General features: G+C 37.3%; 2 protein-coding genes across 2 annotated transcripts; one reads left to right on the plus strand and one right to left on the minus strand.

Annotated features, from left to right (window-relative positions):
• The first annotated feature begins 44,427 nt into the window (after positions 1-44,427).
• LOC149684700 (uncharacterized) lies at positions 44,428-46,024 on the plus strand. Its single transcript, XM_089871105.1, has 2 exons — positions 44,428-45,469; positions 45,535-46,024. The coding sequence occupies exons 1-2, from the start codon at positions 44,662-44,664 to the stop codon at positions 45,879-45,881; spliced, it is 1,155 nt and encodes a 384-aa protein (XP_089727231.1). The 5' UTR covers positions 44,428-44,661; the 3' UTR covers positions 45,882-46,024.
• A 5,053-nt stretch (positions 46,025-51,077) lies between these two features.
• Positions 51,078-53,043, minus strand: LOC149684701 (uncharacterized). Its single transcript, XM_089870891.1, has 3 exons — positions 52,553-53,043; positions 51,446-51,959; positions 51,078-51,158 (listed from the first exon to the last, which is right to left on the minus strand). Exons 1-3 carry the CDS (start codon positions 53,041-53,043, stop codon positions 51,078-51,080), a joined length of 1,086 nt encoding a protein of 361 aa, XP_089727017.1.
• Between the last annotated feature and the right edge of the window lie 18,554 nt (positions 53,044-71,597).

The raw sequence follows: 71,597 nt of genomic DNA on the forward strand, positions 1-71,597 counted from the left end.
GTGACTGAGGGACTTGCAAACTCGCGACTGAAAGTAGTTCAGACATTTATGCTCCATGGTTTAACCATAGCCCACTCGATCACGCGCATCACGACGCAAGCTGCTCGCGCTATAGCTAAATTACCGAGATTTGTTTCAAACGTATCTAGTTTTATGTGCTCTTCTATTGCTTCGACAACCTTACTTAAATCCATATTATACCTTCAAATACATTTTAAAACATTACCAGCTACTCTGTCCTGACTACACAACACAAATCGAGGAAGTTCTAGCACACGCAATAGCAGACGACGGTAACAGCGTAACCGCGAATTAACACAAGACCTATTTTAAGGGAGTGAACAGACCCAGTATAGCTACGCCAATAAAACGGTCAACTACGGCGAAACTCTGATGACTCGCGACTTTTGGCCATTTTCATACTTTTCCTCTCATCCACTTTTGGTCATAGCCATAATTTTCATTAGGCTCTCACTATAGTGTTCTAAGTATTGCAACGCCAATAAGTTTCTTTTTGGTTGTAATAATGACCATGTAATTTTTAAACAATACTTATTGTAATATTAAAAATTTTGAAAACGGGAATTTGAAAAATTATCAAATATGGGTAGGAAAAAAAGTATTCGTCCTCTATGCAGGAAGCCTCTATCACGAAAGAGCCGTTTTAAACAAATTAGGAAAAAATGATTATCAGAAAGGTAAGAATGTTTAGATTCCTAACTTTGAGCATACTTTTATTTGTATGAATATCGTTAATTAATCTTACCGTAGTGTTTAAAATGAGCTTTTTAGTGTATGGGTAAGATTATTTCGTTTCATTTAAAATTTTCAACATTAGGCAACTATCCCTTAATTAAATAATAAGTAATTTACGCTTGTGATGCGCGTCTAATACATTTACTGGAGTATACATAATTTATAAGAAACGATTGCCAGACATTTGTAAGCCCAATTCAATCGCCAGAGTGAAAGCCAGCAGTTTGGTTCGGTTCAGTTCCGAAGCTGAGATGGACTCACAAGATCCTGGCAATTCTGAAATGCGGTTATGCTAAGAGAGGGGGTACGAATTTTCTATTACCCTTTTTATGAAAACTATGTAATGTAGGGCTTCTAAGGGGGTGGCAATTATTACGGGCTTCACCATGCGAAGATTCAATTTTGACGCAATATAAATCATTTGTGTAGAGACAAGATTTTCAACATTGGAAAAAATTCCCAAGGACCCCGAGACACCTCAAGTAGAGTCGGATGACGACCCGTCAATTGTGGAAGTGATTTCAAATGTAAGGGACCTCTGCGGGTTGGAGGATAAAGTAAGGTTGTGCAACCTAGCTGGGCAAATTTTTCCAAAGAGCCTGAGATAGTAGATTTACATGCAAGCAGTTTAATTAGTATGGTGCGCAGTGACTCGCTTGCCATATCAAAAGATGAAACTGGGGCCGTGCTTAAAATTGACAATATTGCAAGTTTGATCATGCCGATAAAGTTTGGTTCTAACGAATGATAAAGTCTCTACGGGAATAGAGTGTTCGATAAGCACGGTCACTTACGAATCATTAGACGTAGATGAAATTTCAATTTTAAATGGTGTGACTGATTTGAAAAACGATTTTGCTACTGCTAAGTCGGTCTCGTCAAACCCAAATGTTTTACAGCCATTAACATCCAGTGAAAAAACCCAGAAAATCAATCGGTAGCTCTATGCTCATGAAAGAGCAAGAGACTCTACCTCAAATAAGAACACCAAAACCTATTTTACAAGGAAACCGAATAGTAGAGATCAGCCATATTATTTCGAAAGTAAGATCTCTTGAAACACACAAGTGCCAGAAGTCACAAAACGCTGCTTTTGAGTTCCAGAAAGAATTATTTTTTTTGCGGAGGTCGAGATTGGTATTTGCTTGTAAATCTTGCCCTTAAACAAAAACTATTTCCACAGCCAGCTTTATGGGATCTTGTGGTGATAGTAAACGAATTCGCAAAAACCCAGACACTGGTGAAGATTCCAAAGAACTGTCTTTGAATACGCTCGCGGTTTGGGGTTTTTTATCAATCGGATGTGGATTCGAAAATACAGATGAAGTTTTTTTCTCTACTCGGAATGCTTAATATGTCTAAATCTACGTACTTACGCCAAGAAAGCGAACTTGGTCGGGTAAATATACATTTAATAGTTTTTGGATTAAAAAAATTTGCGAGGCCATACTATATTTTAATTTCTTTGGACCTATATCTTTTGGAAAAGATACTCGCCAACGAAATGGTAGATGCTGGAAAGGTAGAAAAGCAGCTAGCAACAACAATTGGAAAAGTAAATGAACAGGGGATAACTTTTGTGACATTTATTGTCGACGGTGGCTGGTCTCATCGCAGCCATGACCAGAGATATACAGCTAAAAGCGGTGTAGCTTGCATAATTGGAGCAAAAACTAAAAAGCTTTTATTTATTGGAGTTCGAAATAAATATTGTTGTATTTGCGCCATTCATAGCGGTAAAAATTTCAAATTCATGAATGCTACAAGAACTGGGACGGTTCCTCTCCAGCCATGGAGAGCGACATACTAATAGAAGGCTTTAATAAAAGTGAATCAATGCACGGGCTACAATACAAAACCATTATTGGGGACGGCGACTCATCGGTACATAAAAAAATACAGGACAATGTTTCTTACGGGCACGAAATAAGTAAAAGCAAATGCGCAAATCACGTTGTGCGAAATTATCGCATGAAAGTCTACTTATTGGCGAAAAATTCCAAATACAAATCCGCCCTATCTCAATCCAGGATCGTTATGTCAGGCAAAGGGATGCGCTCCGCCATTAAAAGCGTAGCCCAATGGATGGTAGAGGTTGTAATCTCAAATTAAACTTCGACCTGGTTCATCTTCACCAAAAATACGCGGAAATGCTAAGAAAAGATATAAGGAATGTCCATAACCACGTTTTCGGTCAGCATAAAAGCTGCGATAAACAAGACGGTCCAAGGGCTCGTAATAGTAGCCATATCGTACGAGTGAATAGCCCCTCTATACCCTACCCTAATGAGTGGATAACCCCTCTATACCTTACCCTAATGAGTGAATAGCGCTATCTTTTCAATGCTTAAATGATTTACCGTGCATAAAATCAGAGTGAATAGCCCCTCGATTCCCTACTCTAAACAGTGATTAAATTATAACCGTATAAATTTACTTATGCTGTAATTCTAATATTCCGGCGAATCGAAGAACAGATTGTTTTTAGTGATAATCCCCTCGATGAGTTTACAACATAGACTTATGCCGATGCACACTTATCGCATCTTATAAATTTCTAACAAGGACTTATGCCCAGAAACTTTTGAAAGAGAAAGTTTAGTTATAGTGATTACACATTTTAGTGATTATCCTCTCGAATTACCTTTAGCAATGCTAAAATGATCAAACGCATAACGCTCATTTAACACTATGTTAGCTCTATCTAAACCCACATTTGAATTAACCGCCAAATCGTTCCAGTCAAACATAACACAGATAACGATAGCTACCGAACGAGAACGAAACACATGAGGAGCGCGGTAGGAAAATAATTAGCACATACATAAAAAGAAAATAAATATAAAAACCCCAAACATACAAATTCATAAGTATCCGACCCCACAGATAAAAATTCAAAAGTTTCCGACCCCACAGATTAAGAGGTACCCCACCCCACATCACCCCGACATTTTAGAGATAAGAATAAATAATAAAAAACTCGGAGTTTCTATCAAGTCTCTATAGTTCAGTTGGTAGAATGTCTGCCTATTGCGCCAGCGACTCGGGTACGATTCCCGGGTCTGACCTGAAAATATTTTAATTAAAATTAAATCTCTAACCGAGCCCAGTAACCCCTATGGGTGGGTTGTGGTAATATAAAGTTCCTTTTAAGCTAAAATCTGACGATAACGAAGCGACAACCCCGGCCACTACTACTACTACTACGACGGCTCGGGTCAAACTAAGAGCCTATCGTATACTACGATATGGCTAAAAAGGACCAAGCCGCTTGGAACTTCTAACGAAACCTCTGGAAATGCTCCTCTTGGAAGCTTCTCAAAGAGTTCAGGATTTAGCTTCTTCACTATTATAGACGACAAAACGAAAATGTCAAACTAGAGGTTACTAGTGCCTTGAGACGTACACCACCAGTATTGGCGAAAGAGCTTCCAATTGACGTCCATGTAAAGCGAAATGCTTCCTCAAAAAATACTTAAGTGATCAGTGGCAACAATGGAAACAACATTTTCTGTGATATAAAAGCGACTGAAAGTGCCTCTAAAACTATCAGTGCCTTAAAAGATCCATTGACTGAAAAACCTAAAACAAAATCCTGTATTAGTTCAAATGAAGAAACATCCTTAAAAAAATGCATTTCCACGTGTTAAAAACACTACCTCGACTGCTCAAAGCACTTCCTATGTTCAAATGGATGACGAAAAATCCACCGAATCTGCAAATATTCACGTCAACTCCAAGAAAATCATCTCACCCTTTGTTTCTTTGGAAAGATTAAATGAGAATACTATTTTAAAAGCCGTATCACCCCAAAGAAAAGCCCAAGTTTTGCCCAAAAGAAACGTCTTGGAACGTCGTTGTAAGCGAAAAGATGTGGCAGTCGACCGTACTATTAAAAATTTGAAAAAAGGTGATGAACAATCCAAGGCGGAGATGAATGAGCAGCCCTCTTCCTCCGAAATAAATTATTAAGATGCTTGGGATACGTTCTTCGAGACAACAACCGAAGAAAAAGTTTTAAAAATCTGTCAACAAGAGGATGTGGTGTCAATGGTCACCTTGTTTGACGAAAAGGAATTATCTACCGCTAAAAAAATCGGAGAAGGATCCTTTGCGGACGTTTACAAAATAAAATGTAAAGGTGAAGTCGTAGTTTTGAAAATAGTCCCTGTTGATGGAACTTTCGAATCTGGAACGAAGCAACTGACACTGCACGAAGCGCTTTCGGAAATAATCATTTCGAAAGAAATTAATTCTTTAAGAAGTAACGGTGAAAATAAGGCGCCCATTTTCATCGAAGTGAAAGAAATATCGTATGGCGAGGGAATTCTTCCCTTTGAACTTTCCCGATGCTGTTAATGACGACCCAAGTCAAGTTGACGATAAACAGCGTTACATCGTGTTCCGATACGCCTATTGGGGCACTGATTTAGAACATTTTGAAAAAGGCGACACAAGGAATTTCCGTTGTTAAACAATTATCCATTGGATTAGTCGTCGCGGAACTGTCGTGCGAATTTGAACATCAAGATTTACACGAAGGAAATATCTTGGTTTCAAAAACACGAAGAAAATTCGCGGATTTTATTTTGAACGGAAAAGTTATAAAGTTTTAACGTACGGATGCGATGTAAAAGTCATTGACTTCTTGTGTCGAGACTGCAGTAAGACGGAACTCCCGTCTATAAAGGTTTTGACGATCAATTATTTGCCGGAACGGGAGATGAACAATATGATGTTTATCGCGACATGAGGGACAAGACAAAGGAACAATGGCACCAAGTCAAGCCATAACAAATATTTTGTGGTTGGAGTTTCTAATGAAAAAGCTTCGTTATCGCTATGAAGATATTTTCAAACAAGACTATGTTTCTAGCAATAGGATGAATAAATATTTGGAGGGCATTGACAATTGCAACTCCACCAAAGAATTGATTTTTAAAGTTTTTAAAGACATTTCAGAATAAGACTTAACTCGCTACTAAAAAGAACTTTTTTCCAAAAAAAATACAAAACTGTTAGACAACACTCACAATTCAGTTGGTCATGTATGTTTTTTTTTTGATTTACTGTATGTTCATTTTTTATATATCTGTGTACATTTTATTCCTCTACTTTCGAATGCCATTTTAAGATAAAATAAAGATTATATTAATTTTTTATGATTTCAAAAAAAAAAAAATAAAAAACATTGACATCAACTCCAGCACAACGTATGTGGGGCCCCAAGAAGATGGGGTGACAAAAAAGGCCCGCAGGCTGTTGGGAGCCATAAAACACTCTTATGATAGATACCGCGTTATCCGAATTCACTGGAAAGCGGTGGCCGTTCCGAGTCTGACCTATGCCAATAAAGCCCTAGTTTTTGGTAAAGCGACGATGGATAAGCTTGAACAGTCACAATTCGCTGCGGGGAAACCTGCAGTGGGATTGAAATTCCTAACTCCCAAGTCAGCGATCACGGGTGAACTCGACTGGTCCTCCTTTACCGCTCGGGAAGCGAAGAGCAAACTTCGCTATTTAGGGCGTCTTCGTTTTCTAGGACAGGAACGAATAATTAAGAAAACGTTTGACTATGTACGATACTCTGGGCTGAGAACGTCCTGGATGAACCGTCTGTCGAATCTAGATGGTAAATATGGCAATCGACGTTCTCGGGCAAATCTATTTACCCTCAAAGAGTGGTACGCGGCATTCAGTTCTGGAGGCGAATGAAGACCTTTGGCATCAAGAGGTTCGGACATCTGCGAGCCAAGAAGTTTATGCGATAAAGGGAGCCCCAGCAACTGAAGTTTTTTACTCAAATGAAAAAGGGAGCTCTCTTTTCTTCCAGGCTCGTGTGGGGGCCCTTCCTACAGCTTTTCGTCTGTCGCAGATATTCTTCGAAGACCCTATTTGTCCCTTATGTCATAACGATATTGAGGACGTGGCTCACGTATTACAAGTGTGTCCCCAAGTTGAACCCTTTCGTTGCTCATGGCATAAAGAGCTTCCTCTGAGCGAGTTACTCGGGTTTACCCCAAATCCATCGCACGTACCTTCAACAAAGTACCTCTTGGCCCAATGGAGTCGCCCTCGTTTTACGAGTTGCAACGACAGACCAATCTCTTAAAATCCTCGAACTTCTACAGTAAATTTAAATTCCATACCCCCTACGTCTCTCCCTGCGCTATTTATCCATGTTCATGCAGGACTATTCTCATTGTAAATATCATAATAACATTTTCACTTCTAATTTTACCTTTTTTTTAAACATTGTGATGTAATATTTAATCTTCATGTTGTAGTATTAAGCTTGCGAGCCATTTTAAATGGTTACTCCCTTATCTAAAAGGGATCTTTGTAAAGAGAGCGAATAAAGCATTCATTCATTCATTCATTATGTTCCATAGCTAGTTTTTATATTTCCTTAATTCTAGTGACTAAGTATACGCTCAAATTCTCTCCAGAACAGATATTATTTTTCTTCTAGGATATTTTATTCTACCCTATTTAACCAGGGATGGGATTAATTTTAGATGTAGGAATGGAGAACGGAGTAATCTGAGCGCACGTCATAGTCTCGGGCCCTCATCAGCAACGTCATCAAAACGTAGTGTAAGTGAGCCAATAAGAAAATTTAAACTTTTCGTTACGTGTTAGAGGGAGGGCTCTATACTGGGCCGTAAGTCTAGCGTATGAGCTGTATGCCAGCCGCGACAGTTCTTTCACAGTTAATTCAAGGAACATATCATGCATTTGGTAATGTATATTACCAGTGATAGCGTCGAGGGTGCAGTAACTAAGGAGAGCCAAGATTTTCACTTCTTGGCCCTGCGTTTTCAATAACTTGTTCGATAGAGTCAGGGCGAATTCGTGGAAAATGGGCAAATACAAGTTTACCAATTTCAGGTGCAAGGTTTGTGCTATCTTCTTCCTGCGATCTCGCCAAAATCGTTTCTCACTGCAAAGTTCTATTTAATTTGAACAAATGTAAACGTTATCATCAATAATATTTTTAACTTTGTAGATTACAGTTATACCTGGTAAATAGCGCGTTTCGAAACCAAGGTTTTCCAAAGTGGTAAAAGAATGACTTCTCTACATTTTCCTTGCTAGACATAAGGCTCTGCAAAATTAACAATACTCGTAAAGAATAACTTGTAACACTTTGATATGAAGTGTAGCTTCTCTAAGCGGATGCGTTTAAATGCAGAAATAGCAAGAAAAGATTTATCTCAAACTTAAACCTAGACCGATCTAGACACTTCTCTTAGCTGGATTTACATTTGTTAATAGTGCTTTTGTAACTTTTTTTAATTTTGCTTATTAAAATTTACTTTCCCAAATTTTAAACTCATCTTTGCCCAATTATAACTATATGTAAAATTTTTCGATGAACATTTTTATTTAATTTCAGAGAACTTCAATTTGAAGAATGACTTTTTTTGGATTTTAATTGTACTACCAAATTTGATCATGAAAATGTTATTTTATAGCCTATTTTACTTTCCGCTTCCCAATAATATTATAAATTCTCAAGTAATGAAATATAACTTATCAGCTTTTCACATATCTTTGTAGTAATGTCGTTAGAACCGAAATGTGAAAAATCTTATTTTTTCGCATAATTGATGTTAAAGATCATCTCTTTAAACAGAAATATTTCAATATCTGGACTTCAGTTATTACATCTTGTCCACTTATCTTTTAAATTTTCCCATGTTTGTTCACAAAGATTGTTTTTTGTGAATATAAAAGTTGAATATTGCGTCACAGTTTTAAAATTTCAAGGCACAAAATTTGTGGCGACAAAGTGAGCTTGGGAAACACTGTGCAGAGACATCATTACTATTCAGTTAATTTCTCCCGTACAAATTAGAAGTGTGTAACTCCGAGGAACAAGGAGGAGTGTGGGTTCATACGAACGTGGAAAACAGGGAAAACCTGGAAATATCTGGGAAATTGGTGTAAAGGAAAAAAATCAGGGAAATATCAGTGAAAATGAAAATTTCTTCGAAAAATCAGGGAAAATTAATTTTTTTTCCAAAAAATCAGGGAAATTAAATAAAGTGAAACAAATACACTTCAGTGGGACCCATAATCTAATTTGGTGCACGAAAAAAATCGATGTTAGTTGTCTCAGTGGAGAGAAATATATTTCTTCTGTGAATGGAATTCTGTATTTTGGTCCTGTCTGTTATAAGCTAACAAAGAATGGTAAACATATGGTTGTAGGTATGGTCTGGTTACCCTATTGGAAATTATAACACTCCTTCAATGTAAAAAATGCACCTGGTAATTTATAAGTACTCTGGAAAACCTGGAAATATCAGGGAAATTGGCTTTGGAAATTTCGTATGAACCGTGGTGTCGAGACTGGCACAGGAACGTCGAGATTCGAGACACTATGAATTACGATAGTGTTTTAAATCCTCTGAAATGAGGGCTTTAACGGCTTGGAGTGAGTTGAAAGATAAATACACCTCCTATTTTTTAATTGTACCATGCGTACCACAATGTTGCCAGGCGTTTATTGAAGGATGCTAGGGTACTTGGTTCAGACTGTTACGTCTACCAAGTTTCCTAGCATCCAAGAATAAATAGGATTCATAGAAGCCAGTGTTAAGGGCATGTCATGGGTCAAGTCGTTAAATATATCGACGGCATTTTTTATCCACTTTCTCATTGCGTTTCGAGAGGAAGTTCAACTTTGGCACGGACGACAGATGGCGCTCTTAACCTTCTACTCCCAAAAATCGCTGTTGTCTGCTCGTTTTCCCCTTCCGCGTTTTTTCGTTATAAACTTTAACGAACGGTTAAGATAAAATTTCATATTTCCTAAGACAGATAAGCTTCTACTCCTTTCATCTTAGTCCTAGTTAGATTTAACCTCGTTGAAACATAATCAGATGAATTTGAGTTACAATGTCGTAAAACCCTGTGCATACAGTTACCTAGAAGTGATAGAGACATTTTTACCGATGTCTAGAGATGATAAACTTAAGCGAAATGGTTTTACATTTAAATAAAAATACCGGTTCCAGTAGTGGGTTTATAGTACTCCTTGTGTTAAAGGTTTTATTTAAGGGGATAATTAATCTTTAACTATATTTTAAATGAATTCGTAGTTTTTACCTCTCCGAGTGAAGATGACGTCACGGAGAGGTATTACACTGGCAGTGTATGCGTGTTTGTCTGTCACCGCGTTCGCAGCTGGCAAATCGGAGCAAACGTGTTCGCAGAAAGCAATTTTTACCTCTCAATATTCATTTTTTCCATAATATGAAGTGAATATGTGGAAATATTTGCCTTTAGTAGTTTTGTAGCTTTAAAGCTCTGTTTCATTTTGATATTCCAAGGATATTTTTTAATATTATTATTTGAAATGGCTGTTTTTATATTACTTAAACTATACTACATCGCTATTTAGAATAATCCTTGCTTTAGTTATTAAAAGAAGAACAGTAAGGCTTACACTCTATCGCTTATATCAAGTATTAACCGTTATAGGCCTAGTGAACTAAAGAGTGAATAATTGAGGCTCAAGGTGTAGTAAACTATGGGTTTTGATTTTCGTCTCTGTATAGATATTATAATAGAAGAAAAGATCATGTTAAACGGGTAGTAGCTACGGAGTGTACATTCTTTTCATGGTGCGCAAAACGTTCAGTGCGTCTAGCCACAAATCAGCTTTGGTGTAATTTAACGTTAGCACTCATGTTAGCAAACTAAGAATATTGTTTGTTTGAAGTGAGACGAGACAATAGTGTTTACACTGAAAACCAGTTGTGAATGTAGCCATGAGTATATAGGGTAAACTGCTGAAGCGTATACAATTGGGCCTTTACAAACACATAAAGGTTATATCTCTCCAAAATTTATACACTTCATTTCCTGTTCTTTTCTCCATTGACTAATTTCCATGTGTCCAAGATTTATCCTTATTGGAATACTGCTTGGAATACTGCTTCAATAATTCGTAAATTTTTACTTCAAAAAAGAGAAATAATTCCATATAATAATAATAATAATCTAAGCTTTGTCTACGAAGGGATTTCCACACTAAGCCAGTGGCTTATTTACAGGTGGGTCCCTTTACAATGCATAGAGGGGTGGTGGCTAGCCCCTATGCCACAGCTAACCTACAGCGCCCTATACTAACTATTACCGTTAACCTCTGCAAGTTTTGATGGAAAGGAGAAACCGGGTTAGACCGCGGAGGAAAACTCCTTTTAACAAGCGGGGAGAGAACTTGCAAACTCTACGCAGAAGGATTTGTTCCCAGATTTTCACCCGGTGCCACAGTCCGGGATCGAACCCGGGATCCTCTTGCTGCGAGGCGAAAGCGCTAACCGCTACGCCACCCCACCTTATCTAGGTAAATAAGTTTGTAGTAGTAGACCTCTTGACTCGGAGAGGTAAAATTTTGGTTTTTCCAACTTGTTTTTTTTTACTTAACTATCATTAAACTACCTTAAGGAACAATTTTATAAGACCCGGTAGAAACAAATCTGATACGGGATGTACTCAAATGTACAAAATAACCCATGACATTAAATTTTTTCCCATCATTTCCTCATTAAAGCACACATATTACACATAGATATCACAAAAAAAGCCATATAATATGGGACACTAGAACTTTAAACACTTTATGAATATATCATATTTTCTGCATAAATTGTTGGAAATTTCTGTGCATGAGAAGTGTTAAAAATAAACCTGAACATACACTATTCATATATAGTTGATCAAAAAAATACTACAAATTTCTGTTCACGAGAAGTGTTAAAAATAAACCTGAACATACACTATTCATATATAGTTGATCGAAAAAACATTATTATTATTTTTTCTTGAAAGGCTTCAAGGAACGTTGGGGAGTATGCGGTTAATCAAGGGAAGGAAATGAGGTTTATTTGGAGGTTTAGATTTTTAGTTTAACTTTGTAATAAATTGGCTAAAATCCTGACATCTTGTAAACATGGTTTCGTTTAGGATATGATGTAAGTAGCAACATTTAAATTTTCATTTGGTTTTGTTTCATTTAATGAACCCTACAAAAATTAATCCTCTATCACCGAATATTTTATTTCATTCAAAAGTAATCAACTCTTTCAAGAATTATATAAAAACGTCTTGCTTTAAACCAAGTCCGAAAAACAAACGATATGAGTGACGTTTATCAATTGACTGAAATTCAGATATTGTATTTTTTTTAAATTGTTTCTATTCATTTAATCCTCAATAACTATTTCATTCAATCAACTGATTTTACTGTTAATCGATCTATTCCCTCTAAATTAATTGAAGAAACTGCATATCTAAGCTTTTTCAAGATCAATTCCATCATGCGAAAACATTCTATCGTGAAACTAATAGTTTTGAAGGGAGTACGTGTTGAGGGATCCTGAACATCTGAAATATTCTACTGATTGCCTGAAAAGAGGAAGCGATTTTTGACCTAATTCGAAAGAAAAGATTAAAATATTTAATAGTGGATACAATTATAGTGTACGTGAATTTTTGCATTATAACCGTGGTTGCTAGATTTCTAAACTCGCCCCACGTGGCCATAAAAGCCTTGGCTAATACTAAAATTAAACGACTCCGGTTCCTTAGGTTCATTCATACTTTATTATAATAACTAAATACCAACTTGAATTAAATAATTTAAATAATAATTACTAATTATGATGATGAAGGGTCAAAGCCCTACGCTCGAGCGGCCTACTACATCTTAGTAGTGGAGAGTGACTGACAAATTTAAACATTTATTTTGGTGAAATTCCATATTTGTCGACTTTCCTTGAAGATTCTGTTATTTTTAATTTTGACGATAGACTTTACATTTTAATGGATTAATTTTTTATCAGTATCATCTGCAAATACTGATACCTCTATCGTTAGTGCTAAACGTTCTGAAAAACGACTTCATTAACTGGGTTATTCAACTGCTCACGTGTTGATGAAACAGTTTGACTGTGGACAGATATCCAGGAAAAACAGTAGGCAAAGCTCCTTGTTTAAGTTTTCGTATTTTTAAGCCTGAATTTTTAATTTACGACGTTTAAATCTAATCTTAAATATTATAAAGTGCTTATTAAGAAAACGTTTAAAGAAAAACATTGCTATTAATCAAAAATGTCTTAATAGAATCAAGACCTGAAAAGTATCGATAAGGCTGAGGTAATCACTTGACTGAAGGATCAGATATTAATTTTTCTTTTTAATTGAAACTTAAAGGCATGCTTAAAAAAACCACGTTCCATTACCGTTTTCCGTTGAAATAACTTATTACCTCTCCGAGTGACGATGACGTCACGGAGAGGTTTTACGTTGGACATGTCTGTGTGTGTGTGTGTTTGCATTACTATACTTATGAGGACCGCGACGAGAAAACACACCAATCCTGTGGGGACCGTAGTCACTTATGGGAACGCACACCCCGGTCCCCATTAAACCCAAAAAAAACATATGCTCAAATTAATTATTTTTGATTTTAATTGCTTAAAATTCGTTTTTAAGGTGGTCCCCACAAAGGCGGTAAATTACACATTGCCGATTTTGTGTAACACACGGACTGATAATAGCGCCCCCTTATCGGTCCTCGCAAGAACTAGAAATCACACACTACTACTTCCGGTATGAGTGAAGTTCCCATAAGAGCGGTATTTCAACAATGATCATAAAAATTAAACACAAAGGCACCGTTTTCTTTATTTTGAGAAGATAAGCACATGAATTCTTGCTATCTAAAGTAGCTTTTATATAAAACGACTATGGAAAGGCAAATGTGTTGCCAGTGGTACTGTATTAATAAAAATTTAAGAACTTTTAATTTCAAATGATAATAATAGTATGAATAAAATTGTACGGTTTAGGCAATATTTAAGTTTATGTAAGCCTCTAAGATAAGAGAGCATAACGCCTCTAATGTATAATATATATATAGATAAACACCTATAGATTCCTAATTTCCATTACGTCGGAAAATACCAAAACTGAGAGGTTCTTAAAGTCCATAACGGAGCTAAGAAATCAATATTTGAATACTTAATGGGTAACTTGAAGTGTACTATACAATGCCTTATTAAATTTTGTAATTCCCTAAAGAGAGAAAAAAACCACATGAAAATCGTTAATGAATTTTCCCATATTAGATGTAAAAGTGACAAATTAAACATAAAATTAGATTTATTAAGAATAATAATAATTTTGGAAGACCTCAAAAAATCGAACTGTTCTAAGTGTAATCCCCAGTACCATTGGGTGTCCATTTTATGGTCGGATCCTAGTCAGACTAGTCGGTATGCAGTCGAGGTCGGCTGTTGGTCAGAACGACCCTCGGTACCGACTATGACGTCTACCTTAAGAGTCGGGTAATAGTCGGCCAAATAGTCCTGCAGTCGGCGTCGGGTGAGTGACAGAAAAAGCTCCTTTGCCGACTGCAGGCCATGGACTAAGCAGCGTGGTAGTAATAATTAGTCCATGATTGAAGTGAAGCGTTTTTAAAAATATATATATATATGTTCAAGAAGGAGAATGGACTAATCAGAATTATATATTTGGTTAATTCCTGCGTTTTATACAAAAACACTCACTTGCTTTCAGGTGAAATGTTAAAAGACGTATTACTCATATGCTCAAATTATTTAAATTTTAATTTTAAGGCACATTTTTTTCATGTAACAAAGCAACCCACTTCAATTGTATTAATTATGCACAGCGAGGAATGTTAATGTTCCATCCACTTTAAAAATGTGTAAAATATTTCTTTGCTTTAAAAAATATGAAAAAAAAACACAGCTATTAAAAGTTTATGCCCTGTGCACTTTTTAAATAATATTTAAGGAATTTATTTAGTAAAAAACGGGGCCTCTGTATGCTCCATTTACCCACCTGGGGGCGGAACGCCCCTTTATCGCGTGGTCTGTGAGGACCCACGAGGACTGTTTTTTTTATTTCTTCTTCGGTCGCCATCGGTGTTAGGGACGTTCGGTTCGCGCTTTGAGTTACTTTATCGCCATTTTCTACCTGAACTACCACAAAGAAAAAGGACCTGGGCAAAACTACCAAAATGAATTCACCTTCAATTAAGGTAAGTTTATTTTCTAATAAACCTATTTTGTATTTATTTCAATTAAATAAGAACGTTCGCAATTTTTCTTCTATATAAAAATAACGTAAATTAATAAGTAATTCGCAATTTAAAAAAGATTATTTTAAGATATTTTTCTCAAATCCAAGGCTGTGAGTTAAAACATAGTTTTAAGGATTATATGGCGTGGGCGTATGTTGGGAAGATTTACATAAAATTCGAAATTTCCTTGTTAATAAAGTTTATGCTAGCCATTAAAGGGTCTCTAAAAAAATTGGCGGACCGTTGGATTTTTTTTTTGAAAACGTCGTTATTGACGTCACAATCCCCGGGGGTGAGCAAAACGAAAGTCTTTCCTTCTAGCAAACGCAGCGGGGGTCTCGGACTCTCGCGGGTCAGAACTGGGGAAACGCCGAAGCAAAGCGGCACTCAACCAATCACAAGAGAGGGGAGGATGGGTCGGGTGAGTTTTTTTTTAAAAAAAATTCAATGGTCCGCCGACCTCTTTACAGTCCCTTCGTAAACCATGGATAAAGGATACGCTTGAGGATATTGGTTCTCACGCTTAGAGGATATGAAACTCCTTATCTCCTACGGCAGGTTATTCTGTATATACTCTGTTACAACATCGGTTGTCAGCACGCGCAAAGCTAGGTCTCTATGTAACCTAGCTTTGCGTGTGCTGACAAGAGACGAAAAAATTTAGAATTTTCAGGATTAAAAATATCCGCGAATTTTAGGATTTAAATTGAAATACGTGTAGTAGGCTGTAGGCAATTTTGCACGTATTTGAAACTAAAGCCTAGAGGTCCGTACACTCGAGCTAAAAAACTCGCGGATATTTTAAATCCTGAAATTTTTCGTCTCTTGTCAGCACGCACAAAGGTTGGTTAGAGAGAGACCTAGCTTTGCGTGTGCTGACAACCGATTCTGTAACAGAGTATATACAGAATAAGCTATCGTTCGAGATATGGAGTTGCCTATCCCGTAGCGCTCTGGAATAAATTGCATTATAATAATTTTTCAATTCTCTTTCATATTTTATCCGTTTCATAGTTGTCCATTGCAAACTTTTACCGGAAACCGGAAGTGTCCAAATTAGCAACTTTTTAAATATTGGATTCTCGCGGTTATAAATGCGATTTTCGGATTCCTTGGGGTCGATTCATATTTGAAAAGTTTTCACCAAATTCAATTCGGATGAATAGGTCACGAGTAATCAGCCTTTATTCAAAATCTGGCAACTTCGATTTAAATGGCGATAATTAATAATCGAGAATCGAATCTTTGTCGAAATAATGCTTGTTAGATGTTATGGCGCTTTATGCATATATATATATGTTAGGTCTTGTGGCGCAATGCTTTGAAACAAATCCGTCGTTCATTAAGAGAAAACCCGCGTATTTTGAAGAGGATAAGCGGTTTGAAAAAGTTGTCAATTGGGCCATGACATAATAATATCTAGAACTCATTAATTATGTCTGGGTCTTCAGCCCGACTCATTGCAGCCCAGTGAAAATTTCATTCATGATGGCATATGCGCTGCACGAGAGACCTTCAAATAGACAAATTGGACTATTCCATATATATAAAACAACTTCAGAGGAGATAGCTTTCAAGCTAGGAACATTCGCTACACCATTGAGCGTCGCTAAACGGAACCTAGTGTTGTCTATAGCTTTGTTGAAAATAAGTATATAAGGTTTAAATTGATGTGCATTTTTGTATGAATATTTTTTAAAGAATTAGGCCTAATCACGCGCGCGCGAAATATTCATGCTTTTTGTTTGCATTAATTTGTGTTTTATATATTTTTGTAGACTTTGGATTATTATTGTTCCTTGCAAAACAGTATAGATAGCTTTAGTCGGATATTTTGTATAAGAAAAATAAATATAACTGCTTTAAATAGAATCTTTGACCGAAGGGATCGGTTCGCTTGAAAAACAAAGTAGAAAGACTAGTTAGTTTGGATAGGACTGTTCAAAGATTCAGGGTATTATATGAAATGCACGTGCACTGTTTCAAAGTTAAGATTAAGAAAAATAATAGAGAAAATGAGGGGATAGAATAATAAGGGTAAAGGCCGATGCTCTGGCCATAAATGCAATTGGTAAAAACAAAACTAAACTTTTAATATGGGGTGGAAAATAGAAATTGAACTTTGAGACCGAGAAAGAAGTTAGCAATCCTCACTTGGACTTGCCAAAATGACTGAATTTTTTTATGGAAGTGAAAACCACCCTTAGCAACTTTATTTTCTATAAAAAAAACTAATGGAGGGATCTCTTTGAAATTTTAACCACAAATTCAGGGTCCGAATTTAAGGTCAATGGAATTTTTTCAAAACAATTAATACAATACAAAAAAAACTACATCCAAACAAAAAACCCTACTTATACATTAAGAGCAGTATGAGGTCTTATCTAAGAGAGCTACCGCTCTCCTAGAATTAGGAGGTAAAGCATTGTAATATTCAACAGATCCGCCCGGTTCGCTGGTATTCTTTTCTGCGTAACATTAACCAGCCCTAATCGTGACCGGTATTAATATAATTAATAAGCTAACAATTTTTCTTATCTAACATAAAAAATAGTTTTAGTGTATGGTTTCAGGCTCTGAAGGACAATTGGCCAGCCCATGCGTCCCGACTCGTTGCAAGATTTCGGGCGAACGAAGGAAGTGACGCTTTTCACGGGGCCGCTCTTTCGCCAGACTTGAACCCTATTTAGTGTTTATGTCTCATTGAATAAAAGAAGTGTTTAAGGGCTAGGGGAGGTTAAGTTAAATATTAAGCAACAATTGAAACTGAAACTGAAAGTGACAGTCTTGTTTGTAATAAATAGTTCAATAAAGCAAACGAACTATCTTTAATTTAAAACTCGAAGGAAGTCTTATAATTTGAAACTCGTAGGAAGTATAGTTATTTGAAAATTTTTCTCCAAATTTTATTAATATTTGTCAGCTTTAACTAATTATTAATAAAGATAATAAAAGTTTCCGAAAAATTCTTCAAAAAAGGCATGTCTTCTTTCCCTCATAATAAGTCTTAAAACACAAAATGCCCTAATATCCCCATTACTCCCTAACTGCATTTATCAAACCCGAAGTAATATAATTATATAAATGATCGAGCAAGTAACTGCATTGATGTTTTTTTCACTACTCCTCGATGCCCAAAAATAGTGTTTTTGCCATAGAAAATAAACAAAAGGAGTAGCAGACCAGCAGCGCAGAGACTGACTTCAAGTTTTTACCGTTCGGGCTCGTTTTAGCTGTTAGCTGTGATTTTCAGTTGTGATCATTGTTACCGGCTTTCATTTTTTTTTTTCATTTAATTTTTTGGCTTTTCCATCGGTAGCTTTGAACGTCAGTTGTGAAATTCGCCTTTGCCCATGCTTTGGTTGTGGTCGGCTTTATTATTAAGCCTCACCTGGGACGGCGAAAAATACGTAATTCCTATTCCTTTATACCTCTGTCGCTATGACCCGCCTCTTCTTTCATATGTCACCGTCCCGAGGAGGGGGGTCCGGGACTTTGAAGCGCGCCTAGATTACTCTGTTCCCTATTCCTACCTCTAAAATAAAATCTTTCAATGGTCTGACATTTGCTCTATACCCGGGAGGCTATGGCTCCGTTTAGCGAAGCTCAATCGCGTAGCGAACCTTTCTAGCATACAAGCCATCTCCTCTGAAGTTGTTTCTCAAATGGAATAGTCGAATATGTCTATTTGAAGGGATCTCGTGAAGCGCATATGCCATCATCAATGAGATTTTCACTAGGCTGCAATGAGTGGGGCTGAAGACCTAGACGTAATTAATATGAGTTCTAAATATTATGATATCATGGCCCAAATAACAATATTTTCAAACCGCTTCTCCTCTTCAAAAGACGCGAGTTTTCTCTTAAAGGGAGGGGGAGGGGGAAGTGGAAATTAAAGTGATTTTTTATCGGTTCTTATAAGACCAGTCTGCATAATGAAAAATTTAGGAAATACCTCCCATTGATTTTAATATTCAAATTAGGCTAAGATTTTAAGAATATTTTTAAATAAGGACCTCCGACCAATCGCGTAACGCCGTGCCTTTTTGTTAACAAAATTCTCGAGGCACGCTCCATGTCTCGCGCCACAATTGTCACATCAAGCAAATTTTTTCAAATCTCGCAATAAATTGATTCAACACGAAACGTGCCACGAGAAAATTGTTTATAAAAGGACAGGGCTCTACGCGGTTGGTCGGAGATCCTCATTTAAAATTATCGATGAAATTTCAAACTAATTGACGAATAAAAATCGTTCGGTGTTATTTCCTGGATAATTCACTATGCAGATTGGTCCTATAGAAGAATCAATAAAAAAATTACTTAATTTTCCACTTCACCATCCCTTTAATGAGCGTCTGAATTGTTTCAAAGTATCGCGCCACAAGACCAATCATATATATATGCATAAAGTGCCATAACATCTAACAAGCATTATTACGACAAAGATTCGATACTCGATTATAAATTATCGCCATTTAAATCGAAGTTGCCAGATTTTGAATAAAGGCTGATTACTCGTGACCTATTCATCCGAAATGAATTTGGTGAAAACTTTTCAAATATGAATCGACCCCAAGGAATCCGAAAATCGCATTTATATCCTCGAGAATCCAATATTTTCAAAGTTGATAATTTTGACATTTCCGGTTTCCGGTATAAGTATGCAAAGGACAACTGTGAAACGGGTAAAATATGAAAGAGAAATGCAAAACTTTTTTAACGCACTTTATTCCAGAGCGCTAGCTTGAATAGTTTTTGAAATATAGCTAAATATGTGCGAAAACTGCAACGCGCAAAGACTTTTTTAACAGTCTTTACATTTGGATTATTTAGACGCTCATGTCGAAACTTATTCTGTAGAGCTGTAATCCAACTACCCTATTAAAATAATGGTAATTAATTTGAGATCTTTAACAATTTAAAATATATATCAATATCCACTCATAAATATTCAATTGCTAATTTGGTATGGCGCTTGGGTGGTGGGGTATAAATCAAGCTCATACGCTTATTCACCTCTATCTGTCCAACAATACACCCTCCCTGTTGCCATGCCTGCTCAAATTTATTGGTGGATATTGATAGACTCATGATTTTATGTTCATAGCCGCTAGTGCCAGTCAGCCTGTCTCTCAAAAATGGATATTTCTCAATCAAAGCTTCTCCTATGTTCTGGTAATCACGCCCAGTAGGGTACCTAGAATATATAAAAATTTATAGGGTATTTGTACTTAAGAATGAGTTCAAAATAGCGAGTAAACTGAACGTATAATATTGTGACGGCCAATTTCGCTAGGCATTGGTGAAACTAGTCATTAAGATATATTTTCAATTTAATAAAAATCTTACCAAGTATATTTGTTAACATCCTCGAACAAGGTTTTTACCACTTGAGTTGAAAATTTTCGCTGGAATATTTTCGAATCCTTGTTTTTAATGAGGTCCATCACAACTGTGCTTAAACTTGGAACAACATATATCCTTGGCAGTTTTGATAACATCGGGCAGTGTCTAGTATCATCGGATGGCAGTCCAGCTCCTCCGTTCCGACTTTCGATTCCTCCGTTCCCACTTTCGGTTCCTCCGTTCCCACTTTCGACTCCTTCGTTAACTTTTCCGACTCCCGATGGTCCGGCTTCAGAGGGCCTATGATTCAAACGTACATTAGTATACCTTAAATTGAACTAAATGGATACTTTCTAACAATATCTTTTAAACTGATGATTTGTTTGGGAAATTGAAACTTTGTTTTGTCTGCAGAGGACTAAAATACAACAAATTACGATTTCTAAAATCATTTCCAAATTGAACATAAAAGAAACTTACTCATTATGCAAAACAGCCGTTTCTTTTTTGACTTTCTCCAATATTAAGTTTAGTCTGGATGTGGTTGGGGGGGAGACCTTCAACTTCCAGATCGTGGTCCACCCACTCTTTGAAAATATCATTTTCAAATACTTGGACGATTTTAATCGAATCTACATTAAATAAATCTTGCAGCTTCTTCAGAAATTCTTTTGCGGATAGTTCGTTGCATTGAAATTTTTTTTTTACTTTCTTCACATGTCACATGGTACAGAAGTAGAGTCATTCTATAACAATTCAGTCTTGGTTAATTAGTTTATGGTTTAGACACACATTTTCTTGACCCAGCCTATATATTTGCAAAGGCCAGCTGTCAATTTCGTCACCACGATTCATATTATGCCATTTTTTTCTTCGTTTACAGTGTATGCATTATAGTGTTCTAAATATTTTGTACAGTGACCAATTCTACCACACATATGCCATAATTCGTTAATTTTAACCATGTAATATAGCCTTAGGAAAACGCACTCGTCCTTACAGTTTAAAGGGTATAAATAGCCTACTTTGTAACATACGGAATTGTAACATACTTCCAAGGAAATCTGTTCAACATTGGATTCAAAGTTTATAAATTTCTTAAGTACAGTTTTTAGTCCCTGTGGTAGTTGATCAAATTTCAAGTTGGAAGGTTATAATAATCGCCAGTTTCTAAACCGTTTTCACTACTTTGCTCCCAGCATTGGAGAAACTGGTGGCGTTTACAAGTGTGGAACTAATGTTTCTAAAATTTCTAGACATGCTTGCGATATATTCAAAGTATTGGTGTTTAGCCTCAAATCGCATACACCATAGACGTATTAGAGGTCCATACATTCTAATTAATCTCGGGTAGTGAATAAGATAATGCATTGTAACGCTATTTTCCTGCTACGCTACAAATGATTCATTTAGAGTATAATGGTGGTCCGGGCGTCCGCTAAGCTGGCACTATTTGGGCTTGCGGTAAATATAGAGATCGTTGTCTAGGGGCTTATTTAGATTTAAGTATAATTAACGATAGGAAATTGAATATTGCCATATCAGAATTTAACATATTTATTCTATCAATTAAGCAAGTAAAACACTAGCTAACACTACGTACGTACGGAAATACTAAAAAGTAATAAACTAACAATTAAACTTAAGACTAACAGATGTGGTAATAAGGTAAACAGAACAATGGACCATTTTAGGCCGTCGTAATTAAAATAGAGTTTTGAATGGTACTTAAGTGGTTGGGTTTCATCGAGGTCCGTTGTTAGAGCACTGTGTATAAGTTCGTTCCGGTGACGCGGCACAATGGGGTACGGTTCACTCTGCTGTGGACGGGAACATCGAGATCAGTACGGCGGAGGGAATCGTTCCGGATCCGCTTGCGGACGGTTGTTTATGGCGTTCACGCGAATCCGTGATAAGTAACTTTTATATCGTGAAGCGTTAACGCGTACGCGGGACCCTTCTAGGTCCGGAAAGACTAGCTCGTACGTGGGAGCGGCGACTTGGGCCTCGTAAACGTGGCCGATTTGTCCATAGACGTGTTGGGGTTCCCAATTAGCGCTGCTGCTGGTTAAGGGAAGACGGGCATCCTTTGTCCCTAATTCGCCTTCCCGTTTCTCGTCCGTAATTCGCCTTCTCGCGCTATTTCTCGGAAAAAGAGTTGTCCCGTTCTTCGAATCTGACACGTCTCTCTCTGTCTTTTTAGGACCTGTTCGGTCCTATTTATAGATTTTAAGGTACTTGAAACCACAATTGGTCACTGCCAATCAAAATCACCCAAATCTCATCTCGCGCACCAATCATATTGACGCGTTGCACTCGTATTAGCTTTTTAGTTTACAAGGTTTATAAAAGTTCATGGATATTTACAAACGAGGAATTTTTAGGTATTGCTTGGTAGAAGTTAATAAATGGATGTGAATAGTTTAAATTTTGAATAATCCTGAAATTACACGTTACACTCTCCCCCGCTTTAAGTCTCATGTCCTCATGAGATCACATGGTCAGACAGGGATAGCACTGACAGGGGTAAACACTTAGAATTTAAAAAAAATAACTGGCGCACCAATAAGAGCATCTCTCATATCCACAGGTATACCATGCAATCAAATTTTGAATATAAATAACATGGGGCAGCAAGCATAAACAAAAAAAATATTAACTGGACTGTCGAGGGTCCCGCACCTACGGTACGCAACCATCCAGAAAAAAAAATATCTATGGTTCTTGGGGTTTTGTGAGACCTTCTAAGGGATAGAACCTGGAATATACATTGTTGGATTGAAATATGAAATTTTCATAGGTCACGTCATTTACGCGACAATCCATTATAATAATAAGATAATTAACAGGGTTTTATAGAACCTCTTAGAGCAGATTTGTTCGGTTGTCGAGACAATCATAAATAAACATGTAGTGTGATGGGTTTTAGGGAAATTAAGGGTGGCCCCCGTTTGGTTTCGGGATTCTTGGTCGCAAGTTGTATCCACCAAAGGGCTTGGGATCCTTTGCATTTGGAATGTGAATTGCGGGATCGCTAGTGCCATCGGCCAAATCAGAAGCTTGTAAAATATGGGCGGTTCGAGGTACAAATAGATTTAAATCTCTTATGTGAAACGTGCCTTTAAGAGGACGTCCGTTCCTGGTCTCTAACTTATAGGTTAAAGGAGATAACTTAGCCGATATTCGAAAGGGGCCATTGTATAATGTCCTGCTCTAGCATTTCATTGATCGTTTCGTCTATTAAAATACGTTTCGGGGGTGATACTCGATAGGGGGAGTAGAAATTGGCCTCGGGTTAGTAAGGTCTATGTAGTGCTCTACACTGGAGATTCTACCTGGGACGGTGGAGAAAATTTGTTTATATTTGAAAACAGTATTCTTTAAGGCTTGATATTGATCAGCCGGTAGGGAAACTGCAGCTAAAGTCTTAGATATGCCTTCCTCGTCAATTAAATTTGGAGAATTTGTTACGCTTTCGTTTGGAATGAGATGATTAATTGCAGAAAGGCGGCCAGTACTTAATGGGCTCCTGATAGTACAAAAGCTCGATTCTAAATCTCCGCTACATCTAAAATTATTGCTTCCGTAATCTATTATCATTCCTACATGGCGCAAAAAATCCTTTCCTAAGACGGAATGGTAAGAAGGCCGGACACATATACTGCCTGAAAATCAGTTTGTTTACGGGGTAGACAAATAGGTAGTTTTACTGTTCCGTGAGTAGCTAAAAGAGTTCCATCTGGTTGATGTAGTGCCAGTACTGAGGAGTTCTCGGTTGCATAGCCTAATGTTTCTAATATGGGTTTCAATTCTGTACTAATTAGTGTGTGTGTGGAGCCTCCATCTACAAGTGCTAGACATGGAAGTGTTCCTAGGAAAATGTTCAAAAAATCTTGTGATTCGGTCTCAAAAGGTTTGGATGCCGGTTGGTCTAAACAAAAGGGTTTGGGTTTTGCGGTCTCGGGGTCTCTATCATGGATTGCGACACAGGCTGGCTGCCGGACCCGGGGGCACCACCCGGGTAGGCGTTTCCCGACCGTGGAGGATTGATGGGTGGCATATAGCTAGACGGGTACGTGGGACAAGCGGGACTAATGTGTCCACTTTCTCCACATTTGTGGCAAGTTGGGACCCACCTTTGGTTAGGGGTGCTAGGAGCTATAGTCTTTGGTTGGGTATTCTGATTAAAAGAAGACTGATAATTATTTCCTCGAAATGGGTTTACAGGGTTATAGGCTGGCTTTGAGCGCCACGAATTATTGGAGATCGGCCCGCTATTGTATTTTGGGTGATTAGCGGGCGGACTTAGAATAGGAGCTGGGGGGACTGCGCTACGTTTCTGTTTGGTCACTGACCTTTCTACGCTAGAGGCATCGTCTAGGAGTTCCCGGAGAGTTGTATAAGTCTTAGTAGCTAGATAGGGCTGTAGATCATCTCTCATATTTCGGAAAACATATTTAATTTGCTTCTTTTCGGTTGGGGGATTAACTAATTGGTTGCATAATTTTAAAATGGCTTCGGCGAATTCATGAACTGATTCTTGGGCTCTTTGCAGCCGGTCAGTGATGTGTTCGTCATTTTCTTTTCTCTCAAATCTAGCACGCAAGGCGTACTCAAAATAAGTCCAATCACTAAAAGGTGTGATGTTGTTCTGATTATAAAACCATTCTAGGGCAGGGCCTGTTAAGAGAGTAGGAACCCAATGCTGAATAAACATGGCCTCTGGGACGTTATATGTCAGTCTCATTTGTTTTATTCTACAGAGGAATAGCTTAGGTCCAGAATCGGTTGGATTTCCTGCATAAGTTGGCGCCGGTAAAGGATTAGAGAACATTAAGGGAGTGGGAGGTGGGCAATTTAGAGGTTGAGACAAAACGGCCGAGTTGGTAGGGGGCGCTACGGACAAAGGGCTAACGCCGGCAGCGGAAATATTAGTCTGCAAATGGGGAGTGCTATTCGGAACTACCGATTGCGGGACCCATAAAACGGGTGCCTGACTTGAATTTATCTGACTAGCAGGTGGTTGTTGTGGACAAACTGATAAGGCTGGGCTACTCGGTACTATTGCATTAGCGGGTAGTGGAGGAATAAAACCTGGATTGGTGTTAATGGGGTGATTGCTAGGGGGGCCTGTTAGGCTTGGGCCGGAACCAACCGAGGTTTGATTAAGGGTAGGAACGTTTGGATTCTGAAGGTTCGCTATCGCAATGGCATTTTGTTGATTTTGGGTAGATAACAACGATAGCTGATTAAGAATTTGGGTAAGCGCATCTCCTGGGATTGATACTGTGGCTGAGCCGCTGGGAGTAAGATTTGCGCTAGTACTTGTGGTATTCACTACAGGAGGGGGGTTAGCATTCGTAAAAATAGATGGGTTTGAGACCTGGCTACTCCCTGAAAAACTACTGATATTAATACCTGGTAGGCCGGGGGCGTTGCTGAAACCGCTTCCTAACGGATTGAGGGGTAATCCTCCCGCTAGAGTAGTGTTACTAACGTTAGTGCTTAAATTAGCCATACTGGTAAAGGGGGGAATACCCAATTGTGGTGTGAGGGCAATTGTCCTAACCGGAGAATTATTTCGGGAGGAGCTAGGGCTGACTGACATGGTGATTGGGGTTTGTTTTATTTTGGATTTAGACTTCTTAGTTTTAGTTTTAATTATTACGGGGAGTGATAGCCTACGTTGGTTTCTACTTTCCAAACGGGCTGCTCTAAGACGGTCGCTATAAGCTTTATGGGCTTTATCACTTGATCGGTTCATAAAAATAAGTAAAAGGGGGATATAATTAGCCAATATTGACGAATAACAATTTTCACTAGAGTAATTCCCTAACCCTGAAAAGGTCACACAAATATATATACATATATAAAAAAAACTAGGGAAAATTCCTACCAAAATATTTAAAAAAAATAGGCACAATCGTGCAAAAACATGGGATTTCAGGGATATGTGAGATACTCTACGAATTTTACGTAATCGGTCAAAAAGGGGAATTCAATTAGTAGTCATTGCTATTGTTATTAACACATGTGATCCCGGATGGACCCCAAATTTGTAACGCTATTTTCCTGCTACGCTACAAATGATTCATTTAGAGTATAATGGTGGTCCGGGCGTCCGCTAAGCTGGCACTATTTGGGCTTGCGGTAAATATAGAGATCGTTGTCTAGGGGCTTATTTAGATTTAGGTATAATTAACGATAAAGGGTAGGAAATTGAATTTTGCCATATCAGAATTTAACATATTTATTCTATCAATTAAGCAAGTAAATATTGATAAACACTAGCTAACACTACGTACGTACGGAAATACTAAAAAGTAATAAACTAACAATTAAACTTAAGACTAACAGATGTGGTAATAAGGTAAACAGAACAATGGACAATTTTAGGCCGTCGTAATTAAAATAGAGTTTTGAATGGTACTTAAGTGGTTGGGTTTCATCGAGGTCCGTTGTTAGAGCACTGTGTATAAGTTCGTTCCGGTGACGCGGCACAATGGGGTACGTTCACTCTGCTGTGGACGGGAACATCGAGATCAGTACGGCGGAGGGAATCGTTCCGGATCCGCTTGCGGACGGTTGTTTATGGCGTTCACGCGAATCCGTGATAAGTAACTTTTATATCGTGAAGCGTTAACGCGTACGCGGGACCCTTCTAGGTCCGGAAAGACTAGCTCGTACGTGGGAGCGGCGACTTGGGCCTCGTAAACGTGGCCGATTTGTCCATAGACGTGTTGGGGTTCCCAATTAGCGCTGATGCTGGTTAAGGGAAGACGGTCATTCTTTGTCCCTAATTCGCCTTCCCGTTTCTCGTCCGTAATTCGCCTTCTCGCGCCATTTCTCGGAAAAAGAGTTGTCCCGTTCTTCGAATCTGACACGTCTCTCTCTGTCTTTTTAGGACCTGTTCGGTCCTATTTATAGATTTTAAGGTACTTGAAACCACAATTGGTCACTGCCAATCAAAATCACCCAAATCTCATCTCGCACACCAATCATATTGACGCGTTGCACTCGTATTAGCTTTTTAGTTTACAAGGTTTATAAAAGTTCATGGATATTTACAAAAACATATAACAAAAGACTTATTTTTCAACAACATGGCAACGTTCAAATCCTCGCCTTTTTGGTTTTCCCCCGATAGGGTTGTTAAAGTTCGTGAGGGGAATGGACGGTTACATTTCATTTTTAAACTGGTTAACAATGTAAGCTTAGCGGTACTCACGGTCAACACCTGCACAGCTCTATGTACTTTAGGTCCAACGGACAATGGGGGGTGTAGTGGCTACACCCCCCATTGTCCGCCATTTGGTAGACGATGTTTTCACGAGATATGGCCTCCCTGACACAATAGTCTCAGAAAACGGTAGTCAATTCATAGGTAAGCTATTTGAAAGCGTGTGTGAAAAACTTCTCGTTAAACATAGATGCACTTCGGTGTACTCTCCACAATCCAACCCTACCGAACGGTTCAACAGAACCATAGGCACAATGATCTCCTCATATATCTATGGAAACCAACAAGAATGGGACAGGGGACTCCAACAATTTGCTATGGCAATTCGCTCAGCGGTGCAGGATACCACGGGCTTTACGCCCGCTTTCCTTATGTACGGCCGAGAAATGCGGACAGCCGCTAGCCCCTTAAAACCCCAAAATCCCAACTACTATGACAATGGTGAAACGTCCAAAGTTTATGGGTTGACAGAGCAAACTAAGATTCACGACGCCCTAAAGATAGCCAATAAAAACGCTCGTAAGGCAAAAGCCTCTCAGAAGGCGCAATACGATAAGCGGCATAGGGACGTCGAATTTGATGAAGGGGACTGGGTTTATAAAAAATCACATTACCTATCCAAGGCCTCGGACAATTTTTCCCGTAAACGTGCCCCGCGATACAATGGCCCCTTTCGTATATCGGCTAAGTTATCTCCTTTAACCTATAAGTTAGAGACCAGGAACGGACGTCCTCTTAAAGGCACGTTTCACATCAGAGATTTAAAGCTATTTGTACCTCGAACCGCCCATATTTTACAAGCTTCTGATTTGGCCGATGGCACTAGCGATCCCGCAATTCACATTCCAAATGCAAAGGATCCCAAGCCCTTTGGTGGATACAACTTGCGACCAAGAATCCCGAAACCAAACGGGGGCCACCCTTAATTTCCCTAAAACCCATCACACTACATGTTTATTTATGATTGTCTCGACACCCGAACAAATCTGCTCTAAGAGGTTCTATAAAACCCTGTTAATTATCTTATTATTATAATGGATTGTCGCGTAAATGACGTGACCTATGAAACTTTCATATTTCAATCCAACAATGTATATTCCAGGTTCTATCCCTTAGAAGGTCTCACAAAACCCCAAGAACCATAGATATTTTTTTTCTGGATGGTTGCGTACCGTAGGTGCGGGACCCTCGACAGTCCAGTTAATATTTTTTTTGTTTATGCTTGCTGCCCATGTTATTTATATTCAAAATTTGATTGCATGGTATCCCTGTGGATATGAGAGATGCTCTTATTGGTGCGCCAGTTATTTTTTTAAATTCTAAGTGTTTACCCCTGTCAGTGCTATCCCTGTCTGACCATGTGATCTCATGAGGACATGAGACTTAAAGCGGGGAAGAGTGTAACGTGTAATTTCAGGATTATTCAAAATTTAAACTATTCACATCCATTTATTAACTTCTACCAAGCAATACCTAAAAATTCCTCGTTACACTAAATTTTAAATTCTTAAACCTCACCCTTGACCTCCTTTGTGGAGACACGAAAACTTCACTCTATAGTATTGTCCGTAGGACCTAAAGTACATAGAGCTGTGCAGGTGTTGACCGTGAGAACCGCTAAGCTTACATTGTTAACCAGTTTAAAAATGAAATGTAACCGTCCATTCCCCTCACGAACTTTAACAACCCTATCGGGGGAAAACCAAAAAGGCGAGGATTTGAACGTTGCCATGTTGTTGAAAAATAAGTCTTTTGTTATATGTTTTTGTAAATATCCATGAACTTTTATATACCTTGTAAACTAAAAAGCTAATACGAGTGCAACGCGTCAATATGATTGGTGCGCGAGATGAGATTTGGGTGATTTTGATTGGCAGTGACCAATTGTGGTTTCAAGTACCTTAAAATCTATAAATAGGACCGAACAGGTCCTAAAAAGACAGAGAGAGACGTGTCAGATTCGAAGAACGGGACAACTCTTTTTCCGAGAAATAGCGCGAGAAGGCGAATTACGGACGAGAAACGGGAAGGCGAATTAGGGACAAAGGATGACCGTCTTCCCTTAACCAGCAGCAGCGCTAATTGGGAACCCCAACACGTCTATGGACAAATCGGCCACGTTTACGAGGCCCAAGTCGCCGCTCCCACGTACGAGCTAGTCTTTCCGGACCTAGAAGGGTCCCGCGTACGCGTTAACGCTTCACGATATAAAAGTTACTTATCACGGATTCGCGTGTACGCCATAAACAACCGTCCGCAAGCGGATCCGGAACGATTCCCTCCGCCGTACTGATCTCGATGTTCCCGTCCACAGCAGAGTGAACCGTACCCCATTGTGCCGCGTCACCGGAACGAACTTATACACAGTGCTCTAACAACGGACCTCGATGAAACCCAACCACTTAAGTACCATTCAAAACTCTATTTTAATTACGACGGCCTAAAATGGTCCATTGTTCTGTTTACCTTATTACCACATCTGTTAGTCTTAAGTTTAATTGTTAGTTTATTACTTTTTAGTATTTCCGTACGTACGTAGTGTTAGCTAGTGTTTATCAATATTTACTTGCTTAATTGATAGAATAAATATGTTAAATTCTGATATGGCAATATTCAATTTCCTATCGTTAATTATACTTAAATCTAAATAAGCCCCTAGACAACGATCTCTATATTTACCGCAAGCCCAAATAGTGCCAGCTTAGCGGACGCCCGGACCACCATTATACTCTAAATGAATCATTTGTAGCGTAGCAGGAAAATAGCGTTACAAATTTGGGGTCCGGACCATCGGGAGTCGGAAAAGTTAACGAAGGAGTCGAAAGTGGGAACGGAGGAATCGAAAGTCGGAACGGAGGAGCTGGACTGCCATCCGATGATACTAGACACTGCCCGATGTTATCAAAACTGCCAAGGATATATGTTGTTCCAAGTTTAAGCACAGGTGTGATGGACCTCATTAAAAACAAGGATTCGAAAATATTCCAGCGAAAATTTTCAACTCAAGTGGTAAAAACCTTGTTCGAGGATGTTAACAAATATACTTGGTAAGATTTTTATTAAATTGAAAATATATCTTAATGACTAGTTTCACCAATGCCTAGCGAAATTGGCCGTCACAATATTATACCTTCAGTTTACTCGCTATTTTGAACTCATTCTTAAGTACAAATACCCTATAAATTTTTATATATTCTAGGTACCCTACTGGGCGTGATTACCAGAACATAGGAGAAGCTTTGATTGAGAAATATCCATTTTTGAGAGACAGGCTGACTGGCACTAGCGGCTATGAACATAAAATCAAGAGTCTATCAATATCCACCAATAAATTTGAGCAGGCCTGGCAACAGGGAGGGTGTATTGTTGGACAGATAGAGGTGAATAAGCGTATGAGCTTGATTTATACCCCACCACCCAAGCGCCATACCAAATTAGCAATTGAATATTTATGAGTGGATATTGATATATATTTTAAATTGTTAAAGATCTCAAATTAATTACCATTATTTTAATAGGGTAGTTGGATTACAGCTCTACAGAATAAGTTTCGACATGAGCGTCTAAATAATCCAAATGTAAAGACTGTTAAAAAAGTCTTTGCGCGTTGCAGTTTTCGCACATATTTTGCTATATTTCAAAAACTATTCAAGCTAGCGCTCTGGAATAAAGTGCGTTAAAAAAGTTTTGCATTTCTCTTTCATATTTTATCCATTTCACAGTTGTCCTTTGCATACTTATACCGGAAACCGGAAATGTCAAAATTATCAACTTTGAAAATATTGGATTCTCGTGGATATAAATGCGATTTTCGGATTCCTTGGGGTCGATTCATATTTGAAAAGTTTTCACCAAATTCATTTCGGATGAATAGGTCACGAGTAATCAGCCTTTATTCAAAATCTGGCAACTTCGATTTAAATGCCGATAATTCATAATCGAGTATCGAATCTTTGTCGTAATAATGCTTGTTAGATGTTATGGCACTTTATGCATAAATATATGATTGGTCTTGTGGCGCGATACTTTGAAACAATTCAGACGCTCATTAAAGGGATGGTGAAGTGGAAAATTAAGTAATTTTTTTATTGATTCTTCTATAAGACCAATCTGCATAGTGAATTATCCAGGAAATAACACCGAACGATTTTTATACGTCAATTAGTTTGAAATTTCATGGATAATTTTAAATGAGGATCTCCGACCAATCGCGTAGAGCCCTGTCCTTTTATAAACAATTTTCTCGTGGCACGTTCCGTGTTGAATCAATTTATTGCGAGATTTGAAAAAATTTGCTTGATGTGACAATTGTGGCGCGAGACATGGAGCGTGCCTCGAGAATTTTGTTAACAAAAAGGCACGGCGTTACGCGATTGGTCGGAGGTCCTTATTTAAAATTATTCTTAAAATCTTAGCCTAATTTGAATATTAAAATCAATGGGAGGTATTTCCTAAATTTTTCATTATGCAGACTGGTCTTATAAGAACCGATAAAAAATCACTTTAATTTCCACTTCCCCCTCCCCCTCCCTTTAAGAGAAAACTCGCGTCTTTTGAAGAGGAGAAGCGGTTTGAAAATATTGTTATTTGGGCCATGATATCATAATATTTAGAACTCATATTAATTACGTCTAGGTCTTCAGCCCCACTCATTGCAGCCTAGTGAAAATCTCATTGATGATGGCATATGCGCTTCACGAGATCCCTTCAAATAGACATATTCGACTATTCCATTTGAGAAACAACTTCAGAGGAGATGGCTTGTATGCTAGAAAGGTTCGCTACGCGATTGAGCTTCGCTAAACGGAGCCATAGCCTCCCGGGTATAGAGCAAATGTCAGACCATTGAAAGATTTTATTTTAGAGGTAGGAATAGGGAACAGAGTAATCTAGGCGCGCTTCAAAGTCCCGGACCCCCCTCCTCGGGCCGGTGACATATGAAAGAAGAGGCGGGTCATAGCGACAGAGGTAAAAAGGAATAGGAATTACGTATTTTTCGCCGTCCCAGTCAGTAACGTCATAAAAACCTAGTTTAAGTGAGCCAATCTGAAATTTTAAACTTTTAATTACGTGTTGGAGGGAGGGGCTCTATACTGGGCCATGAGTCGGACTGAATTAAACACTAACCGTTCTCTATTCCTACTTCTAAAATTAAATATATCTCTGGTGAGGCTTAATAATAAAGCCGACCACAACCAAAGCATGGGCAAAGGCGAATTTCACAACTGACGTTTAAAGCTACCGATGGAAAAGCCAAAAAATTAAATGAAAAAAAAATGAAAGCCGGTAACAATGATCACAACTGAAAATCACAGCTAACAGCTAAAACGAGCCCGAACGGTAAAAACTTGAAGTCAGTCTCTGTGCTGCTGGTCTGCTACTCCTTTTGTTTATTTTCTATGGCAAAAACACTATTTTTGGGCATCGAGGAGTAGTGAAAAAAAACATCAATGCAGTTACTTGCTCGATCATTTATATAATTATATTACTTCGGGTTTGATAAATGCAGTTAGGGAGTAATGGGGATATTAGGGCATTTTGTGTTTTAAGACTTATTATGAGGGAAAGAAGACATGCCTTTTTTGAAGAATTTTTCGGAAACTTTTATTATCTTTATTAATAATTAGTTAAAGCTGACAAATATTAATAAAATTTGGAGAAAAATTTTCAAATAACTATACTTCCTACGAGTTTCAAATTATAAGACTTCCTTCGAGTTTTAAATTAAAGATAGTTCGTTTGCTTTATTGAACTATTTATTACAAACAAGACTGTCACTTTCAGTTTCAGTTTCAATTGTTGCTTAATATTTAACTTAACCTCCCTTAGCCCTTAAACACTTCTTTTATTCAATGAGACATAAACACTAAATAGGGTTCAAGTCTGGCGAAAGAGCGGCCCCGTGAAAAGCGTCACTTCCTTCGTTCGCCCGAAATCTTGCAACGAGTCGGGACGCATGGGCTGGCCAATTGTCCTTCAGAGCCTGAAACCATACACTAAAACTATTTTTTATGTTAGATAAGAATAATTGTTAGCTTATTAATTATATTAATACCGGTCACGATTAGGGCTGGTTAATGTTACGCAGAAAAGAATACCAGCGAACCGGGCGGATCTGTTGAATATTACAATGCTTTACCTCCTAATTCTAGGAGAGTGGTAGCTCTCTTAGATAAGACCTCATACTGCTCTTAATGTATAAGTAGGGTTTTTTGTTTGGATGTAGTTTTTTTGTATTGTATTAATTGTTTTGAAAAAAATCCACTGACCTAAAATTCGGACCCTGAATTTGTGGTTAAAATTTCAAAGAGATCCATCCATTAGTTTTTTTATAGAAAATAAAGTTGCTAAGGGTGGTTTTCATTTCCATAAAAATATTCAGTCATTTTGGCAAAAAAAGGGAAATTTTCCCATAGGAATAACATGGGGAAATGTTTGCTGTGATGGCCAAAGCTACTCGACCATTTTTTGAAGACCATTTATTCGATAGGTCTGAAAATGGTTTTAAATGAAAGGTTGAACATTAAACTGGTGCGTTTCGAAGTTTTATTGAAAACAATTACATTTTGTACTTTTAAGCACATACTTAAACTTACGACCTTTTATTCTGTTGGACTTACGTGGTTTAATCCTAGCTAAAATCATAGAGAAACGTACTGTTGGACTTACGCTGTTTTACCGCTAATAGAGTGACTGAGCGAAGAATTTTGTTAAGACAACGAGTGTGGCTATGTCGAGCTTAAGGCGAATTTTTTAACTTTTTACAAAAAAGAAGGGGTTAATTCGTCCTCATTTTATTTTAATTTCGTAAGTTAAACCTTATTATAATTTAATACAAATGAATTTAAATTTAGGATTTAGCCGATAATTTTTAAATTCACTGATTTCACTAAGCCTTGGTCAAAATTTAAATACAGCTGATTGTATGTAGAGAAACTAGAGACCAATTGGCCGTGTTGGGTTCGTTTTTAGGTGTTTCACCTGGTGCCATCGGCCAACGATAGCCGCTAATTAAGTAATTTGTTTAAATTAAATCAATTTTTGTTGTTTAAAGTTTATTAATGCAAACTACGCACCAGGGCTCGTTCCCTGGTTTCTCGACTGGTTCCACCAGCTGCCAGCCAAGTGCCAACGGTTACCGCTACGAAGATACGTTTTTTACTGGTAAAATAAATGATAGATTCAATTACACTATCACTAAATCCTGTCACCAAATCAACCAATATTTTTAATTCAGGTCCTTCCAATCATTTGTACTAGGTAACAATTGAATTATTAATTATTATGTGCCAATTCTAACGTTACCTAAGAAAACAGTGAACAATGGCCAGATTGCCAACGATAAACGCTACAAAGATTATATCTGGTGCAACCGGCAAACGATAACCACTGCTTAGATCATTTTGAATGTTTCATTAGTGGTAAAATAATTGATAGATTAAATCACACGATCACTAAACCCTGTTAACAGACCAGTTTTTTATCCCGGCTCTTGCAATCATTTTTATTAGGTAACAGTTACGTTTTTAATTACTATTTATAACCGCTATTTAGAATAAACTTTTTTGTTTAAATTAGATACGTTTTTGATGTGTAAAGTAGATTAATTCAAACTACGCAGAAGGGTTCATTTCCTGGTTTCTTGACAACGGTTACCGCTACGAAGATACGTTTTTTGCTGGCAAAATAAATGATAGATTCAATCACACTATCACTAATTCCTGTCATCAAATCAATATTATTAATTCAGCCTCTTCCAAGCACGAAATTACAAATTAAAGGAATGATAGTGTGTTAATTAATTAATATAAATTTTGGATAAATATGTAACACACTATCATTATTAAATTTCTGAAGAGAGGAAAAAAGGTTGAAATTATTTTTCTTTAAATTTTAAAAGCAAATTTGGCTCAAAAAAAAAACCCAGCGCCAGAAGCCTGTCGTATAAAATTTTCACAAGATTATTCGTTCAAGAATGTCTAGAATTAAGTCGCATAGAAGCATGAATCTATATATCTATGAATATACAGCTCTGTCATATGCCCCTTCTATCATGTCGATTTGATTTGGGTGTTACCCTCCTAGCTTTGACGCGTTTTGCGTACCTCTAATAGCCAATCACGAGACAGAGGAAGTGACGCTTCGAATTTACACACCCCCGGACTCCCCCTCCCTTCTCCCGCTCCTATCAGACACGTGACTGATGTTTCCTTTCGCTAATCCCCGCCCAAACCTTATCGGGAGGTTAGACAGCGTTATATAGATTCATGATAGAAGTAATAAATATTTCACCTAAGTCAGCTGACTTGGCCAGGCAGGGCTTAGCCCACTCGATCCTCACGGACGCTGCTCTGCAACTTGCGTCGTGTTACGCGTGATGGAGTGGGCTATGGGCAGGATAAACAAATACGGTTCTGCCAGGCCAGGGTGGGAAATAAGGATTTTTTAAACTGGACATTGGGCCAGCGACCCCTCTGGTCTAGAATAAATAAACAGGTCCATGACCACTGACCAGGGCGCGTCGTCTGCTAAATTGAACAAGTGGATAATTACAATATATTAGCTAATGCCTGGATTCTGAAACCCTTGAATTTTCTTAGTGGTCCTGTGGACCACTGACCCCCTCCGATTTAATTTTTAAACTGCTTCAGGCAATTTTTAAACTGTTCATTTGCCCTGTGCCACCGTTTTATTTCCCACGCTGTGCCAGGCTGTCTCTTACACAACAATGATGGCCATTATCCTTCATGAGAAATGCTTCCTTGTCCAGTGTGGGAAATAAGGCGATGGCACAGGGCAAATGATCAGTTTAAAAATAAAACCACGGGACAACTAAGAAAATTCAAGGGTAACCAGAGTCCAGACATTAACTCAAAAAGTTTAACTGTCCAATTCATAAATTTATCAGACGACGTGACCTGGTCAATTATTATTATATAGCGCGAGCAGCTTGCGTCCATGAGCGCGGATCGAGTGGGCTATGCTTGCAGGCAGAAACTTAAAGAAAGGCAAATAATTAGTTATTTTCTTTAAAAATTCGTCGAAATGTCATTAAGTTATGAAGAAATTGATTAACGCAAGTTGATCAAGAAATTAATTATTTAATAAAAGTTAATATTTGTTTACAGTAATTAATGATTCATTTATGTTACAATAAATTATTCATTTGTGTTGCTAAGGAAATGGCTAGATAACCATTTGTAAGATAAAGGGATAGCAAAATGACTAGGAAACGTTTTCTTAAGTTCAGGGATAATAATTATTAAAATGGATTAATGAGAACAGAACGTTAATTTATTAAAATTAATAAAAAAAAATGGAATAATGATGGCGAAATGAATCTTTTTAAGAGATACCAAAATGGCTGTGAAACCGTTTCTTAACGTCAAGGGATGATGAAATGACTGAAAAAACCTTTTCTTAACTTCAAGGGATAACGAAATGGCTGTTCAATCGTTTCTTAACTTCAACCATAAATTTGTCAAGGTGACTGAGAGCTTGTAATGAAGTGGCGCTAGCGGAACGTCTATTCTCGTAAAGCGACAGCTGGTGAGGTTCTGTCAAAAGCTTATCATGCACTAAGTAGGAAGATGGGCTAGAAAACGTGTGAGGCCAATTCTTGCGCCGTTCTTCAACTATCAGTTATACTTATGGAACATATCTTATAAACTTACGGTTCAAGGGATAACAAAATTGCTAGTCAACCGTTTCTTAAGTTCAAGGGATAACAAAATGGCTGGTCAACTGTTTCTTAAGCCCAAGGGATAACGAAATATAATCTAAGCTTTTGTCTGGGAAGGGATGGCCACATTAAGCATGTGCCTTGTTTACAGGTGGGCAGGGCCGGAAATAAGAAAAATTTCTTATAGGGCATGTGTCCAGTGACCCCCTGTTTGACTGGAAAATTTATAGGACATTGTCCACTGGAATGTGCAAAAATAGTGTCGCATCTCCATAGTCAAGCTATCAAAACTTGGGAAAATTTATTGGTCAAAATGTCCAGTGACCCCCTTAGTTTTTTAAAAAATTATGGGACATTTTAAAATTTTATTGGACAATGTCCAGTGTCCTGTGCTTATTTCCGGCCCTGCGAGGTGGGTCCCTTTACAATGCATAGAGGAGCTGTAGCTAGCCCCTATGCCACAGCTAACATATAAGCTTGCCTCTGTGGTTGCCAGCGAATTCTTTTTTTTTTTGCGAAATAACTGAGAGTAAGACCGAAGTAACAGATATTAATCAAAACGCGTCTTGATTTAACCAAGACCTAAAGAGTATCGATAAGAACAAGGTTAATCACTTGACTGAATGCGCAGATATTGAAACTTTTTTTTAATTAAAACTTACATGCTTAAGAAAGTATGTTCCATCACCCTATTCCATTGAATAAACTTACTGTACTGGTAGTAAATTTTTTCCCTCTCAATAATTTGAAAAATTTACTTATCTCGGGTTTTCGAGCACAATTCCATTCCCCGAAAACATTTTATAACTACATTTATTATCACTTTTAAGAGTTTTTGTGTGGAAAAATACCATATAACTAGTAACTACACGTAACGGACGGTAACGGTAACAATGACAAATTTGACAAAACGATTTAGGGTAGTCTGCTTTAGTCTCTGTTGCGCCCGATACGAACAAGGAGGATGTATAGTTGTATACAACCCTTGATAGAAGTACGCCTTGTGCCATTCTCATGCCTTGTCTTTCGCTGACCTTGTCACCAAGGCAATAGCCCACTCATTTACGCGTTAAGCTGCTCGAGAATTCTGTGTGAATCACTTTTTAAGGTCAGAAATAGTAATTGTTTTTGAGAGCATTCCTCGCCTTGAAATAGGACAACTACGAAATAATTCGACCAAATTGAAGTTTAAATATTCGAACAAATCTTATTTTATAAATATCTTCTACCATTTCAATTTCTATAAAACTGTTCTACCAAATGCATACAGAGGGCTACCAGAAGTCTCTGGGGCTACTAGAAATACTACATTTACTATATGAAGATTCGCAGCGAGAAGTTTAAAAATCCCATATTCCATTAAAAACCGTTAATACATTATCCTTGTTCCTGAAGATATATAGACTAAGTAGCAGAGTCGAGCCACAGCGTCGTAGATCACGCTACTCGGTGAACGCAGGCTATTTTGCAAAATAACCAAGTCATAATTTTCAGGCTACGACCACGCTTAAGTTAACAATTACAACAAAGAACATCAAAAAATTACGAATATCATTCACGCCCCTACTGCTTGCGAACCATAGAAACGCCATGGCAGAACCGTTTGACCATTGTCTGTTGTACTGCTGCTATAGACCCTTTCTACGTAAAAAAAAAGAGATGTCAATCCTCAGTATCGGGACATACGGGAGAGGGGTTTGACCCCTCGCCGTCTCTGCTCTATTTATGATCTTTCCATCGACTCGAGCGAGATGGAAGGCAAAGTTTTACCCCCGTGTCTTTCCATGTCGAAGTGGTCTATTACATAATTCAGTTTAACCAAGAGTAAAAATCATAACGTCCCTATTGAATGTGCTGCCATTGTTGAAATTTGCACTAAAATTAACAAAGGGTTTCACTATGGAGCGTTCAGGGCATGAACGGGGATATGTTAGCAACCTATTAACGACACAATGTCATACACGTACTCTCTTAAAAGTGATAATAAATGCAGTTATAAAATGTTTTCGGGGAATGGAATTGTGCTTGAAAACCCGAGATAAGTAAATTTTTCAAATTATTGAGAGGGAAAAAATTTACTACCAGTAAAGTAAGTTTATTCAATGGAATAGGGTGATGGAACATACTTTCTTAAGCTTGTAAGTTTTAATTAAAAAAAAGTTTCAATATCGGCGCATTCAGTCAAGTGATTAACCTTGTTCTTATCGATACTTTTTAGGCCTTGGTTAAATCCAAGACGCGTTTTGATTAATTTCATTAGGCATTATGTCTGTCTTTGAGAATAAGACTAAGAATGTTTTTAAAGGGAGGGTGAAGTGAAAAAATGTGTTTTTATCGATTCTTCTACTAATTATGAGACTATTCTGCATAGTGAAACATCCAGAAAATATCTCAGAATGATTTTAAAATTCAAATTCGGTTTAGGTTTTATGAATAATAACCTCCGACCGATCGCGTAACACCCTGCCTTCCTGTTGACAAAATTCTCGTGGAACGCTCCATGCCCAATGGAATTTATCGCGAGATTTAATAAAAGTTTCTCACGATGTGACAATCGTGGTGCGTGATATAGGGCGGGCAACGGAAATTTTGTTAACAGGAAGGCAGGGCGTTAAGCGATTGGTCAGACTTGCTTATTTCAAATTTTCTATAAAGTCTGAGCCTAATTTGAATTTTAAAATCTTTCGGAGACTTTATTTCCTGGAAGTTTCACTATGCAAAATGGACTTAAAATTAGTAGAAGAATCGATAAAAAATCACTTTATTTTCCTCTTCATCCTCCCTTTAAAGGCTAGGGGAGGTCCAATAAAAAATCAAGCAACAATTAAAACTGAAAGTGACTGCCTTGTTTGTAAAAAATAGATCAATACAGCACACGAACATTCTTCAATTTGAAACTCGAAGGAAGTCTTGTTATTTGAAAATTTTCGTCCAAATAATTTTATAGATATTTTTCAACTTTTAAAGATATTAAAATTTATTCGAAATATCTTTAAACGCTTTGGTCCCATTGAACCGAATTCCCATTCGACAGAACGGCTTTTTTTGCGGTGTCCCATTCGACCGAACGTAGCCAAAGGTGCGATTTTATTATAGTCCCATTGGACCGAAATTCTATTGAACTGGAAGAAGACATACTGTGTGGTTTTGCATTAAATATATTTTTAATTTCACAACTTATTATTGTTAAAATAAATGTGAGTTGAAAATGTATTACTGCACTTATTTTAACAGCGTTTTAATTACGGCGAACCTCACCTACCCTACCCTAGCCTAACCTAACCTAACCAAACGTAACCTAACCTAACCAAACGTAACCTAACCTAACCAAACGTAACCTAACCTAACCAAACCTAACCTAACCTAACCAAACCTAACCTAACCTAACCCAAACTTTTTTGGAGGTAAAAAGATTATTTATATAAGTATTAAAAGCCCGCCTCTTACCACGAACAATTTATTAGCAATAATAGAAATATTTTGGAAAAGATGTCAGATAATTAATTGGAGAATATTTTGGAAAAGGTGGCAGCTAATTAATAGGAGAATATTTTGGAAAAGGTGGCAGCTAATTAAAAGGAGAATATTTTGGAAAATGTGGCAGCTAATTAAAAGGAGAATATTTTGGAAAATGTGGCAGTAATTAGTAGGAGAATGTTTTGGAAAATGTGGCAGCTAATTAGTAGGAGAATGTTTTGGAAAAGGTTGCAGCTAAATAATGGGAGAATATTTTGGAAAAGGTGGCAGCTAATTAATAGGAGAATGTTTTGGAAAATGTGGCAGCTAATTAGTAGGAGAATGTTTTGGAAAAGGTTGCAGCTAATTAATAGGAGAATATTTAGGAAAAGGTGTCAGCTAATTAATAGGAAAATCTTTTCGAAAAGGTGGCAGCTAATTAAAGGGAGAATGTTTTGGAAAAGGTGGTAGCTATTTGAAGGGAGAATATTTTGGAAAAGGTGAAAGCTAATTAAAAGGAGCATATTTTGGAAAAGGTGTCAACGAATTATCGGAACCAAACCTAACCTAACCTAACCTAACCTTACCTTACCTAACCTTACCTTACCTTACCTAACCTTACCTAACCTAACCTTACCCACCCGAAACCAAAATATTATAATTTTAATTTAAAACTTAAAGACATTGATGGAACTACCATTAAGACTGTACTTCATTTTAAGCGCAATTTGTTTACTAATTTGTTTACTAATTCTATATATCTCTTGCCTTGAAAGGAATGAAAGTGAGCGTTTTAATTAGTATAACGAAATATTTACTTTTAATATTATTAACATACCTTTCGGAGATTCGAACCAACAACCTATGGCTTCGCAGTCCAACATCGTATCCACTACACCACCGAATTGCTGACGGCTACAGTGTTTCAAGTTATATTGATGTATTTTTAGGGGCATATTCGGACGATAGGGATTTCGGTCCATCGGGAATATAGCCATTGGGCTGGAAATCTAAAACCATTGCGGGATTTTCGGTCGAATGGGATTTCGGTCCATTGGGAATTCGGTTGAAAGGAACGATACCCTTTAAACAGGCTTGTTTTCTTTCTTTCACAATAAATTTTTTAAAACACAAAACGCCCTAATATCTTAATACCTCCCTAAGTTAGTGTTTTTTGCCATAGAAAATAAACAAAAGGAGTAGCAGACCAGCAGCGCAGAGACTGACTTCAAGTTTTTACCGTTCGGGCTCGGTTTAGCTGTTATTTTTAGTTCCGATCGTTGTTACCAGCTTTTATTTTTTTTTTTCATTTAATTTTTTGGCTTTTCCATCGGTAGCTTTGAACGTCAGTTGTGAAATTCGCCTTTGCCCATGCTTTGGTTGTGGTCGGCTTTATTATTAAGCCTCACCAGAAATATATTTAATTTTAGAAGTAGCAATTGAGAACGGTTAGTGTTTAATTCAGTCCGACTCATGGCCCAGTATAGAGCCCCTCCCTCCAGCACGTAATTAAAAGTTTAAAATTTCAGATTGGCTCACTTAAACTAGGTTTTTATGACGTTACTGACTGCTCACTTAAACTAGGTTTTCATGACATTACTGACTGGGACGGCGAAAAAAAAGTAATTCCTTTTTACCTCTGTCGCTATGACCCGCCTCTTCTTTCATATCCCACCGTCCCGAGGAAGGGGGTCCGGGACTTTGACGCGCGGCTTGTTCCTACCTCTAAAATAAAATCTTTCAATGGCCTGACATTCGCTCTATACGTGGGACTGGCGGGAGGCTATAGGCAACCCTAGGCTCCGTTTAGCGAAGCTCAATTGCGTAGCGAACCTTCCTAGCATAGAAGCCATCTCCTCTGAAGTTGTTTCTTAAAAGGAATAGTCGAATATGTCTACTTGAAGGGATCTCGTGAAGCGCATATGCCATCATCAATGAGATTTTCACTAGGCTGCAATGAGTGGGGCTGAAGACCTAGACGTAATTAATATGAGTTCTAAATATTATGATATCATGGCCCAAATAACAATATTTTCAAACCGCTTCTCCTCTTCAAAAGACGCGAGTTTTCTCTTAAAGGGAGGGGGAAGTGGAAATTAAAGTGATTTTTTATCGGTTCTTATAAGACCAGTCTGCATAATGAAAAATTTAGGAAATACCTCCCATTGATTTTAATATTCAAATTAGGCTAAGATTTTAAGAATAATTTTAAATCAGGACCTCCGACCAATCGCGTGACGCCGTGCCTTTTTGTTAACAAAATTCTCGTGGCACGCTCCATGTCTCGCGCCACAATTTTCACATCAAGCAAATTTTTTCAAATCTCGCAATAAATTGATTCAACACGGAACGTGCCACGAGAAAATTGTTTATAAAAGGACAGGGCTCTACGCGATTGGTCGGAGATTCTCATTTAAAATTATCCATGAAATTTCAAACTAATTGACGTATAAAAATCGTTCGGTGTTATTTCCTGGATAATTCACTATGCAGATTGGTCTTATAGAAGAATCAATAAAAAAATTACTTAATTTTCCACTTCACCATCCCTTTAATGAGCGTCTGAATTGTTTCAAAGTATCGCGCCACAAGACCAATCATATATATATGCATAAAGTGCCATAACATCTAACAAGCATTATTACGACAAAGATTCGATACTCGATTATGAATTATCGCCATTTAAATCGAAGTTGCCAGATTTTGAATAAAGGCTGATTACTCGTGACCTATTCATCCGAAATGAATTTGGTGAAAACTTTTCAAATATGAATCGACCCCAAGGAATCCGAAAATCGCATTTATATCCCCGAGAATCCAATATTTTCAAAGTTGATAATTTTGACATTTCCGGTTTCCGGTATAAGTATGCAAAGGACAACTGTGAAACGGGTAAAATATGAAAGAGAAATGCAAAACTTTTTTAACGCACTTTATTCCAGAGCGCTAGCTTGAATAGTTTTTGAAATATAGCAAAATATGTGCGAAAACTGCAACGCGCAAAGACTTTTTAACAGTCTGTACAGACTAGTGTCCATGTGTAGTGGACGAAAACCAAAACTGGTGGTGTGGGAACTCAAGTAGAATAGCCAACGGAGACAAACACAATTTTCTAAATTTCCTTGAACTGTCAATGCATTCCGGAAATTGGGAACACGTTTGCTCCGATACGCAAACTGCGAACGCGGTCACGTGGGGTGTGACAGACACACACACAGACACACACACCCACACCCCCACACGTCCAGTTCAATACCTCTCCGTGACGTCATCGTCACTCGGAGAGGTAAAAACTAACTTACTGATTTGCATAACAAAGCGGAAAAAACTTAATTAAAAATGAAAAGCCTGTGATATAATGTCTTGAGCAAACTCGTTTATCGGAATTTTCAACATCTATACTGTTAAGCCTTAGCCTTCTTAGAAAATATTATGTCTTTTCCGCAAAATTTTAAATGTTTTTTCACCCTGGCTTTGAATAACTTTCGGTATTCTTGTTTATTGTTCCCTATTTTGCATTTTTTAACACAACGTCCATGTTTACGCGACATTATCAGGCTTAAACTCTCCCAAGATGGCTACCATAAACTTATGGACGTTTCTTCTTGCATTATAGATGACAGCACGCTGTTTCATTCCCCCTCACTTCTCGCTATGATGTTTCACCACACCTTAGCGCCACCGCTCTATAGAGATCCAGTTTTGACCTAAAACCGTTTTTGCGAGATTGTGCTTATCAAATTGTGCGTTAACTGGTTCAGAGCTTTCTTTGACATAGTCTTTTAGCAAAAGTATATAGATCTATAAAAACAAAAAGTACAGTTCATGAGCAATTCCCTGCCTTTGGCTGTAGACGGCATGTAAACTGAGAAGCTAACGGTCCTCCTCTCAACCCCAACACGAACTAACCAATCGGAGAAGCGGTTTTTGACGTCATAGGTTTATCGATTTTTTTTCTGAAAATAGTACATCACGCTGACGCCCCAAACGTTAATTCTTTGTACTAGTCTAGTAGCGTCTGCTATCTTTTCTGCTAGAATATAACAGTGAAAAATGGAAAACGACGTATCTGTCGACTTAATTTTAAAAGACTTTGAAAATAATGATTTTTTTACAACGGACCCGTCGGAAAAGAGGAAAAAACAGATTATGTTTATGAAGGATTCTGGCTCTTTAAAGGGAACTGTAGAAAATATGAATATACAATATAATTTACTCTATTCAAAACATGAAGGAGATCGCGGAGGTTATTCGGCTTTTTTATATTCATGGTGCAAGTGGGTTCACAATTTAGTCTTTTCTGAAACTGGAACAGATCCAGTAATCTTATGTGATGACGAATGTGAAAGTGAATTACTAAATGTTATTCAGTGGGTGGGTTGGCGGTTCATTGATCTTAAGGCCAGTGACAAACAAATCAATGATGTTCTACCACAAAAGCGGTCTTATGACCAAACATTTATAGAATACGAGGAAGACATAATCGCTGCAAAAACATCTAAATTGAGACATTTAAAAACCGACAGGCTTTATACAATAAATAGGCTGGTTGGTGGAGTTATGGGAGAGATCTGGTCTGTTAACAAAGAAGGGATGCAAATTCTTAAAAAAATTAAAAAGGGCAAAAAACCTTTAAGTGCAAAGCAAAGGGATAAGGCACACTTGTTGTATAGAATTGCTTTATCAATAAGAAATACTGAACAACTAGTCCCAGAAATTCCATCAGTTATAAGAATGATCAACAGAGGCGGATTATTTATTGCGCATCCAACATTGATACCGTTTGTATCTCGCTTATGCAAAATGGTTGTGGACCTATATAGATATTGGTCAACTACTCCAACCCCCGGGAAAACAATTAGTAAGTAATTTTAGTCCTTTTGGTAAGCTTTTATATCCCTGATTTTGAAACCTTTACTATTGCAGAGGAGACCACAAAAATTATAAGAGAGGATGAATCTTTGAAAGCACAATTTCACGCAATAGTGTCGGAAATTCCTGAAGTTCAGGAACATGGATTTACAACTAGTCAGTTGGAAGACTTCAGAATAATATTTCAAAGGAAATTGGTCCACGCCAAGTTGGCTGACCTCATAAGAGGTGCAACACGTCGGAGAAACGAAAGGAGGGGTAATCGAGGTGTAGGAGGGCAAAATTTACGGTGTATGCTGTATGGGACTAAGAAAAAAACTGTGATTAACAAAAAGGTTGTGATTAACAAAAAAAATGTGATTAGCAAAAAAAATGTGATTAGCAAAAAAAAATGTAATTAAGAAAAAAAAGGTGATTAACAAAAAAAATGAGATAAACAAACAAAATGTGATAAACAAACAAAATGTGATAAACAAACAAAATGTGATAGACAAACAAAATGTGATAGACAAACAAAATGTGATAGACAAACAAAATGTGATAAACAAAAAAAAATTTGATAAACAAAATAAGTCTCAAAAACAAAAAACTCCTTATGAAGATGAAAACTGCCATAAACAAAACATCTTGGATCCTGATCTTCCAAATCAAGACACAGACTGCAGCAACACTCAAATAATAAGCCCAACTAGGCCAATCAAGTCAAGTTCTTTCAGAGCACCTAGAAAATTAAGAGACATTGAAGATAACTTACTCTCGGAGAACACTCAAATTAACAGCATAAACAATGATTCAACTACGCCAAACAAATTAATAGAAGCTGAAAAAACGTCAAAAAATAGATTAATAGCAGGGGAAAGCGAGTGCAGCAACAAAGGCATAGTAAGCCCAACGCCATCAACTTCTGGGTTTACTATCGAAGGACATGTAGGGGAAATAACGAGATCAAGATCAGGGAGACATATTAAAAAGAAACAATTAAAAGACTTTTGTTACCATTAAAATTTTATGGTACTATTTTAAAATGTGTAATTGTCACCAAGCGTATATAGATCAAGTATAGTTGTTGACGTTTTGATGGTTGTTATATAGTTTGGTTATATAAGTTCCTGTTCTTATAATTTTATTGAATGTTATGACACCTTAGTTCCTATTATAATTTTAACTGAATGTTAAAAGTTAAAATACCTAAATAGATTGTTAAATACAAAATAAGAACATATATTGAATGTTAAAAGTTATAACACCTTAGTTCCTATTTTTATAATTTTAACTGAATGTTAAAAGTTAAAATACCTAAATAGATTGTTAAATACAAAATAAGAACATATCTTATTTTGACTCTTACAATGCAATTTGAAAATATGTCAAATAGAAAATATTGCTGATAATAAGTCGAGAACAATGAAATGTTTTTCAAAACTTTTCTAAAACCTTTATTACTTTTATAAAGTTGTATAGTTTTCTGAAAATGCAACTACATTGGGAATGAAAGGAGATACGAAAATTCAATTCCTATTTTTCACAAATATCCAAGCCAACTTTGCGGTAAGATGCCTCTGCATTTTGAGAGGTTTTTGTGCACCCCTTAATCAATAAGGCTCGTCGCGCGTTGCTATAGTTTAAACTTGTTAATTTACCGGCTGTTACATATTTCATTTGGCTGAATAGTGTTTCTACCGCAGAGCCGTTTAACCGAAGAGGATAAATGTATTTTGAAGGATGGCGCGTCGTGAAATCTTGCAAGTAGTCAATGAAACCATAAATAGATATTCGAAGAAGCTCAAATGTTTGCCATGCAAGAAACTTGGGGTTATTTGTCATTTTCTTACTATCAGTCATTCGTTCAATCGCCCAATTTTCAAAATACTTTAGTCCATTTAACATGGATCTTATGGGTGGCGACTCTAGGCTATAAACTCGTTCCTTAGAGAGCAGGCCTTCTTCAAATATGTCATGACACGCTTTTAAAAAGTCATAGCAAGCCATCACATTTTCCCTGTCATTTGGGACGTCTTCAAACGTTGGATTGGCATAATTGTAAAGTTCTCCCATCACTTCCATTTGTTGCAAGATTCTAGCTGGGGTAACATTTAGTTTCGTCCAGGAATCACGGTCAATATGGGATTGCAGAAGACGCTTGACCTGAACCAATTCGCCACTGTCCCTTCTGTCATCTTCTCGCTTTTTCATTTCAGCAATTTGTTTCCACCCAAATCTTACACCTTGTTTTGTGAAATCTCTAGTTCCTTCATCTTGGGAATGATTTAAGGCATTTATCATATTCTTTAGTTGGTGGCTTGGGCACACCATCCAATAAATCCATCTCTCCTGGACACACCAATTTCTTATTTTTGTGCTGAACCGGAAATTTAGTGATCCATCTTCATTCGCAGAAGGTTCGAGGGCTTTGCTGATACCTAAACTTTGTCTTAGGGAAGAAATGTTGCTGCTCCCTCCATCGCAAACGAAAACTCCTACCTCCAACCCTACAGAATGGAATGCGAAAACAGTCTTCAACAGTGTGCTAGTTATAGCTGCATGAGTGACTGGCTTCGAAAACATGAAATAGGGGCCTATAATGTCAAAAGATGTAGTGGTGCAGCGCCAAAGATATTGAAGAGCATATTCAGCTTCCAAAACTTCCGAGAGGTTTCTGACTTTGTATAAATCTTCTAAAGACGCATATTCATTGGGATCCATTGCAGCCCCCATGAATTCACCATTCGTTGAATTCCACATTAATTTTCCAATGATTTTGACCTCATCAAAAATCAATGCGCCTTCCTTGACAGGATTATAATATTCGGGGTGATCTCCAACGAACTCATCAAACCTTTTGGATTCCTTCTTGAGGTGAACAAGATCGATTCCTGGCTTACTTTCAATCTGTCTCACTTTGGCCTTTAAGGTGTGAGTACTTGGTAATTGCAAAACGTCAAATGATGCAAGAGCCTCGTACGCTGCAGGTGAACGAGAATAGACACTGAGCGCAATTCTATAAGTAAGTGGACTCCATCTGTTCCCTTGCGATCCTTTTCTACATTTTTCCTGATCATTCAAAAAGTCATTTTTTGTTGAGGGTTGACTGTTTAGCTCCCATGCTTTTCTTAATGCCAATCCAATAGTCTTGTTTTTTTTCATGGCTTCACTAAATATTTGATCCAAATCGTTACGTCCTTTCATGTTAATTTCAGCAACGATTTTTTTCATTTCCCCATCGTGTTCTTGGTTTAGTTCCAAGGAGGTCGCTATAAGTTTGCTTTCTAGATCCTTTACTTTTCGAACTAGTGATGATCGTTTGCGTTTACTTTGCAACAACCTTTTTCGCTTGGACTTGGGAGTCAAAATGGTAATCCTGCATCGTGAATCAACAGACTGCCTCTTTAGTTTGGATCTCGGGGTGACTTGTTCTTTTTTCTTTTTGCAATCCGTCATGTACCTGAAAGTAATGTGTTATGTTATTCCCAAGTCAAATTCAAGCTCCACAGCTTGGTGGATTGTAAGCTTTTACCAGTTAAGGCTACGACAATTTGTACATTGGTACAGCCTTTCCCGAATTTTTTCTTTAGCAGCATTGGGTGGAGGTACAAACCATACAAAACAATCAGTAGCTTGATAACGCTCAAATGGATAAACATGTTTTTGAAGCTTTTTGGTACATTCCATCCCCATTGCTTCATCCTATTGGAGAGATCCATTGTTTTTTAAGTATTAAGTCACATTTAACAATGACAACATTAGAGTTCATCATACCTTCCTTATTCCAGTACAAAAAACGTATTTTTTATCCAGTGACGCCATGGCATTGGTGACTATTTCCACATTTAGGGTTTGAGTTTCAAAATTGTAGTACTTAATTTGTTCTACACCTTTGAAAAGTGTCAATATTGACAAGGTTCCATCACAAGAAAACAACAAGCGTCGCGGAGCATCATAATAATTTGCTACAGCCAGTAACCCATTCTCCTGGTAAATCTCAAGGTATTCCACAAGTCCATTATGGTCTTTTAAAATTCTAATAGAAGCTCCTGCTAAGCATATAATATGTCCAATTATTCATCAATTATTATTATTGCGAGGTAAACAAAAGGATTTACATACCTTGACTTAAACTCTCTGTAAATGTTTTTAAAGCTAATATGGCTGGAGAAATAAGTTCTAATTCATTGAACGTCGTATCAAACGCAGTGGCTTCTGTTGAAATTGATAGAGCTCGTCTTCGTTTGGGTCCAAAACTGTCATCGGCTGTGCAAGTCTCTTTATCCAAATATAACTTTCGTTTACGACTATTTTCAACTAGGTTTAAACTATTAAAGCAATTTATTTCTTCCCATTTCTGAGATGGTACGTTAAATCCAAAAATCTCCGTTTGAGTTTCAACATTTCTTATGTTTAAACCAAAGTCTGTCTGGATTTCAGCGCTAACTTTCCCTAAGCCTTTGCTCTTTAACTCACTGGCGCTGGTTTCATACGTTTGTACACCAACATCATCTTTAAATACTACATAAAAGTTACACTGAGTTTGCTGGTTTTTGGAAGTTATTGCATCCAATTGCGCTTGGCTTTTCTTCCGTGGCATTATTTGCTTTATTAATTGTCTTATTATGTCAAAAGATTGTAGAAACCGTTACCGGACTCACTGTAAAAAAAAATGCAAGAGCCAAGAACCCGATATTATGACCCATAGCCCATTCGATCCGCGCTCCCGGTCCCGGACGCTGCGCTGCTCGCGCTATAGCGCTATAGCGCGAGCAGCGCAGCGTCGTGATGCGCGTAATCGAGTGGGCTATGTATGACCACAGACGCGATGCTTAACTAGATGACCAAGTTTTCTTGGCTCTACTTTGTGAGAGCCTTTTAACGCATGTACCTGTGCTACGGTCGTGAATGTAATCATACGCGGAGGGGGGTCGGCACTATTTTGAAATGAAGCGGGGATTCTCATATTACACGGCGCGAGGAAGAACCTATGAACTGTACTTTTTGTTTTTATAGATCTATATACTTTTGCTTTTAGTGATTCAACTAGAATATATTCGAAGTAAACTTTTGTCCTGAACGGTAGATGTTTCATTATTTGAGTCCACTTCTTAAATTGGATTCTTGAGGTAAAAGTATCTTCCTCACTCCACGACTTTGCGAAATCCATTAAGCAGTTGATTTGCGTTGTATACAACACGAAAGATAACATGTCAACAGGATAATTTTCCCAGATATTTTGGTGTATTATTAATGCATTTAAATGTTTTGAGTTATTAGAGCCACCTAGAATAAAGTTCAATTTGTCTTTGGTCGTTTCTGAATATTTAAGTTTATCATATACAATTTTCAGAAATGATTCGTAAACAACTTCATTTTTAGAGTTGTTGAATGGGCTACAAGATTTGGGGAGAGAGCTTACAGTTTAGACTGAAAAATATACCGCTACGTGGTTCGTAAAATTAACTTAAATCATTTGTGCGAAATAAACCGACGGTTGATTGAAAACTCGAGGTATAACAGTAACTAATTTTATTTAATGTTAAAATGGTAAATTGACATCGCGCTGTATAGCGTATCGTTTAAACAAAAGAAGGAGCTTTGTCTCTACGCGTCTACGAACTCAAAACTGCTGTCGTCTCGGAACCGGTTTTAGGTTCCGTGTTGACATTCTGGGCTTCCCTCAACTCCTCCCTCTACGCGACTACGAATTCAAAACTAATCACACATCTGCCCTTTCTGCCTTCTCTATTTAAACAATTTTGGGCATGAGAGAGAGGGCAAAGGTTCAATACATATGGTTGATTATCTTAGTTTTTTAAACAAGCTTAAAGATATACTTTTTTTTACAGTTTAAAGGTTACAGTTCTATTACTCAGATTAAAAAATAGCATTGTTTAAGAATTAGTTTTAACACGCTCCCCCCTTGAGCCTCAGCAGGCTCAAGTTATGGTTGGAACTCAAGCAGGTACAAAAGTTGTACAGGACGTTTGCAGATTGTTCCATTTGCAGTGCGGAGGATGCAGGATCTGGTTACGCCATCTCGTCCACCAAAAGCTTCTGTTACCATGGCAGTCTTCCAACATTGGCACGGGATTTTTTCCTCCTTGATAAGGACAAGGTCGTTTGGTTTTAATTCCTTGGTTGGATTGCACCCTGTGCGATGATGAGCGGAGCGTAGCTCCAAAAGGTAGTCATCTTTCCATCTTGTCCAGAATCGGTCGTTCAGTGTTTGGCGGTAATTGTAACGTTTGACGAGTGCGTCTCTGGTCACAGGAGCAACTTCAGTTTGAGGGAACGATCGAGATGGCAAAGTGGTGATACGTCGACCCACCAGGAATTGAGCAGGCATGAGAACTGTTTGTTTGCCAGGGTGTTCATACAGAAACGTCAGAGATCTGGAGTTGATCGTGGCTTCCGCTTCGGTTAGAATTGTTTGGTGTTCTTCCGCTGTTAGTTTGGCTTTCCCAATGGTTTTTTTCAGGGCGGTTTTACAACTGCGAACAAGACGTTCGTAAAACCCGCCCCACCAGGCGGCGCGATCAGCAATGAACTTCCAGGTTATTCGGTGTTCTCCCAGGTAGCTGGTGACTTCTGAGCTTCTCAAGTTCTGAAAGATAGCTTGTAAGTCCAAATCATGCGATTGAATGTTTTTGCATTGTCAGAGAAAACGGTTTTGACAATGCCTCGTCTTGCCATAAACCAGCTGAATGCCATCAGAAACTTCTCCGTTGTGAGATCTGTCACACGCTCGAAATGTACCGCACGTTTAACGGATCACGTAAAGAGAGATATGTAATTCTTGTCTCTTTTCTTCGTGTAGAAAGGTCCTGCAAAATCAAGCCCGGTGATTTCGAAAGCGGGAGCTGGAGTGTTTCGTAGTGGTGGTAGCGGAGCCATAGGTGCTGCAGACGGTCTGGCTCGATACTTGAAAGATATGACACATTTGGATATTTGTTTCTTGATGAGTTGTCGTCCACGTACGATCCAAAATTTCTCACGGATTTCTACCAAAGTATCATTTACCCCAGCGTGCATAAGGCGATGGTGGTGAAATTATACGAGTAGGCGTGATAGGGTATGATCGTACGGCATGATCCATGGGTGGCGCTCGCGAAAAGTGAGAGTTGTGCCAGTGACCCTCCCTTCTACACTGAGAATTCCGTCTGCGTCTAAGAAGGGATCCAGAGAAAGAATGGTCGATTTCCGGTCGATGGCTTGGCCGCTAGAGAGGCTTCGGACTTCGTCTGGATAGGATTCTCTTTGCGTGATCTTGACCCACTTCATTTCTGCATTGTGCATTTCAACTGCCGATAAGGGACCGGAAAGGCTGTGGTTTGGCTTCCTTGAATTGTGTATGAAACGATTCATCCACGCAGTCAGTCGACAGATTCGAGACAGACAGCTGTAGTCTTTTAGCCGGAAAGGCTGCTCTGGATTAGCTACGGTTGCGGAAACACCTTGGAAGATGGTGGCTCGAAATTCTCGTTTGATCTCAGAGTTCAGGGCGTCTTCTGGTTTTGGGTTGGAGATAGGGATCTCTCCTGGTTCGCTTAGCCAAATAGGGCCCCTCCACCACATGGCATTGGTGAGAAGGCTACTGGCCTTGAGACCTCGCGTAGGCAGATCGGCAGGGTTGTCTTTTCCTTTGCAATGCACAGTAAAAAAAGAACATCCGAAATTGAATGTTTCAGCGTTCAATACCTTGCCACTGTGGTGGTACGCCTTAGCATTCAAATATTAACCCATAAAGTGGTATTCAATTGTACACGTTAAGAAAATGTTCATATTTGAACGCTAATATTGATATTCAAAAATTCACGCTAACGAAGCATTCAGATTAGGTCACTTTGGCATTCAAATATCATTGCACTTGCATTTAAACCGAAAGCGTTTTGTCGTTCAAACGAGATCGTGTTTGGCGTTCAAACGAGATCGTGATTGGCGTTCAAACGAGATCGTGATTGGCGTTCAAACGAGATCGTGTTTGGCGTTCAAAGGTAAGCGATTTTGGCGTTCAAAGGTAAGCGATTTTGGCGTTCAAACGAGAACAAATTGGCATTCAAAAGTAACTGTTTCGCGTTATAATAGGATTGCATTAACTATTTAACGAGAACGATTTTGGTGTGATCAATTCACGCCATGGTCAAATATTATTTGTCCTTATTAATACCTTAATTTAAGCCTCTATTCACCTAATTTACCTCATTTTAGTACCCTATCTACAGCATTTCAAGTTGATTTGACTATAGTAGTTAACCGCTTTCCTCCCATTCTGCCGACCAACGCCGCAAATTGTCGGATTCATCAAATGGGACAAACATCTTGGGTTAAATGTTCCCAGTGAAATTAAATACTAATTCCTGGGAACGGAAAGATTCTATCTTATACTGCAAAAATCTACTTAATCTATAACAATTGAGTGGCTAGATAAAATGAGCACTAAACCCAATTATTTTGTAAAATATTTAGCAAAATTAATACTTTACAAGAACCAAATAATTCTAAATTAAAGAAATGTACCTTTATAAAAACATTTCTTGGCATTTATTTTCACTTTTAAGTCATATGCATCACATAACACTGCAAAGTAATTTGAACATAAAACGAGTACCTAAATATGATTTCCTAACGTAATACACTACCTATAAAAAAGACATCAGCAAATATTTTATTTTTAAACGCTGCCGTCGTTAAAAAATTTCTTATTATTGAAAAAACCAAGTTGGAAAAACCAAAATACTACCTCTCCGAGTCAAGAGGACTACTTACAAACTTAGGATCTTTCCTATTTTAGAGGCCGCCTTCGATAGTGGGAATTTTTTTTTAGTAGGATAGTAGTAAAAATAGTAATATTTTTCCTAGAACCGAAAAGCTAAACCGATGAGGGAGAAAATACTATGGATAACTCAATTCTGACTAAAACGCTTTCATATGGTTTTACTCTATATATAATTTATGATTATTATTAGTGATTAATGCCATATTTATAGCAAGGTTCCGCCTTGAGGGAACGAAATCCCATGTCGCTAGGGCAGTTCTTTCATGCAGAACTATACCCGTTTAAGTGAGGGTAGTTCTCGCATGCAGTGTAAAACTGCATACAAAGTCGGCCATTTGATCGACTTAAACGCGGTATGAAACTGCATTTAAAAGTTAGTCGTATCGGAGCCTCCGGGATGAACTAGGCCCATGCATGTCAAATTTTATGTGGGGAAATATCCAGTTTGTTAGGAAAAATATTTTCACCATAGATGGCGCTTATTTTTCCGTTGTGACAGGGGTCTTCCTTAAATTATCGTTGATATTTTAGGGGTCAGTCATAAAATTTTTATGATAGAGAAAAGTTTCATCCTAAAATTAACGTAAATGTTTTTGGGGCTATTCACTTTTTACTTAATCTTTCGGTTAGATGGTATTGATGACAACAAAATAAATTATTTCAATTAAAGTAATTCAGTAAGAGTTATAAAAACGTATACTTACGAACCGCGACCTTGGCTCAAATACTTAAGCAGTCGACAGGGTCACGGGGTTAGACTTTGTTTATTTTTTCGGTCGTATCAGCGCCCCCAAACGGGAAAACACGGCGAACTAAATTAGTTAAAAAAATATTCTCGCTTCGCCACACGCATGGGCCTAGTTCATCCCGGAGGCTCTGGTCGTATGACCAATTAAAAATTTCGGGAAAAGCAGAAAGTTTTCAATTTGTATAAATGTATGGGGTATTAAATCGGTTTTGGAGGCCATAATATTCAAGCAGTAGATACAGACGTTTTTGTGAAATATAATAATCGCTTTTCATTAAGAGATTTTCGAGCACCAGAACCGCATTTAATATAATCTTCTCTACCATATTTCCAAAAAATAAAATCTATTTGAACTCTAAATGCGCTCAAAATAGATAGACGGGCCTCTAAAGTAGGCCACTACTGACGCCTAGTTGAGCGGCCAGTGTAATAGTCCATGGTTCCATTTTGCTTGTTTTTTCTCTACTGGCCTCTCAAGTAGGCCACTATTGACGCCTAGTTGAGCGGCCCGTGTAATAGTCCATGGTTCCATTTTGCTTGTTTATTCTCTACTGGCCTCTCAGGTAGGCCACTACTGACGCCTATAGTTTGGCGGCCCGTGTAATAGTCCATGGTTGCATTTTGCTTGATTATTCTCTACTGGCCTGACGCGAAGATGAGCGGCCCGACACCTAACCTAACCCAACCCAACCCAACCCAACCTAACCTAACCTATCCTAACCTATACTTATCTAGTTTGAACGTTAGGACATATCTGTACTGGCCTCGCAATTAGGCCACTTAGGACACCTAGTTTAAAGGCCAATGTGATACTTCCATTTCGTTTTTAATATTTATTCATGAACGGCAATGTAGCCGACGATAAAAACATAGATAAGAGACCCATGTATTGTCCCTAGTTTAATTTTGCGTGTTTATTCTCTACTGGCCTCTTAAGTAGGCCACTACAAACGCTTAGTTCAGAGGCCCGTGTAATTGTCCACGGTTCCGTTTTGCATGTTTATTTTCTAAAGGCCTCTCAAGTAGGCCACTACCAACGCCTACTTGAGAGGCCCGACATGAAATTTCACCCGCCTCGCCTAAACCAAACCTAACATAACCTGGTCTAATCTCGTTTGAACGTAAGGGTATATCTGTACTGGCCTCGCAATTAAGTCTCTTAGGACCCCTAGTTAAAAGGCCAATGTATTATTCCAACATTTCGTTTTGCATGTTCATTCTTTACTGGCCTCGCAATTAGAACACTTAAAACGCCTTGTTAAAAGGCCAGTGCATTACCCCATTTCATTTTTCCTGTTTATTCAGTAAGGCTAAGTATGCGCCTCTTTACACGGAAAAAGACAGTAATATAGCAATATTATGGAAAAGGCGGCAATTTATGGTTAATCAGAAATAATTTGGAAAAGGCGGCAATTTATGGTTAGTCAGCAATATTTTGGAAAAGGCGGCAATTTATGGTTAGTCAGAAATAATATGGAAAAGGCGGCAATTTATGGTTAGTCAGCAATATTTTGGAAAAGGCGACAATTTATGGTTAGTAAGCAGTATTTAGAAAAGGCGGAAATTTATGGTTAGTCAGCAATATTTTGGAAAAGGCGGCAATTTATGGTTAGTCGGCACAATGTAGCAATTCATACTATTTTCTCCATCATAAGTTTTGCTTTTCCATGTAGGGGGAATACTACTATTTTTACTACCATCCTACCAAAACATTTACCACTATGGAAAACGGCCTCTAAAATTGGAATGACCCCAAACGGATTTACCTAGATAAGGAATTATATCTCTCTCTTTTTGATGTAAAAATTTACGAATTATTAAAACTATAGCGCTGCGTCAAAAATTGAGTTTTACGCAGGCCTTTGACGGCAAGATTTTAGTTTGGTTCACACATACGACCGAATTCAGACCAAAAGGGGCGGTCGGCAGGTAGTCACGTGGCACTTAAGCCTTGGCCCTTGATTTTCCCTTGATGGTATCTAAATTAGAGAGCTTACTTCTACCAAATTAAGGTCAGAGATTCAAATCAAAGGTTTATTTCGTACAAACACGGCAATAGCGACTAGCGATCAAATCCGATTAGGGAATTCAAACTCAAAAATTCATAGCATGCAAAGGTGGAAATGGCGACTGGCGAGTTGAAACAAAACTCAAAGCGGCGATAAAAAACTCCCCTATTATGACGTCAGCAGAATCTTCATCCCGAAACGAATTTTGATTGGTTATGAAAATAATTTTACGTCGGCCTCTGCTTCAAAAATAGAACACTAATTTTGTTTCGGTCACGTTAGGCGGAAGATGTTTTACCGCAGAGGTACTTACGCAGTGTTTCCGTCGTGTTTTCGGTCAAGTGGGAACTAAGCTTAAAGCAGTATTCCAAGCATAGAGAATATATAGTAAAGCAGATGACATTTTACATCCAATAAGAATGTGCCTTGGACACATGAAATCAGTCAATGGGGAAAAAACAGGAAATTAAGTGCATAACTTTTGGGAGAGATATAGTCTTTATGTGTTTAAAAGGCCCAGTTGTCTACGGCTCAACTGTTAACCCTGTATTCTCATAACTACATTCACAACTGGTTTTGCAATATAAACAATATTGTCTCGTTTCACCTTATATATATTCTTAGTTTGCCAATGCGGGTTTTAACGTTAATATCAGCAAAGCTGATTTCAGGGTAGACGCAATGAAAGTCAATGTGCACCACAATAAGAATGAAAACTCCGAAGCTACAACCCAATTACGATAAGCCCTTTCAATGATCAAATTGCCACCATGGTCCTTACATCTGTTTTAAAAACTAGACCTTTTTTAACGTGTACTTAACTTTCGGTTCACTCTGAACCGTTAATGTCTCTTCAATACAGACAAGAAAATCAAAACCCATAATTTACTGAATCTCGGGTCTCAATTACCTCCGCTTTGGTTCACTAAGCCTATTACGAATAATACTTGATTTACCCGACGGTGTCGTGGCTTTAGCTTACATATTGTAATCACTATAGCAAGGATTATTTTATATACAGATGTACTAAAGCTTAAGTAATATATAAACAGCCATTTCAAATAATAATATTAGAAAATACCCTTGGAATATCAAAATGAAACAGAGCATTAAAGCTACAAAACTATTAAAGGCATCGTAAATACGAAATATATTTCCACATATTCACTTTACATTATGAAAATGTGTAGGATTTCTTTACACATCAACACAAAACAAACTGCTAAAGCACTAGTGTAACAACGGACAGACACACACAGACAATCACATAGACTGCTTTTTAACCCTTTTCGTATTAACTTTAATTTGAGAAACAAGATTATCTTAAATACTAAAATAAGTATAATTAATATTAATCATTTTCTTCGTTAGTTGTTCGCCTTATTGAGCGTTACATCGTTTTAAAAAATAACAATGAATCATTCTTGACAGACTTGACTAATATTGACGTTTGGAATGAAGCATACGACTGCTGCTTCGCCTTACTGAAATAGGTAGTATATAAAGGACTCGAATCGCAGCTGTTGATAAGAATATCGCAATTGCGTGAACCTTTGGAAAAAGACCCCGCCATTGGGAGGCTAGACGTTTCTCGTAACCCTAGCCGATCGTCGCTTATGTCTTAACTTTAACGATGATGATGGAGATAAAAGCCAGTATGTGGGATGGGCAAAAGACCGGATGATGGTGGAATTTAGAAGCCAGTGAGTTCAGACTGGTGCCCGTGTGGGATGGACAAAATACCGGATGATGGTGGTATTTAGAAGCCAGTGAGTACAGACTGGTGTCCATGTGGGATGGACAAAAGACCAGAGGATAGTGGTATTAGACAGACAATGGAGTAATAGCCATTATAAGTGGAATACAATTTTACAAACTTCAGCTTCGGAAATTGAGAACACATTTACCCCGATTTTCCAACTGCGAACGCGGTCCCCTGGGGTGTAACTTTAGACAGACAGACAGACACGTCGAAATTTGAACCTCTCCGTGACATACGTCACGCGGAGAGGTAAAAATTCAATTTATAGGATGTGTGTATATGCACACGTCTAGTATTAAGAGGATCAAAGCTTAAATTTGGAACCGTAGGTATTAAAGACACCCAACCTAAACTAAGTCTTACCTAACACTTACCAAACCTAACCTAAGCCTTTTCTAACCCTAACAAAACCTGACCTTCAAAACAAGCAATATTTTGAAAAAGGCAGGTGTTTATTGTATATAAACTTAGCTAGTAGTTTTCACGATTATTTAGAGAGGACGATCGCCAATCAAACTTAGTTATGTAATTAATCACCCAATTAAGCAAGTAATTTAGTTTACGTTGAACCTCCATTTTCTAATAATATTGTGTAATTTGAGTCTGAGTGTGCTTGTGTTCCTGAAAAAATCAATAGTCTGAGCCAAGAAAATCGAATTAATAATGGTAATGAATAATTGGCAAATTATTATGTTCTTGAACATCAAAATATAATAAAAATGATTTGTTGCATTATAATATTAAAATTTTGATTAAATGAACCTGGATTTTTACCATTGTAAATATTACACCCAGAAAACTCGCCAGGAATTGCTCGCGTGAACGCCCAAAAAGCTCTCCTTTGAACAGAAAAAAAGCTCCCGTGTGAACACTCATAACGCTCTCGTTAAAAAGCCAAAAACGGTCTCATTTGAATATCAAAAACAGTCACCTTTGAACGCCCATAATGCTCTTGTTTGAAAGCCAAAAACACTCTTGTTAGAACACGAAAAACAATCTCATTTGAACGCCAAAATGTTCTTATTTGAACGCCTAAAACGCTCTAGTTTGAATACTAATACAATCCTATTAGAACGCCAAAACGACCATGTCTGAACGTTTCATTGGCGCAAGGCAGTTATTCAAAATGGGATAAATATTATTTTTTGAGTGGTAATATATAAGATGTTCAAAAATGAATGCTAGTGGTTAGTTTTGAACGCGTAAAAAGTCCTTGTTCAAAATTGAATTTTTCTGGTTAAATCTGAATTCAACAATAGTGGTTTGATCAAAGTTGAACGGTCGCCATCATTTTTGAATGCCGAAAGCACGCTCATTTTTTTTCAGTGAACTTGGCGGGTGCACTGCCGTGCACCCAGATAAATCTAGTTATCTAATAGGTCTATTTTTTTGCTTTATGTTCGAATTTAATAAATATATATTTATATTGTAAGTTAGTTAAATTAACTTGCAAGTGCTTCCAGACAGATACAATTTTGTGGTTAACTATACCTGTGCATTTAATTTGGGAATTTATGTCTTGGGATTGGATAAGCTAAATTCTAAAAACTTTATCTTTAAGCGAGTTACAATTATGGACAAACAAAAATGATAATTTGATTTTTAATTTTATTGGCATTCGCAATAAAATCTTTGTATTAACGTTTGTTTACTCAAATAATCCTAATAATAAATTTTACGAAGCACAAGCACTTTCTAAGGTTCTCTTCACTTTTGAGTATAAAATTTTGACAAAGAAAAATTTTCATTACAAGTTTAAATTATCTAAAAACGATAATGATAATTTATTTAATTAACTCTTAATTGGGTTATTTTCAGTTACATATTTGCCAAAGACAAAATATCGTTTCAAGTTTAAATTTACCTATAAACGCTAATGATAATTTATTGAATAAACTCTATTAACTCTTAATTTTAACTAATAAGAGTAATCAATTACTAGTCATCACTTATGATCACTAACTTTAAGAAAAAAGTTCAATATTATTTTTATAAACGTAATCAAAATAAGCATCGTTAACATGATAATTAAAAACCTAATACTACAACTTCACATTAAGTAATGAGTTCAGAAACAAATGTACTTGTTTCTTTCACCAGAAGGAAAACAATTATCTAGTCACCAAGAAGCAATATCAATATCATCATCACATTCGTAAACGCAACAGTTATGAACCAAATTTCAAAATTTCCACAAACTATCTTTGAACTCACTTCTTTGCAGATTGCATACGCTTTTCTATGCCAACCGGCGTTTCTCTATTGTACCGTCATCTACGTACAGACTGTTAAAAAAGTCTTTGCGCGTTGCAGTTTTCGCACATATTTTACTATATTTCAAAAACAATTCAAGCTAGCGCTCTGGAATAAAGTGCATTATATAAGTTTTGCATTTCTCTTTCATATTTTACCCGTTTCACAGTTGTCCTTTGCATACTTATACCGGAAACCGGAAATGTCAAAATTATCAACTTTGAAAATATTGGATTCTCGAGGATATAATTGCGATTTTCGGATTCCTTGGGGTCGATTCATATTTGAAAAGTTTTCACCAAATTCAATTCGGATGAATAGGTCACGAGAAATCAGCCTTTATTCAAAATCTGGCAACTTCGATTTAAATGGCGATAATTCACAATCGAGTATCGAATCTTTGTTAGATGTTATGGCACTTTATGCATATATATATGATTGGTCTTGTGGCGCGATACTTTGAAACAATTCAGACGCTCGTTAAAGGGATGGTGAAGTGGGAAATTAAGTAATTTTTTATTGATTCTTACATAAGACCAATCTGCATAGTGAATTATCAGGAAATAACACCGAACGATTTTTATACGTCAATTAGTTTGAAATTTCATGGATTATTTTAAATAAGGATCTCCGACCAGTCGCCTAGAGCCCTGTCCTTTTATAAACAATTTTTTCGTGGCACGTTCCGCGTTGAATCAATTTATCGCGAGATTTGAAAATATTTGCGTGATGTGACAATTGTGGCGCGAGACATGGAGCGTGCCACGAGAATTGTGTTAACAAAAAGGCACGGCGTTACGCGATTGGTCGGAGGTCCTTATTTAAAATTATTCATAAAATCTTAGCCTAATTTGAATATTAAAATCAATGGGAGGTATTTCCTAAATTTTTCATTATGCAGACTGGACTTATAAGAACCGATAAAAAATCACTTTAATTTCCACTTCCCCCTCCCTTTAAGAGAAAACTCGCGTCTTTTGAAGAGGAGAAGCGGTTTGAAAATATTGTTATTTGGGCCATTATATCATAATATTTAGAACTCATATTAATTAGGTCTAGGTCTTCAGCCCAACTCATTGCAGCCTAGTGAAAATCTCATTCATGATGGCATATGCGCTTCAGGAGATCCCTTCAAATAGACATATTCGACTATTCCATTTAAGAAACAACCTCAGAGGAGATGGCTTCTATAAGTTCTATGCTAGGAAGGTTGGCTACGCGATTGAGCTTCGCTAAACGGAGCCTGGGGTTGCCTATAGCCTCCCGCGGATAGAGCAAATGTCAGGCCATTGAAAGATTTTATTTTAGAGGTAGGAATAGGACAGAGTAATCTAGGCGCGCATCAAAGTCCCGGACCCCCTTCCTCGGGACGGTGGGATATGAAAGAAGAGGCGGCTCATAACGACAGAGGAAAAAAGGAATTACGTATTTTTCGCCGTCCCAGTCAGTAACGTCATAAAAACCTAGTTTAAGTGAGCCAATCTGAAATTTTAAACTTCTAATTACGTGTTGGAGGTAGGAGCTGTATACTGGTCTATGAGTCGGACTGAATTAAACACTAACCGTTCTCTATTCCTACTTCTAAAATTAAATATATCTCTCGTGAGGCTTAATAATAAAGTAGACCGCAAGCAAAGCATGGGAAAGGCGTATTTCAAAACTGACGTTCAAAGCTACCGATGGAAAAGCCTAAAAACTAAATGGAAAAAATGAAAGCCGGTAACAATTATCACAACTAAAAATAACAGCTAACAGCTAAACCGAGCCCGAACGGTAAAAACTTGAAGTTGGTCTCTGCGCTGCTGGTCTGCTACTCCTTTTGTTTATTTTCTATGGCAAAAACACTATTTTTGGGCATCGAGGGGTAGTAAAAAAAAAACATCAATGCAGTTACTTGCTCGATCATTTATATAAATATATTACTTCGGGCGTGATAAATGCAGTTAGGGAGTAATGGGGATATTAGGGAATTTTGTGTTTTAAGACATTTATTATGAGGGAAAGAAGACATGCCTTTTTTGAAGAATTTTTCGAAAACTTTTATTATCTTTATTAATAATTAGTTAAAAGCTGACAAATATTAATAAAATTTGGAGGAAAATTCTCCTTTTGTTTATTTTCTATGGCAAAAACACTAACTTATGGAGGTAATGGGATATTAGGGAATTTTGTGTTTTAAAAGATTTATTGTGAAGGAAAGAAAACAAGCCTGTTTAAAGCTATTTCGAATAACTTTTAATTTCTTTAAAAGTTGAAAAATATCTATAAAATTATTTGGACGAAAATTTTCAAATAATAAGACTTCCTTCGAGTTTCAAATTGAAGAATGTTTGTGTGCTTTATTGAACTATTTTTTACAAACAAGGCAGTCACTTTCAGTTTTAATTGTTGCTTGATTTTTTATTGGACCTCCCCTAGCCTTTAAAGGGAGGATGAAGAGGAAAATTAAGTGATTTTTTATCGATTCTTCTTCTAATTATAAGTCCATTTTGCATAGTGAAAGTTCCAGGAAATAAAGTCTCCGAATGATTTTAAAATTCAAATTATTCTCAGAATTTATAGATAATTTGAAATAAGCAAGTCTGACCAATCGCTTAACACCCTGTCATCCTGTTAACAAAATTTCCGTTGCCCGCTCTATATCACGCACACCACGATTGTCACATCGTGAGAAACTTTTATTAAATCTTGCGTTAAATTCCATTGGGCATGGAGCGTGTCACGAGAATTTTGTCAACAGGAAGGCAGGGCTTTACGCGATCGGTCGAAAGTTATTATTTTAAATTATCCATAAAACCTAAACCGAATTTGAATTTTAGAATCATTCTGAGATATTTCCTGGATGTTTCACTATGCAGAATAGTTTCATAATTCTATGAGAGCGGTAGCTCTCTTAGATAAGACTTCATACCGACTTTAATGTATAAGGATGGTTTTTTGATTGGTTATAACTTTTTTTGTATCGTATTAACTGCTTTGAAAAAATTCCACAGAACTACAATTCGGGCTCTAAATATGTGGTTAAAATTTCAAAGAGATCCATTTAATAGTTTATTTTATAAAAAATAAAGTTGCTAAGGGTGGTTTTCATTTCCATAAAAATAATCATAGATTTTGACGAAAACCTCGAAATTTTCCCATAGAAATAACATGGGAAAATATTTTACAGATAACCATCTTGTTGTAGCCGTCATGATATAACTATACGTTTGTTTGATTTGAAAACGATTTTAAACGAAAGCCTCATATTTAGTATTTGTGCTTTCCAGCTTTCATTGATTAATTTTAAGTTTAAGTAGTTTAATTTAAATTTTCAAAATTACCCCAATCTGCGTTATTTAAGCATGGATAATAGTCAGTTTATGATGTTAGCACGGTTAAGGCTATTTGGTCCAATTTTCGTAGTGGTAAAAAAACAAGAGAACCTAAGCTTGTGTTAGCTAAGAAGTTAAGTTGGAAAAGGACCCCACACATGTATATTAAGTTAACAAGATAACCTACGACTGGTAATTAAGCTAGATTACCTACGACTGGAAATTAAGCTAGATTACCGACGACTGGAAATTAAGCTAGATTACCGACGACTGGAAATTAAGCTAGATTACCGACGACTGGAAATTAAGCTAGATTACCGACGACTGGAAATTAAGCTAGATTACCGACGACTGGAAATTAAGCTAGATTACCGACGACTGGAAATTAAGCTAGATTACCGACGACTGGAAATTAAGCTAGATTACCGACGACTGGAAATTAAGCTAGATTACCGACGACTGGTAATTAAGCTAGATTACCGACGACTGGAAATTAAGCTAGATTACCGACGACTGGTAATTAAGCTAGATTACCAACGACTGGTAATTAAGCTAGATTACCGACGACTGGTAATTAAGCTAGATTACCGACGACTGGTAATTAAGCTAGATTACCGACGACTGGTAATTAAGCTAGATTACCGACGACTGGTAATTAAGCTAGATTACCGACGACTGGTAATTAAGCTAGATTACCGACGACTGGTAATTAAGCTAGATTACCGACGACTGGTAATTAACCTAGATTACCGACGACTGGTAATTAAGCTAGATTACCGACGACTGGTAATTAAGCTAGATTACCTACGACTGGTAATTAAGCTAGATTACCTACGACTGGTAATTAAGCTAGATTACCGATGACTGGTAATTAAGCTAGATTACCGATGACTGGTAATTAAGCTAGATTACCGATGGCAGGTAATTAAGCTAGATTACCGACGAGTGGTAATTAAGCTAGATTACCGACGGCAGGTAATTAAGCTAGATTACCGATGGCAGGTAATTAAGCTAGATTACCGATGGCAGGTAATTAAGCTAGATTACCGACGGCAGGTAATTAAGCTAGATTACCGACGACTGGTAATTAAGCTAGATTACCGACGACTGGTAATTAAGCAAGATTACCGATGACTGGTAATTAAGCTAGATTACCGATGACTGGTAATTAAGCTAGATTACCGATGGCAGGTAATTAAGCTAGATTACCGACGACTGGTAATTAAGCTAGATTACCGACGGCAGGTAATTAAGCTAGATTACCGATGGCAGGTAATTAAGCTAGATTACCGATGGCAGGTAATTAAGCTAGATTACCGATGGCAGGTAATTAAGCTAGATTACCGACGGCAGGTAATTAAGCTAGATTACCGACGACTGGTAATTAAGCAAGATTACCGATGGCAGGTAATTAAGCTAGATTACCGACGACTGGTAATTAAGCTAGATTACCGACGACTGGTAATTAAGCTAGATTACCGACGACTGGTAATTAAGCTAGATTACCGACGACTGGTAATTAAGCTAGATCAGCGACGACTGGTAATTAAGCTAGATCAGCGACGACTGGTAATTAAGCTAGATTACCGACGACTGGTAATTAAGCTAGATTACCGACGACTGGTAATTAAGCTAGATTACCGACGGCAGGTAATTAAGCTAGATTACCGACGGCAGGTAATTAAGCTAGATTACCGACGGCAGGTAATTAAGCTAGATTACCGACGGCAGGTAATTAAGCTAGATTACCGACGGCAGGTAATTAAGCTAGATTACCGACGACTGGTAATTAAGCTAGATTACCGACGACTGGTAATTAAGCTAGATTACCGACGACTGGTAATTAAGCTAGATTACCGACGACTGGTAATTAAGCTAGATTACCGACGGCAGGTAATTAAGCTAGATTACCGACGACTGGTAATTAAGCTAGATTACCGACGACTGGTAATTAAGCTAGATTACCGACGGCAGGTAATTAAGCTAGATTACCGACGGCAGGTAATTAAGCTAGATTACCGACGACTGGTAATTAAGCTAGATTACCGACTACTGGTAATTAAGCTAGATTACCGACGACTGGTAATTAAGCTAGATTACCGACGACTGGTAATTAAGCTAGATTACCGACGACTGGTAATTAAGCTAGATTACCGACGACTGGTAATTAAGCTAGATTACCGACGACTGGTAATTAAGCTAGATTACCGACGACTGGTAATTAAGCTAGATTACCGACGACTGGTAATTAAGCTAGATTACCGACGACTGGTAATTAAGCTAGATTACCGACGACTGGTAATTAAGCTAGATTACCGACGACTGTTAATTAAGCTAGATTACCGACGACTGGTAATTAAGCTAGATTACCGACGACTGGTAATTAAGCTAGATTACCGACGACTTGTAATTAAGCTAGATTACCGACGACTGGTAATTAAGCTAGATTACCGACGACTGGTAATAAAGCTAGATTACCGACGACTGGTAATTAAGCTAGATTACAGATGACTGGTAATAAAGCTAGATTACCGACGACTGGTAATTAAGCTAGATTACAGATGACTGGTAATTGAACTTGATAAGTATATGACATGTGTTGGTGCTCAGGTGTACGGAATCTTTTTATGGTATAACTATGTACATCTTCCTCTGTATTTGCATGTGAAAATGACGTGAAAGCAATTTGAGTTTGATCGGACGTTCATTGTCAAGTCAAGCAGTCAGGAATGACAGTTTTATAATAGATGGTTGGCTAGTTCAAACGCGTTTACTAATGTATGCACAATACTTTTACTCTCCTAAGGTTTCTGAATTTGAATTAATATTAAGACTGAAGTAACAGATATTAATAAAAACTGTCATTGTAGACAAAGACGGGAAAGTGTAAAAGATAAGTGTAGAAAATGAATTGCCAGAAGTAACAGATATTAAAATTTTTACTTTTGAAGACATGATCATAAAACATCGATTATTTTAAAAAATTCTTATCTTAGTTTTTTTCACAAAAATTAGTCAAAACATTTTGTCACGAAACATGTGCATCATTTCAAAACCAGTACGCGTGTACATTTTTTTTATACCAAAAATTTACAATGAGTTTTGAGTATTCGGTCCTATAAGGAGAATAAAATAGTCAGAAAATGGTTGAAAAAAAACTGTGTGAAAATCGTAGTCGTTATTTTGAAAGTTTTAAAAGTATCAAAATTAACGTGATGTATAGTTCCCAAAATATCTTTTGAACATTAATAACTACATCACAGTCAAACGGCCTTTGTAATTTTCTGCTTGGCAATATTTCCAATTATAAAATATAAAAATTGGAGTATTTGAACTAAAACCTAGTATCAAAAAACTTGAAGATACCATTTTTTTCTGGAACTATTATATAGAGCAAAATCCTTGTGTAAATATGTAGAAAAATATATTGAGTTTAATGAAAATTTGGTGAAAAAAACTAAGATAAGAATTTTTTAAAATAATCGATGTTTTATGATCATGTCTTCAAAAGTAAAAATTTTAATATCTGTTACTTCTGGCAATTCATTTTCTACACTTATCTTTTACACTTTCCCGTCTTTGTCTACAATGACAGTTTTTATTAATTAGTAGAAGAATCGATAAAAACACAGTTTTTCACTTCAACCTCCCTTTAAAAACATTCTTAGTCTTATTCTTAAAGACAGACATAAAGTCTAATGAAATTAGGAGGTAAAGAATTGTAATATTCAACAGATCCGCTCGGTTCGCTGGTATTCTTTTCTGCGTAAGATTAACCAGCTCTAATCGTGACCGGTATTAATATAATTAATAAGCTAACAATTATTCTTATCTAACATAAAAAATAGTTTTAGTGTATGGTTTCAGGCTCTGAAGGACAATTGGCCAGCCCATGCGTCCCGACTCGTTGCAAGATTTCGGGCGAACGAAGGAAGTGACGCTTTTCACGGGGCCGCTCTTTCGACCGACTTGAGCCCTATTTAGTGTTTATGTCTCTCATTAAATAAAAGAAGTGTTTAAGGGCAAGGGGTGGTTAAGTAAAATATTAAGCAACAATTGAAACTGAAAGTGACAGTCTTGTTTGTAATAAATAGTTCAATAAAGCAAACGAACTATCTTTAATTTAAAACTCGAAGGAAGTCTTGTAATTTGAAACTCGTAGGAAGTATTGTTATTTGAAAATTTTCCTCCAAATTTTATTAATATGTGTCAGCTTTTAACTAATTATTAATAAAGATAATAAAAGTTTTCGAAAAATTCTTCAAAAAAGGCATGTCTTCTTTCCCTCATAATAAAAGTCTTAAAACACAAAATTCCCTAATATCCCCATTACTCCCTAACTGCATTTATCACAACCGAAGTAATATATTTTATAAGCCTTTTCTTTATGCTTTTTAAGATTTTATGGGGGTAAGGTGGAGTGTTCGATTCTTATTAGAGGGGTTAGAGTATAAGATAAAAACCTACCTCTTTTCACTTATGATTCAACCTCGCTAACGCTAGACAAGATGTTAGAATGCAGTCAGTTGTGGAGAGTTAAGGCCTTTTAACGGGAACGAGGGCTTATAAAATTTCTGAATCAAAAGTGACCGCGTTTTTGATGGTATGTGTCAATTGAGAGTCAAAATAGATTCTAATCCAAATTTTAATATTCAACATAATATTCAATCTTGTTCATAAATTTCCACACACTTTTATAGGGGTCAAAATAAAAAAATTAAACAAAAATCAAAAGTAATATACTCTATAGAATGCCTCCTTTAAGTTTCAAATTTAAATTTTAGGGGTTGTTTAGATTCAAATCGTGTAGTTATGCAATAAAAACAATAATGTTCAAAAAATAAAAAGTTAAGATTTTAAAAAAAATGAATCAATCCGTCAACAATAATCTCAGTTCTTTAACCATAGTTTCAAGTCAGTTTATCAAAATAGTTTCAAGTTTTTAATTTCTTACGACAAGTTGCTCCTATTTTCCATATTCTTCTTAAGGGTTCAGGATCTTTTTTCTTTTCTCGCGTTTTAAGGGTTTTAATTCAGGATCTTTTTTCAGGTTTCACGATATAAGGGTTAATTATTTTCTTTTTCTTTTAATATCTCGCGCACTCGCGCTCCTTCTCTCCTTCAACTTAAGGGTTTAAAAAAATGTTTCCGAGTTTCTCCAAAAAATCAAGGATTCAAATTGACGAAAAATAAAGGTATCAAATTGAATAAAAAATCTCTCCGATTCTCTTCCGAAAACTTGGGGATTCAAATTGATGAAAAATAAAGGTATCAAAATGAATAAAAAATATCTCCGATATAAAATAATACTCCGGATTTTTAAGGGTTTCTTAAGGATGAGCCGACAGGGTTTCTTTAAGCAGTTCAGGAATCGACTGAGGGTGGGACAGGAGGGACTTCGTATATATAACTTCTAGTTTCTCGCAAGGATTTCTGGGACAATAACGTTTGTTGATTGACTTCGGTTTGGCGAATAGTGGACCATATTTATTACGTAGCCGGGCGGATTCATGTTATCAACGAATAGGTAAAACTTTTAAATCTGGGACCAAATGGGGATTGGTCAGTTTAAGGGTTAAAAAAATGTTCTAGAAGTTTCTCGGGCCAGGTACCAGGATAGTGACTCAAGGTCTTGTTGCTTGGGGTCTAAATCAGCGTGACATTTCTCTGGGTTCTTGGAAAGTATTTTAGTTTCTAGGTATTTCATTTTACACTATGGATATAGGGGTATAGGATCGTTCTAGAAAGTTTTGTGTCAACATTGAGGGGCTAGTTCCTCTTCTATTGTACGAAAGAATCTCTTTTCAGTTTATTTTAAAGGGATAAGTTTAAGTTTAAAGGGCTAGAAATATATTTATAATGTTAATTTAAGGGATTTCGTTATTAATTTAATGATTAAGGGATTTCGTTATTAATTTAATGATTAATTGTAAATTTAATTCGATTTTTGGGTTAAGATGGTTACATATCCCCACCTCTTCTGAAAAGTTCGTCCCCGAACTTAACATATCCATCTTACTATCACCATAATAAAAGTTTTTTTTTTTTTTTTGTTTTCCTTTTATATATATATATATAGGAGTTAAATGATTTAAAATATAAGGGTTAATGGGTTAAGAAATTTATCTCTTATATCTACTGGATGTGTTTTCCTTTAAGGAATAAAATTTAGGTGTCACCCATCGTCTATGGGGGGTTTAATAATTGGGACTGGTAATATTAAAAGTTATTTCAATATCCTGGGTATCTTCCGATTTCTCATTAGGGGTTAAGGGGATATTTTTAAGGCATTCATTTTCTCGATGTCCATCGGTATGACAAGTTTCACAATTAATAGTAGGTATAGGAAGTATTCCAGCGTCAACTCTCAATTCCATTTCTTGATATTTCTGGGGTGTAGCAGAACTTCTGTCTTTATGGTAAGGGTCATTGTTTCGTGGATATCCAGCTGATGATTTTTTGGCGACATAAATATTGCGAGGGTAATTTAAATGGTTTCTTTGGTTTGTGTAGTAAGGTTTTAAAGTAAAGAAATGATTGTCATTCTCGTTGGGTTTTGTCTCATATGGACGTTGTCTTTGGGGGATAGGGGTATGTCTAAAATTTTCAAAAACTTGCGTTTGATTATCATCTAAGGATGAGGGAGGGTTCGAGAAGTTTGCAGGCATTTGAGGGTCCATGAATGAAGTACATCTTCTGTTGCGTCGACAACGTCGTAGTCTCTTCTCCTCTTCTTTAATCGTGGTTACACGTTGCGATTCCGTATTAGGGGTTTGAGTAATTGAAGACTTCATCAACTTGTTTCTATTAGAAAACCAGTCGTGGGGGTAAAAGGTACGGGTTTTACGTTTCAATTCTTCTTTGTCTTCGTCTGTTTCATCCTCCGTAAGGGAATTTTCATTCATGCTCTTTACTTCGATAAAACGGTTTTGCAAGTCTTGTTTTCTCTCTGCTTCTATATTTTCTGGCATACTTATTTCATTTGTCACGATCGTAGTAATAGGGGTTACGCTAGGGTTTTGAATAAATGGAAACACCCAGTATTGTCCATTTATTGTGCAAGTGATACTATCATCCTCGTAGTTCAGTTTTGCTCTTACATCTCTCATCCAATCCGATCCCAATATAATTGAAAATTTCGCTTTATCAATTATGTAAAATTCAATTTCCACAGGGGGTCCCATTTCATCATCTAATTGTACAGGAAGTTTAATTGGGCCTTCAGCTTTAAGAGGACTGTTAGGGGAAGCTGAAACGAATTCTCTCG

Source organism: Phalangium opilio, unplaced genomic scaffold (genome assembly GCF_054372755.1).
Source record: "Phalangium opilio isolate 3A_F unplaced genomic scaffold, DU_Popi_V2 ptg000032l_1, whole genome shotgun sequence".
NCBI classification, from domain to species: domain Eukaryota; kingdom Metazoa; phylum Arthropoda; class Arachnida; order Opiliones; family Phalangiidae; genus Phalangium; species Phalangium opilio.

Bases quoted from the DNA above. Each gene is read 5' to 3' on its own strand.
- LOC149684700 (XM_089871105.1), top strand. From the start codon at position 44,662: ATGGAAAACGACGTATCTGTCGACTTAATTTTAAAAGACTTTGAAAAT. The intron at 45,470-45,534 runs GTAAGTAATTTT...TTACTATTGCAG, and splicing joins AACCCCCGGGAAAACAATTA to AGGAGACCACAAAAATTATA.
- LOC149684701 (XM_089870891.1), bottom strand. From the start codon at position 53,043: ATGTGGTGGAGGGGCCCTATTTGGCTAAGCGAACCAGGAGAGATCCCT. The intron at 51,960-52,552 runs GTACGATCATAC...TCTTGTTCGCAG, and splicing joins CGCCACCCATGGATCATGCC to TTGTAAAACCGCCCTGAAAA. The intron at 51,159-51,445 runs GTACAACTTTTG...GTAGTCGCGTAG, and splicing joins GAACAATCTGCAAACGTCCT to AGGGAGGAGTTGAGGGAAGC.